The 72,089-nt window shown below is 38.7% G+C and overlaps 1 protein-coding gene across 1 annotated transcript; it reads right to left on the reverse strand.

The window, feature by feature from the left end:
* Positions 1-20,267: 20,267 nt before the first annotated feature.
* Mtpn (myotrophin) lies at positions 20,268-51,175 on the reverse strand. Its single transcript, XM_052173446.1, has 4 exons — positions 50,886-51,175; positions 35,641-35,754; positions 34,850-34,933; positions 20,268-23,547 (listed from the first exon to the last, which is right to left on the reverse strand). Exons 1-4 carry the CDS (start codon positions 50,955-50,957, stop codon positions 23,461-23,463), a joined length of 357 nt encoding a protein of 118 aa, XP_052029406.1. The 5' UTR covers positions 50,958-51,175; the 3' UTR covers positions 20,268-23,460.
* Positions 51,176-72,089: the final 20,914 nt, after the last annotated feature.

The following is a 72,089-nucleotide window of genomic DNA, read 5'->3' on the forward strand; positions in this document are numbered from 1 at the left end:
TTTCTTAGTGGATAGACACAAAAGCCCTCCAGAGATTTAGAACCAGTATGATATATCACCTCTGTCATCTGTCTGTCTATGCATGCTTTTGTACATCTATCTGTATACACACACAAAAAATGTATTATCAAAAATAGCTCATGGGAAAATTGAGACTGAGAAATCCCATGATTTATTGTCTGCTGGCTGGAGATTCCTGACAACCAATGGATAAGTTAGTCTAACTCTGAAGGCCTGGGAACCAGGGGAGATGAAGGTATAAATCCCAGATTAAAAGCTAGAGAAGATGGCAGGGGTGGGGTGAGATGTCCCAGCTCAAGCAGGAAAAATAAAAAAGAGATGAATACCTTCTTTGCTTTTTGTTTTCTTCGGGCCCTAGCTGGGCTGAGTGACACCTACCAACACTGTGGAGGATCATCTACCTCATTTAGATCATGCATTCAAATGCCAGTCTCCTCTAAAACATCTGCACAGAAACGGCCCCAAATGATATGTAGTCTAAACACTCTATGAGCTGGGCGAATTGACATACCACTTTCACCCTTGCAAGCAAAAAAAAAAAAAAAAAAATCTGTTGAGTTTCTGTAGCATGAGAAAAGATTACAGTAATAATCTGGAAGGAAAGCACATTGATGAGGATTTACCAAAAGATGAAGATTGCAGCTAATTTGTAAAGAAGTGTTTTAATAAGAGAGATACTGCTACTGCTATGTGGTATTTAAGTTAGGATGGTGTTTATTACGACTATGTATACATGTGGTTAAAATTTGGAAGAGAATCTAGAGAAATTAAGATAAAAAAAACTTGGTAGGCCTATGAGTAAATATTCTTCAAGCCTTCCTTTCCTGCTTTTGTAATAATGTGAAAAGACACTCATTGTAAGTATCTTTCTATATGAACTGGAATTTCCTGGAGAAATTAAAATCAGATTTAAAAAAAAAAGTTCAACTTGGGATGATAAGATTCCAGGGGGATCTTGGAAACTGCTGTCGAGAAGGTACATGCTCGTGCACCCCAGAGCAGTTTGGTGTCAGAGGACACACCTGTGGGGATTTCTATATTATTTTCATTTTTCAGATCGTTTCCTGGTTCATAGCATTAGTTGAGATTGAAAGATAGCTAGGTGTATGGTCAGCAGAGTCAGAATTATGCAGATTTATGAAGATGGCTAACTTTAGTGACAGACTTAGGACTCTTCAAGACACATTTCTCCATTCCTGTAGTTGCTCCACAGCCTGCCAGCAGCCACAGGATGCCTCCAGGCACAGCACTCAGTTACTAGATCCATCCAGTCCTTCCCAACAAGGCAACTTGGTGGAGACTTTTGCAGTCCTAAGTCTCACAGCCCAAGGACTAGCCCCTTGGTGCAGGTAGCACATTGGGAAGGGCTTCTGAGGATGGGAAGAAGTTTTGTTGACACCATGGTGGGGTGCCCCTAGCCTCACCTTCTTCTGTTCCCAGCTCAGTGCTCTTTACCCTAACCCCTCTTTTTACAGAAACATTGCTGTTGTCTCAGTAACTTAGATTGCACTGTAGGCATGTTTGATTTGACATACTTCTCTGAGGTAAGAGTTTTTGCTGATGCGCTGGACTCTTCCCACAAGACTTATCTGTGTAGCAGTGAGTTCTTAGGAAAATAGGATCTGGCTGAGTGGAGTCTCAATCAACAGTTCTGTGAGCTTGTCTTTTCTTTCTTTCCTTTCTTTCTTTTTTCTTTCTCTTTTCCTTCCTTCTTTCTTTCTTTCTTTCTTTCTTTCTTTCTTTCTTTCTTTCTTTTTTTTTTTTTTAAAGATTTATTTATTTTATGTATGAGTACATTGCTGCTTTCTCAGACACACCAGAAGAGGGCTTTGTATCCCATTACAGATGGTTGTGAGTCACCACGTGGTTGCTGGGATTTGAACTCAGGACCTCTGGAAGAGCAATCAGTCAGCGCTCTTAACCACTGAGCCATCTCTCCAGCCCCGGAGCTTGTCTTTTCAATTGCAAGGAAACTACTAGTATCCAATCATTGTGTTAGGGAAATGATGGCTCCTGAAAGGTTCCTGGTTGGCCACCTCACTGAGCCTGTTTCCTTCTGAACTTGAAGCCATTAGTGAGAAGATAGACATTGGTATACATGCATTGCTTCCCACCCCTACCCTGCTTATGGAGGTGTCAAACAACAGGCTCATTAGCTCAAAAAGCCACAGTGTTTTGATGACTGGCATCCCCCAGGGCTGACAATTCAACTACAAGTATTACCAATGAATGTTTCAAAATAATATTGGGGCCCTTTTCCTGAGAATTCTTGTGAAATTCATGAATGTGCCTTCTCCTGCCCCTTCTTCACGGGGATAGTCCAAGGAATATTGGATAGCTTGATTTTTTCCCTCTTTACTTTTTATTAATTCTCTTAGAATTTCATCATCCCATCTCCTCATCCCTCCATATTTGTCCTCTGCCCTTACAACCTCCCCCACAAACAAAACAAAAGCAAAACACCTCTCCATGAGAGCTGCCGTGTGTCATGTATGTCACACAGTCTATCCTTCTGCCCAAGTGGCTTTACTTGTAAATGTTTGTTACAATGAGTCATTGGTCTGGTTTGAGACTTTTGGCTTCTGCTACAATACTAGATCCTCACCAGGCCTCCTCTCAGATATCCTGTTGTTGTCCTTTGTCAAGATTTCGCAGCTTTGGTGCTGAGGGGCTGGCCTCTTTATGCATTCTAGCAGTCCATAGATGGGGTAGATGTTGGTTGGGGTGGACCTGGGTGGTAGTTAAGGTTAGCTAGCCAGCTCTCCCACTTTGCCCAGGCAAGGGATGGGACCAGCTCTAGGCCTGCAGTGGTCAGCAAGCGGTGAGACCAGCTCTCCTCATGCTTATGCCACCAGGGCCAGCTCTGTTGCACTCATGCCACCAGCACTAGCTCTCCAGCACTGCCTCTATGAGCGGCAGGGCCACTGGCTAACTTAATCTTGTGCATAGCAATTATAACTACATTCAAGGAACTTGGAGTGTATGACTAGACACCAAACAAACAAATGACCACAAACAGTTGAATAAAACAAGAAAGGTGATTGAGTGTATGAAAATAAAATTTAAAGAGATAGAAATTCTGAGGAAAACCTAAACAGAGAACAGAGGTTCCAAAACAGCCCAAACAGGGTTTATAGTATTCCTGTCTAAAGTTAGTCATCAAGGCTGGTAAGGTGTAAAAAGTTCTGTTTTCTATAGAGAGGCATGGAACATCTCTTCACTGCTAAGACTTGCTAATTTGTGGGACATGGTCTCAGTGTATCTTATCATTGAAGAGTTTCCAGGACTAGGAGCCGTTGGGGGTGGGGGAGAGGAAAGGCCCCAGGCTGTAGGCGTTGTGCTGGGGTGGCATTATATAATGCTGACTCACACAGACAATTAGTCCTTTCAAGTCATTTTCGATCTTTTCTGATTACATCAAAAAGCATAACAGACCATGCTGCTCCTTAACACTGATCTCATGAAGAGAGCCTTCTTTTATGATGGGCGCTAGCCTCCTAGCTTTGGGACTCCAGCAGAATTCAGCAAAACTTGGTATCATTGCTTTATTTGATTTTATTCTGTCTATCCTAGATGATAGTTTTTTTTCATAATAAATTTTATTGGCAACCTAAGGATAAAAAGTGACTCAGTTTCATGTGGGTATTAACTTGTCTTTGATAATTGGGTACAATCTATACAACTGCAGAGGTTAGGCATAGAATAAGGGACTGGGGGAAGGAAAGCCTCTTCTGGGGAAAGAAGAATAGAATATATAGTATGGAGAAGCAGGGCAGTGGGGAGTGGAGCAGGAGGATTTAATGGAGAGGAGGATGGAAAACCAGGAAATCGAGTTAACAGGAGAATGACAGCTAAACCAAAGAGGCCATTTAGGGGGTTATATAGAAACCTACTATAGCAGAAGCTTCTTAAAATAAATACATATGTAAAAGAAATCTAAATGGAATCACAAAATAACAGGGAGACAAAGCCCTAACAAGACATTTCTTGTCACCAAATGAAACCTCCACTGCCAGGAATGAGTTGCATCTAAGTGAGTTTTTGGCCAAAGGGACCCAATGGAAACATCCCAAATAACCGAGGCTGTTGCCAAAGGTACTGATTGCTCTCCACAACCTGAGAGTAGGTCCCTATTGCTGAAGACAGAAGCTACTCAAGGAGAAGTTGAGCTGGTGAGTACCTACAGCCTTTATCCCTGCATGCTCACGGTGCTGGACGGTGCTCTGCACATCACTAACTAAAGGGGAAAAGTAAACCCCAACCCGGTTATAAACCTTCCAACCCACAGTGGTGACCTGTCTTCGTCACATGCTGGGGCAACAGTGGCACAGCGGTGAGAGGAACCAAGCACTATCTGACTGGATTTAAGGCCTACTTTATGAGATGGAACCCATGCTGGACACTCCTCAGGTGGCCAAGAACTCGAGACTAGATAGGCCCGGTACCTAGGGTGAAAACCAAGTACTTCTCTTTTGCTAAAGGAATAAAATGACTCCTAATGGCATTCTGTTCTACCCATGGATCAGTGTCTTGATCAGCTGTCATCAGAGATGCTTCCTCCTGCAGTAGATGGGAACAAATGCAGAGAACCATAAGTACGGAGTACAGAGAGGGAAAGACCTTAGAACACTTAGTCCTAAATGGGATGTTAACATAAACCTCAGGGCTCAGGGAACTCTGGAGAACAGGAGGCAGAGAGATGGTAAGAGCCGTGAGGAAAGAAGACACCAAACAAAAACAAACAAACAAATAAACAAAAACAAGGCCTAGTTAGAACAGAGCCGATGCACATAGGAACTCACAGAAACTGTAGCAGTATGCACAGGTCTGCACAGGTAAAAGCCAGATGGGGGTCCCAGAGCTGAGAGGGGACATGGACACAGGCTGAATCCCTAATCCAGAAGCTATGTACAATTGACAACTAATCAAAAAGGAAAAATTAATTTTCTCCAATGGAGTTTCACTGGGCATACAAACCACACTTATGGACAGCCCCCAGGCCCAGCAGTAGAAGGCCAACAGAAAATGAACTCACTGGTATTTTTGAAGTTTTTTTTTTTGTTTGTTTCTTTTTTGTTTGTTTTTGAGACAAGGTTTCTCTGTGTAGCCCTGGCTGTCCTGGACTGGGCTCGAACTCAGAGGTCACCTGCCTCTGCCTCCCAAGTGCTGGAATTAAAGGCATGCACCACCACTGCCTGGCTTGTTTGTTTCTTAATACTTTGAGTATTTAAAAAAAAAATCTTACAGGTCATTTGCTTATGTATTCTATGTTCCAATCATGTGTTTTTATGAGATTTGTGTGTGTGCAAGTACGTCTATCTGTATATGTCTCTTGTGCTTTTATTTCTTTGTTTTGTTTTATATTCTGTTCTGGATCTCCTTTTTGTCTGTTTAGTTGCCTGTTTGTTTCCTAATGATAGAGAAAATGGAAGAGTGTGTGGAGTTGGGTGGGTGGGGAGGTGGGAGGATCTGGGAGGAGTTGGGGAAGGAAAATGTGATCAGATTATATTGTATAAAAATCTATTTGTAATTAAAATCTAACACCATGATTTTTGACAACTGCATATAATGTATAACTTAATGAATATAAATACTACAATTCTTCTTCCTCCATACATTTATAGAAAAATTCAAAGAATATTTTCCACATCTTAAAAACTGCAATATGTGGGAAAGACAAATACTAATTATGAAGTGTGAGCGAGACGACTTTGGGGAGATTAAGCATTTTCTTGGTAGTTTTAGAGAAAAATGTTGGTTTAAAAAAAACATGAAATTTAGACTATTTTGGTATGATGTTATCATAACTGATCATCAGTCAATCTGCTAAGAGTTTAACTTACTCAGTTCTACATAAGTGAACGATGCTTCAAACATTCTGTGGCAAGGCTGTGCCTGGATGGCAGAGTGTGTAGGTGGATGTTTTAGAAAAATGGACAAGTACATTGTTGTCTTTGTGCATGTGGACTGCATGTGCTTTCCAGCTTAGAGGTCATTGTTCCTTAGAAACGTGAGGACCCAGCTCTGTCTTTAGTCTCCAGACTGTAGGGAGAAGTCAGGAGTCACCCTAACTCCTTTCCTCTCTCTGGAAGTGAGCTGGGTCTTCTGCCATTCCCCAGGGCTCTGCAGTCCCGGAGGACCGCCTACATGTACTTCTTCTGTGCTCAGTTGGCCCCTTCTCATGAGCATAGCCCTGGGACAACCTCTTGATGTTGCTGCTGTCATCGTCGTCGTCGTCATAGTCATTGTCATCATCATCCTTTTTGTTGCTGCTGTTTTCTCTTACATCTGTGGCAGTTCATGTCCAGATGCCAGTTCTCTTCAGCCTCTCTATTCTTCTTTCCTATTTTTCTTTTATATTTCCCAAGTGAACTTTTTCAATGTTTTGCATTCGTATTTCTTGCACTGTTCACTTTTATTTCTGTAAGGTTATTTTCTATATAGCTCCTTTTTTTGTTTGTAAGTATGTTTATTTTTTCCTTGTTTTAGAGCAAATTCTTATTTCATGGATACAATGTTTTTTGGGGGGCATATATACACATATGTTTATTTATTGTTTTGTCATACTTTTTCCCTTCTGGATAAGTCTGTTTCCTATGAGGTTTCCATCTAATTTTTTCCTGTTTGTGTTTTGTCTTCCATTAAAAATGTATTTCTCAAGTGTCTATTGAGCCCTGGTTTTTACTAGGGTATTGTAAGGAATTAAAAAGTGATTGGAATATCCAAAGAATTGAAGAGGGGATTCAGATACTTTGGTGCTCTGATGGGTAATTTTCACTGTCAGCTTGAATAGATTTAAGCCACTCGAGACATACCTCTGGGAGGGTCTGCAAGGGCATTTCCAGAGAGGCTTAAGTAGGTGGAAGGTCCATGCTGGATGAGGGTGGATCTACCGTGGGCCCAGGGCCATTGAAAGGGAGAAAAAGGAAGACGCCCAGTAAGTGCCAGTTTGCCTTGTCTTCGGCTTCCTGTGCCTCGGGGACACAAGGCTTCTCAGCCTACTGTTCCTGCTGCCATGGTGCCATTTGCTACCATGCCTTCCCTGTCCAGAGTGGATTGCATCCCCTTCAATCACAAGTCACAATATCCCTCTTTGCTGACATGCATTTTTGTTACAGCAGTGAGAAAATTCACAATGGCCAAAAGTAGAATAAGTCTTGTCAACTGATGCGTAGATAATAAAATTATAGCACTGACATAAAATCCTTTTAAGTTACAAAAGGAAGGGAATTCATCCTAAGCAAAATAAGCCAGTCCCAAATGGACAAGCATTGCATGACCCTGCTGATCTTGTGCAGAAGAGTCATAGAGTCAGAAAGCAGAGTAGGGATTACTGGAGCTGGGGGCAGGGTTATTGCTTAATGGTTACAAGCCTGTTTAGGGTGACAAAAAATTGTGAAAACAGGTAGTGGTAATGATTGTACAACTTTGCAAATGTTTCATGCCAATGAAGCATACATAGGCTTAAAAATGATCCAAATGATATATTTTATGCTGCATATCCACAACAGGTAAAATAAATACACACAACAGAAAGAGCAGGGAAGCCCTGGGCTTGTGCATGGGTTTATCAACTGTAAACTCTTTTCAGACCATTTGGCAGAGGAGCCCAGGTTGCAGAATTTTGTACAGAGAGCCCCCGGCACAGTCCTTTAGGCTCGCCTTAATCCGAAAAGCTTGGCTGTATTTCCAAGTTTCTCTTGAATCTATCATTCTCAGTATGGATAACATCTCCTTGTCTGGTACTCCCAGGTCAAGAGACGTCTGCTAGTCTCTCCAGAGTTACCTTCAGGCTGCCTCCAGGAGAGAAGGAGGCTCCTCAAGGTTAGCTTTCTAACCTGACTTCCACTGCCCCTTAGTTTCAGATCAGTCTCTGTTTTACTGATTCCTACAACGTTCAGGTGGCTTGCGAGACCTGAAGCGAAAGCCTGGCTGCAGCTATGGAGTCAGGTCTGATGGATGTGGACTTGCATGTTTTTGTCTAATAAGACATAATTTCTTTAGCTCCTGACTTATTTATGAGCACATTAAGTTTGAAGCAATTTCTAGTTATCTTTTAAGTTTTCCTATTTACTTGTGTCATAGCCAAATATGTGTTCTTATTATATAAATCTCTTGAATTTCATATAGCTTCATCTATAATCAAGTGCATGTTGAACTGTGTAATTGACTTTTTTGAAAAAGGCATGATGAGATTATTAATCCCCTATTACATAAGCAGGTTTTCAAAGGCCAAGAGAAATTTTAAAAATCACATAAAGTGTATGTGTGTATATTGTATGTGTATATATATATATAAAACGTATACTTTTTCTTGATTAGATTTGTTCTTCGACAATTTCCTATGTACAAGTAGTAAATTCTGTTTAGACTAACCACCCTCCCTAGTTCCCTCTTGCCCCTATTATCCTCCCTCTCCACTCTTACAAGTCCCTTTTCCGGTCTTCTTGCTTTGTTGTGGAACTTACAGATCTTTACCCAGACCAACTGTATGGCAATAGGTTTAGAACTATTTATTAGAGTTTGGTGGGCTCACAATTTGATACATAACTGAAAACTGTTCCTACCCCAGAGTCTATCACTAGTTGATCAGGAAAGAGTCCCATGAACACTTCCCTGTCTATGACTGGTTGTTGACATCTTATGCAGGCACTGTATAAGTCACTACAGCTGCTGTATGTTAACAATGGCTGTATCATACCCTAAAGATAGCATTTCATAGCCTTTCTACTGTCTGCTAGTTCTTCTGTTCTTTCTGCTTCATCTTCTGTAAGGTTTTCTGAGCTTTAAAGGGGATTGTATAAAAGTCCTCTTTAGAACTGCATATTTACCTGTCACTCTCAGTATCCTGAACAGCCATGAGTTTCTATATTCACTTGCATGCACTGAAAAGAGAGGCTTCTCTGATTAAAGCTGAATGTTATCTATGGGTACAGACATTATCAGAAAGCAGTTTAGTGCCACGTCAATTTAGCTAATCACCAATAACGAGCTTCCCTTTATTGTCTGCAAATTCCCCAGCTATGTATTTTGATCACATTTACAGTACCAAGTGTGCATTCTCTCCTGTGGACTGGCCTTAAATCCAATCAGAGTGGTTAACCTCATAATACTTGTGTCATGATTGCACCATTGCCTGTCATGGTAAAGGCTGTAGGCTCTCCACAAGCAACATTCCAGCTACCTCTGAGATGGATTATTAGGTCTCAAAGATTATCTTCTTGTAAAAATAGTCTTCTTTAGATTAGATGATGTAACATTACCCAAAAATGAGTTATCCATGACAGAGGTTCAGAATGGCCACAGTTAGCAGCCATGACCCAGAGGTCAAAAAAGCCTTTGGAGAGGAAGCAGGTAGTCATTGGCTGCTGTTACAGAATACACATTTTCTTAAGGCTGAGCCGATCTTCCATCCCTTCTTTTTCCATTTCCAAATGCATTTCTTTGCGTTTTCTTTTGGGAAGGTGAAGTGTGTTGAGTATTTTGGATCAGAAAGTTGCTAAGGACAGACAGAAAATTGGAAAAAAAATCTGGGGGTATTGAGACTTTGAGCCTCCATAGACTTCAAAATCCACTTTAAAAAATGTTTCTTTCAGCCTGTTTATCCTTTGAGTATAGGGAGACTACTGATTTGTTTGAGTTAATTTTATATCCGGCTACTTTGTTTAAGTTGTTCATCAGGTTTAGGAGATCTTTGGCAGAATTTTGGGGGTCACTTAAGTAAACTATCATATCATCTGCAAATAGTGATATTTTGATTTCTTTCTTACCAATATGTATTCCTTTGATCTCCTTTTGTTGTCTAATTGCTCTAGCTAGAACTTCAAGTACTAAACTGAATAGGGAGAGTGGGCAGCCTTGTCTAGTCCCTGATTTTAGTGGGATTGCTTCAAGTTTCTATTTAGTTTGATGTTGGCTACTGGTTTGCTGTATATTGTTTTTACTATGTTTAGGTATGGGCCTTTAATTCCTGATCTTTCCAAGTCTTTTAACATGAAGGGATCCTGAATTTTGTCAAAAGCTTTTTCAGCATCTAATGAAATGATCATGAGGGCTTTTTTTCCTTTGAGTTTGTTTATGCAGTGGATTACGCTGATGGATATCCATATATTGAACCATCCCTGCATCCCTGGGATGAAGCTTACTTGATTGTGGTGAATGATCATTTTGATGTGTTCTTGGATTTGGTTTGCGAGATTTTTATTGAGTATTTTTGCATCGATATTAATAAGGGAGATTGGTCTGAAGTTCTCTTTCATTGTTGGGTCTTTGTGTGGTTTTGGTATCAGCATAACTGTGGGTTCATAGAATGAACTGGGTAGTGTTCCTTCTGTTTGTACTTTGTGGAATAATTTGAAGAGTATTGGTAATAGGTCTTTTTTGAAGGTCTGATAGAATTCTGCACTAAACTCATCTGATCCTGGGCTTTTATTGGTTGGGAGACTTTTAATGACTGCTTCTATTTCTTTAGGTGTTATGAGACTGTTTAGATAATTTATCTGATCCTGATTTAACTTTGGCACTTGGTATCTATCTAGAAAATTGTCCATTTCATCCAGATTTTCCAATTTGGTTGAGTATAGGCTTTTGTAGTAGGATCTGATGATATTTTGAATTTCTTTGGTTTCTGTGGTGTGACTCTAACCAAACAAGTGAAATATCTGTATGACAAGAACTTCAAGCCTCTGAAGAAAGAAACTGAAGACGATCTCAGAAGATGGAAAGCTCTCCCATACTCATGGATGGGCGGGATTAATATAGTAAAAATGGCCATCTTGCTGAAAGCAATCTACAGATTCAATGAAATCCCCATCAAATTTTTCTCAATTTTTCATAGAGTTAGAAAGAGCAATTCTCAAATTCATTCGGAGTCTCCAGTCTCTCCGCTCAAAGGTTGATGAAGCTGTAGCTGTACTACAAGCCCACCAAGCAAAAGAGACTGCCCAGAAAGCAGTGAACAGTGCCACTGGTGTTCCAACTGTCAAAACTGATCAGGGACCACGAACAGAAACTCGTGCTTCACCGAAGAAAAATATCTTAAACATCAAAAATTTTAAATATTATGGAAAAAATTGCAAAATATAAAATAAATAAAGGAAAGGAAGCTTTGAGCCTTATGTACTGAGCAAATGCCAGGTCTAGCCAACAGGGCTAGTTCTAGATTACATGATTTAAAACAACAAAAAACACACAAAAATAGTAAAATATAAAAACAAATTAATGTTTTATAGACCCTGAGAAAAGAATTTTCAGCAAAGTACAAAAATTTAAAGTATTCCTTTCTTTAATTTTGTAATTCTTTACTGTGGAATAGCTTGGGATGTCAGTTCTGTTTTAAGGAGCAGAACTGATACTGAGCAAGGAAACGTAATCTGGATTATAAACTTCTTGCTTTAATAAAAATTCCTTAAACAAAAAAACAAACAAACAAAAAACCAAAAAAAAATTCATTCGGAATAACAAAAAACCCAGGATAGTGAAAACTATTCTCAACAATAAAAGAACTTCTGGGGGTGGGGGGAATTACTATCCCTGATCTCAAGATGTATTACAGAGCAATAGTGATAAAAAAAATTGCATGGTATTGGCACAGTGACAGGCCAGTAGATCAATGGAATCAAATTGAAGACCCAGAAATGAACCCACATACCTATAGTCACTTGATCTTTGATAAAGGACCTAAAACTATCCAGTGGAAAAAAGACAGCATCTTCAACAAATGGTGCTGGTTCAACTGGAGATCAGTATGTACAAGAATGGAAATTGACCCATTCCTTTCTCCTTGTAAAAAGTTCATGTCCAAGTAGATCAAGGACCTCTACATAAAACCAGATACACTGAAACTAATAGAGGAGAAAGTGGGGGAAGAGCCTTGAACACATGGAAACGGGAAAATTTCCTGAACAGAACACCAATGGCTTATGCTCTGAGAACAAGAATTGATAACTGGGATCCCATTAAGTTGCAAAGCTTCTGTAAAGGACAATAGGACAAAACAGCAACCAACAGATTAGGAAAAGATCTTTACCAATCCTACATCTAATAGAGGGCTAATATCCAATATACAAAAGAACTCAAGAAGTCAGACTCCAGAGAATCAAATGACTGTATTAGAAAATGGGTTATAGACCTAAACAAAGAATTCTCAAATGAAGAATACCAAATGGCCGAGAAGCACCTAAAGATATGCTCAACATCCTTAGTCTTCAGGGCAACGCAAGTCAGAACAATCCTGAGATTCCACCTTACAACAGTCAGAACGGCTAAGATCAAAAACTCAGGTGACAGCAGATGCTGGCAAAGATGTGCAGAAAGAGGAACACTCTTCTACTGCTGATGGGATTGTCAGCTGGCATAACCACACTGGAAACCAGTCTGGTGGTTCCTCAGAAAATTGGACATAATATTACCTGAGGACCAGCTATACCACTCCTTGGTATATACCCAAAAGATGTCCCAACATATAACAAGGACACATGCTCCACTATGTTCATAGCAGCCTTATTTATAATAGCCAGAAGCTGGAAAGAACCCAGATGTCCCTCAAGAGGAATGGATACAGAAAATGTGGTACATTTACACAATGGAGTACTACTCAGCTATTAAAAACAATGAATTCATGAAATTCTTAGGCAAATGAATGGAACTAGAAAATATCTTTAGTGAGGTAACCCAATCACAAAAGAGCACACATGGTATGCACTCACTGATAAATGGATATTAGACCAAAAGCTTGGAATACCTAAGATATACAATTTGCAGAGCACATGAAGCTCAAGAAGAAAGAAGACCAAACTGTGGGTGCTTTGGTCCTTCTTAGAAAGGGGAAAATACTCATGGAAGCAAATACTGAGACAAAATGTGGAGTAGAGACTGAAGGAAAGACCATCCAGAGACTAACCCACCTGGGAATCCATCCCAGTCACCAAACCCAGACATTATTGTGGATGCCAAGAAGTGCATGCTGACAGGAGCCTGATACAGCTGTCTCCTGAGAGGCTCTGCCAGAGTCTAACAAATACAGAGGCAGATGCTCGCAGCCAGCCATTGGACTGAGCACAGGATCCCTTATGGGGTCCCAAATGGCGGAGTTAGAAAAAGGACTGAAGGACCTGAAGGCTTTTGCAACCCCATAATATCATTATCAACCCAGCAGACCCCCTGAGTTCTCAGGGATCAAACCACCAACCAAAGAGTACACATGGAGGGACCTATGGCTCCAGCCGCATATGTAGCAGAGGATGACCTTTTCAGTCATCAGTGGGAGGAGAAGCCCTTGGTCCTGTGAAAGCTCATTGCCTCAGAGTAGGGGAAATCAAGGGCAGGGAGGCAGGAGTGGGTGGGTGGGAGAAAACACCCTCATAGAAGCAGGGGGAGGGGGAATGGGATAGGGGGTTTCAAGGGAGGAAACCGGGAAAGGAGACATTTGAAATGTATATAAAATATCCAATTAAAAAAAATGTTTCTCTGCAAAACTCTGTCCCAGAGTTGAGCTACTCTTATGATTTGTGCCATTGATTTCTACTGTAGTCTTCTCCCTTGTTTTAATCATTCATTCATTTCTCCCTTCCCCAATGTGTGTCTGTATATGTATGCATGCACTGCAGCATACATGTGGTCAGAGGATAACTAGAGGATTCAGAACTCTTCTATCACATGAGTCCAGGGTATTAAACTCGGTCAGCAGGCTGGGTGCCATGTGCCTTTTAGTGCAATGCCAACTTACTGGCCCTCATCGCCTACATTCTCTTTTAACAACACATTACACTTTTCAAAATTTAAACATTGGTTTTAATGTGTGTCTCTGTGTTTCTATGTAAGTATGTGCACATGTGAGGGTATGCTTGAAGATAACTTGTGGGAGTTGGTTCTCTCCTTATCAGTTAGGTCCGAGGGAATGAACTCAGTCCTTTAGCCTTGGTTATGTTGCCACCTACTGAGACATCTTGTCATCTTTTCTTTGACTTCTTAGCTTCAAGGTTAGACTTTCCTATACTACACCTCTTTCCCTATCTCATCTATTCAGTAAATAGTTGTCTCTTCAGTGTTAAGGCTAAAGAAATCACCTAGTGGAAGAGTGCCAGGGAGAGGGTGGGAAAAAAAGGTTTTGGAAAGTAGTTGAAGAGCAGCCATCTTCTGGGCCTGTTGCCTGACTTTGGTATGAGTCACTGTGGGTGCTAGAATCACGGAGGACTGACTTACCTGATAAAGTTCTCTGCCCTGCTAAGGTAGAAACTCTTTGAAAAGCAACCTCCACAGTTGTCATATTTGAATATTTGTCCTGTTTGAGTCTATTGGTTCTTTGAATCACCAAGCATTTCTGCAAGTGGGACAGGGCTCCGTCAGTTGGCATTTGCATTAGCAAATCCTGTCTAGGAGGGCTGTCAGAATTCTCAGCACTGACAACCTCCTAGGGAAATGAGAGCAGCTGACCATCATTTATTTATGCCTTCAAAGGACTCTGGAAGCCCAGGTAACAATGGGTGGAAGAACAAGCCTGTCATGTATTAATAAACAGGAAGGCTGATCATGGGAGGTGGGTTCTCTTCCAAGAGGGATCACGAAGGACTAATGGGCTCCCTGGAGCTTCAGGCCAGGCTGCTTTCTTCTAATGACTTATTGGTTGAGGTTACCAGGGGAAAAAAATTTGTATTTCACCCTCTTTTGTCTGGAGAAACTAAAGTTATTCTATTAGTAAATTCTTTGAGAAGGCAGAGATACATCTACCTGGAATGCACCCAGCACATATACTAGGGTACTAGATTTTAAAGTACTGAGCACCTATGAAATGCCAGACACCATGCTAGGCATGGAGGGCACACAATCAAGGACAGTGGTGGTCTCTGAAGTGTGTAGTTCAGTCTTTGTTTTTTTTTTGTTTTTGTTTTTAGACAGGGTTTCTCTGTATAGCCCTGGTTGTTCTGGAACTCATTCTGTAGACCAGGCTGGCCTTGAACTCAGAAATCCACTGCCTCACTGCCTCTGCCTCCCAGGTGCTGGGATTAAAGGCGTGTGCCACCACCGCCAGGCTTAGTTCAGACTTTCCAGGTCCTGGGAAAAGGACACTAGATCAATTTGCTTACAAGGACTTTTAGAGATTGAAAATATCAAAGACAAGTTTCTGGTGGCTTATGGGCAGGCAGAAATAAAACAGTGCAGTGGAGACAGTGGCAGGAAGATAAAGTGTGAGAACCTGGAAGGCTTAATACCATGGGAATTTGTTTCCTGGTGCTAAAGGATATTGGCAGGGCTGGGTTCCCTCTGAGACTCCAGCCTAGAATCCTTCCCTTTCTTCCTTACTTCTTGTGATGGCTGTCAATCCTTCACTTTGACTGACAGCTGGGTCACTCTAGTGTCTGTCTCCATCTTTACTTGGTAATAGTGTTTCCATGTCTTCATATTGTCTTATAATGAGGACCCCAGCTGTTTACAAATATAGTAACATTCTTGAGGTCCTGAATACAGGGACTTCAATTTGTTTTCTTTTTTGGATCCGGTTAGGGGTTGCTAAATTCTGAACCCCAAGATCTAGTTGCTCCCCAGACAAGTGCATCCTCATGTACACTGGCCTTTATTGTGTAAACTTTGCTCCCCAATTTAAGGCTATTGGGCAATAAAAGGATACAGCCTGTGATTGGATGATAAAGGTGGGACCTGAGAATTGAGTAACGGGTCCTGAAAGAGATAACTGGGGAGGGGGGGTGGGGAGGGAGAGAAGTGGGGAAAGAAGATGGAGAGAGGAAAAGGAGTAGGCTGCTGTGAAGCAGAATGTATCATGAGCACGTGTCCAGGAGAGGTGTACCGTGAAGACATGCTGATGGAGCAGAAGCAGCCCAGGTGAGACCCAAACAGAAAGTAATAAAGGGGCATATGGTTTGGATAATAACAGAGAACCTAGGCTTACAATCTAGGCTTCCTGCTGGGAGTTGGGACAATACCATGTCCTGTACCAGGGGCAGCATCATGAATGAGACACTGGTGGCTTTTTGAGGGAAATGACTGAAAGGGAACCATCACAGTAGTCAAGACGAAATACAGGTTTTAAATTTAGGTGTTTACAAGAATAGTGAACATAACTTACACTTAATAAGGAATTTGGAAGACAAATGTTTAGACAAATGGGTGGCTAGGTGCTGAATGTCCAGAAATACAAGGCAGTTGAGGGTAAGCGCCTGGACACTGGGTGAGAAGTGATCTGGAGGACTTTTATGATGCACCTTAGCAATCAGCCAGATGGTCTAACATCCTTGTTTCTGGAACACTGTTCCCATTTCCAGACTTTTAGAACCCTCACTTAAGGCTCGAAAGCAAAATGCTTTTAGATTTCTGAAAATCTGGTACAATTGCCTTCTTAAAACTGATTACTGTAAACAGCCTTAAAATAATTTTGTTTTATAGTCCAAACGTGATATCAGAGTTCTTGAATCTTTACCCTGGCTCAAGGACAGGTTCTCTTGGCATTTTGACCTCTTTAATATAGTTGAAACTGGAGTCACTGCTATCTTTCAAGATGCTGTATTATCCCACAGAAACCTGGGAGATCTAATTGTATTTCCGTAGACCCATTGATCATCTTTAGGGGAGGGGACGTAGGGCTGAGCAGAGAGAATCTTTTAATTTTCATTGGATGGATATGTTTATGGATATGAGAAGAAACATGGTCACTGCTGCCAGGATTTCCTCCGAGTCTGATAACAGGAAGTGCTGCTCTATAGTTGTAGGCTGAGTTTGAAGACACATGTTCCAGAATCCTGTAACTTTGGAATCTGCTCCCACAAGTCCCTGACATAATTAGCACAGAGGCTTATTAAGAAAAACTATATCCTCTTTCATGAGCAAGCAGTTTCAGAGACAAAAGAGTGGAGCCAAAACATGAATGCAATTTTTAGAAAAATATCCTAAGAGTTGATTCACAGCATGACAAAACTCTAAACATCAATGTCAGGAAACACTAGGCAAACTCTAATCCATACAGCTCTGAGAAGAAAAAACTAGTAACTACAGTTAATTTCCTTTTGTTCAATATTAACTTAGCAGGCATGTAATGACATACCTTTAATTCACTGATAAAAATAGTATATTGAGAGAGAGAGAGAGAAAAAAAAACCACTCCAGAAAAAGTTGTTCTGGATGAGGATTAGATAAGATTCTGTTTAACCAGTTAGACTTCCTTTTAAAAGTCATGTCCTTTAAACTTTAAAGGCAATGTCTCATTTAAAAAGATCTTTCATATTTACTTATTTATATCTTCATGTTTTTCTTTCTTTAAACCTTTTGATATGGAGAAGTTTAAATGTTTAAAAGACAATCTACTTGCATCAGGACTAATTGTCCTGGGGTGGGGTGGAAGTTGGGGAATCACTCTGTGCAGTATTGAGGCACACCGCCACTGCCCTTTTCGGTTGCTTGTGGTGACTGCATTTCCATATACTGTAACTAAGGGAAGATTAACTTAGTGTGATATGGGACATTTAAAGTTACAGAAGATGAGATGAACTACAGGATTTTTTGAAGGGTAGTCACGGGAGGGAGAAAAAAAGATGATCAATTTTTCATGCTCTCTTATGTTTTGGGGAGCAAATACTAGGAAACATTGCCTCCTTGGTGTTTCCATTTTGCTAAGCAAGGATGGCCCTGTCTGAGTCTGGAGGCTTAGTAGGTCCCTAAAGAGTGCTAGGCTTCTGTCTGATCCCATTAGGACAATCCACCAGGGTGCTCTAGAGCAGAACTCACCAGGTTTCCCACCCTCTCTGCCTGCTAGGCTGGGGTTGGTGGGTAGACTGGAGCTGTCTATTTGGCATATATTCCATTCTCAGGAGATTCAGATCTGAGTATGACTTCAGGTTTACAGAAATCTGACCAGCAAGTCACAAGCTACTGCAGCAACATAGGCTTGCTGTGGGGATGAATGTTGATCATTATCAGATAGCAAGAAGAGGATAAGTAATACATACCTCTTGAGATTTGTCAGTTCAAAAACTCAGAAGTTCTTTAAAAAACAGTTTATTTTATCTAGTAGCATTCTCAAAACCATCATGTAATAGTTAGAACTTGTCTATGTATTATTTTCCTCTGGATGAGATGCTGTTGCTATGGATATTCTAATACATGTGTTCCACTGTTCTATGCAGAACTCTACAAATACTGTCCTTGCTGCTGCAGCAGCTGAGCCTATAGAAGCTCTTAGGGTGGGTGTATGGACCCATTGTTATACTGTGTCAATTACAGCTGTGCTTTAGCACTTCCCACAAAGGCAGAGTGGCTTGCATCTGACCTGGTAGTTAGCATTTCAATGAAACAGTGTGACTGTTACTAGTTTATTTTTGGCTCACCCATGAGTTTGGCCTAGTTTTATTCTGGGGCTCCTTGGTCAGGTCAGGACCACTGGTTCTCAGGTCATCTCATGATTCAAACAGCCTGCCTTTTTCTTTAGCAATACTCAGTGAATCAAAATTCTTGTATATGCTCAGAACAGGGTATCTGTCACATCTGTCAAGCACTACTAAAGTTGCTGGCAAACTTTCATCTTTATCAGCAACTGTATGAAACAACAACAACAAAAAGCCTGGAAGAAGCTGATGTGTGCTGATCTTGCTTTTACCTGGGAAATCAATGGGTGAGGGTGACCATCAAGTCAGGAGGAAAGGTCATTCTGCAGTGTGGGTGAAGGATGACTTTGTATCCTGGAGCCCTTAGCACAAAAGCTGCTCTTCCCAAGCCAATGGAAGTGCATCCACAGCAGTGGATTCCACTTTATATATTGTACAACTCAGCTGTAGTGCTCTCCTGCGGGATATTCAGATTTGCTGCTACAGCAATCCTACCTGGTCCTGGGGACAAGAACACTGGGTCATGATCTTTCCCAAGCATTCCTGTATATTCTGTTTTTGGGGATTAGGAGATTTAAAAAAGGGAGGGGGAGCTTGGGTAAGGAACAGGTCTAAGTAATTCAGCTGTGGAGATTATAACTCCTGGCTTATGAACTATAGAAATACTGTCTAGAGCAACTGGTATGACATTCATTAGTAAAAGAAAAAATAAAGAATTCTTCTCAGCAGTATACATCCTTAGGTTTATAGTTTAACCTTTCAGCCAAAAGATAATCCTTAAGCTCAATTTAAACTTTTCTTGAATGTCTCGAACTTCGTTTCCCAATGAACACCATTTCCTTACCCTGGGGGAAGCATGCCTGATGACTCTCCTAGCTGATTTCTCTCTATGGCTCTTTTCAGGGTTCTCTCTCTTCAGTGTGCATCAAAATCCCCTAGAAGTCCAGCATGAAAGTTAGTTCAATAGGTCTCAGCTAGGATTTGACAAATTTGCATTTATATCATAATTTTTTAAGTTATGGCAATGTGGCTGGCTAGCAACCACATTCAGAGACCATGGACTCTGAAGACAGGGAAGTCAGAGAAATATGCTATACTGCGCAGTGGGAAAGTTCTGTGTAGCTGCTCTCTAAAGACAGAAGAAATGATATGTTAAATCCACTTCTTTGCAGGTATGATTTCCACCCACACCTACCAGTTTGCTCTTTAAGTGTTATATAAGGGGCTCCAATCCCTTTGTAGTACATTTAATCAGACTGAAGCCTCTTCTTATAGACTTTGATTCTTAAAATGAAAATTTTATCTGAAAAAATATCTGTGAATACATTTACCTAAAGCCTTATCTGCTGTTTATACTTTAGCCAACAATAGGGCTTGCTTCACTGACATGGTTTTGTTTCTTGATTTTAATTAATGGATACCCTTAAAAAAAATCTTCTGCTATCAGTAAGACTTCAACAGAATCAAACCAACTTCATCTATAATCTGGTTCAGTTTTGAGATTCAAAGAGATCATTCAGCCGGAAAAGTACACTCTAAAATGTAGTTCTCCAAAAAAAAAGCAGCAACCTCGCAATGAAAGGCTCATGAACAGAGCCCATAACCCTATTTTCAACATAAATCAATACTCTGATGCTCTATTGGTTGTGTCTTGTTCCCAGTTAATTAGGAGGCTTCCTGGACCCATGTACAGCAATAATATGTATCAGAAAACGTATACTGAAGTTTAAAAAAAAGCTTCTCTATGAGCAGCAAATCTATTACCATTAGCTCTTTAATATTTGGTTTCTTTCTCCACTTCTTCTAGAAGTAGGATAAAATTGTAATAAAATCTCAAGTTAGTCAAGGTTTTCATATAGTTAAGGAAGTCTAGAAAGGAAGGCAACCATGACTGGGGATAAATATGTTGCTAACATGTTATCTATAGCACAATTCAAGTTTATTCCATTTGTTCTTGCAACACAAAACTTAAACACAGTATTAGTTAGCATTCGGATGTACATGAACTAGGATACCTATGAGAAACCCAACTGTGTCAAAGGGAATGACATTGTGGAAACATGAACTCAAATATACCAAAAATGCACAAAGCACTAGTCTTCCTCCATACTGCTTAGAAAGATTGTTTCTCCATTTACAAAATAGAGTCAGGACAATTTAAATTTTTTAAAATTTTTGCATGCAAAACACTGCAATTGCTTATTTATGAAGGAGGGCACTCTTACCAGCTTCTTCTATACACAACCAAGTATACAATATTACATGAAGAAAACAGCAGCTCAGCTGAAGTTAATAAAAATCAAGTACACACATATTGAAGCTCCTTTTATCTGGGGAAAGAAAAAAATGAATAGAAGGCTACTTGTTTGAGTTTTCACATGCTGCAGTTACTGCCTTTCTTCTGCGCCCAGCTGGTTCTGGAAAGATGAGCTTGTGCACAGAACTACATGGGATATGCAAGTGCTGTGTTAGAACTCAAATCTACATATGCTGGGGTGAAGCTGGGAGTGGGGTGGGCAGATCTGTTGGTACACTAACCATCGACAGGCAAGTTACCTGTTTTTACTTGATATAGTGCATATGAAATGATGGATTTAATATAAAACTATAGAACATGCAGGTTTGTTTTTTTTCTGAGATGTTAAATAGTACTTCAGTGGAAAACAAAACTTAACCTTTTATTAATGCGTGTAGTACCAAAAGCAGACATTTTAGCTTCATTTATTCAAAAATATTAACATTAAGTGTCATGAATTTCTCTGCCAAGTGGTTCAGAAATACATTATAAATAACCTAGTTTTTTTATCTTTATTTTTTATTATTTTTTTAAAGAAACTGTAAACCATCCTGGTCAGTCTATCCTAGTCTATGTTTATATGCTATTTTCTCAAGCAATCACTTCATAGCTATAGGTTTACAAAATGGCCAACAAAGGGGGGAAGGCAAAATAGCCTCTACTGCATTACAAGGAACACAGGGATAAACTGTACAAAGAATCATATGGTTTTGGTACCATAATGACTGTAGAAAGCAGGCCCAAGTTCAGGAATGATAAGATACACTCTGCAATAGCCAACTATAACAGAACATTTTCAAAGAAAGATTAAAAATTGTGTAAAGGGTAAAATTCAAGCCTTTAAAATTGTTGTATGCCAAGAGGTGAAAACAAAGGTCTCAAAACACCCTGTTACATTATATTGACTCACAGACTGATCACGTGCCTTCTACTTCCTAGCAGAATGTCCAACTCTATAGCTTCTTGGCCTTTTGGCTAAGATTAAGTGTAGGATTTCTAACTCTATTAGGCTGCATTAAGACAGCAGAGTTAGCCAAATATATTAAAGTATTTAAACTACTGTTTTGTGATTGTTTTTTTGGACATAGAAAAACTACAGGGGCAGGCTAATTGAAAGTGAAAAAGCCACAGGATAAAAAAGAGTTCATGGGAGAGTACACACACACACACACACACACACACACACACACACACACACACACAAACCCTCTACCAATTTTCAACTGATTAATAGTTATTAGCCAGGCTGACTGTTCTTGGTAATAGTTTAACCCTCTATATAATGCTACATTGCCTTAAAAAAATCATGGTTAGGTTTTTATTATTATTATCATCCCTAATGTGAATATAAGTCCCTATCCCATCACCTGCCCTTTAAAAATTTGAGGTACATTCAATTATTGCATGATTGGCTAAGGAAAGATTCTAATAGTTTTTGTAAGCCTGTACAGATGGCAAATTAAAAGCCCAAGACATCTTAATAGTTTAAATGTAGGCCATCAGATTTAAGGTTGTATGTTTTAATTCTTTTTCTTGTTCATGAAAGAAAAATTTAGAGATAAGTTTCTCTTATCTGCAGGTCCTAGGAACTCTGTTTTAGGGCACTGTATTATAAGAACACAGAATGCATTTTGAAGTTGTCACATGTATGCAATTAATGATTGTTAAGATAAAAACACCATGCAGGTAGGGTGGTATTGGCCCAGCAAGAGTCTATTACCAGCTCAGGGAAACCTGGTAACAAGAATGTTTCTGAAGGGATGAGGTTCCATCTGTCCAAATATAGTACATCTCACCCCAGTGATAGATACCTTTGGTGCACTACAAAACCAGCATCCATGGTGGATCTCAGAGAGGCATTCCAGAGAAGATTCTTAATTCTCCAAACACAACTAAGGCTGGCTCACTCAAACAGCAAAGGAAGAAAATCCATAGGTACTAAGACAACTGTTCTCTCTTTATAAGATACTAACACGCTTATGGCTATGATTTTATTTTTAAATCTCCTTTACTACCAGAAGGAGTCTCAAAGTGTTTCAATGTTATATAAATGTCTGAGTCTAAAGGAGAAAAAAGAAATAAGCCTACTGGAATGATTCCTCCTTTAGGCTCCTAGAATTTAACATTTTATAAATAAAACTAGTCAGTTTTATCTAAAGAGACATGAAATTGATGTGAAAGGGGAGAGAAAATCCAAAGTTTAGTCATCCAGCAATTTAGGAGTGCGCTGCTCCTTACCTATCTAAGCTCTTACATAAAGATTAAAGTCATTCAAGAGAGAATTTGGTCACTAACCACTGGCAGCGCTCTTAACTAGCCAGGAGCCCCCAGGAGAGTGCATTCTTAAGGCAGAAGGCTGTAGCTAATTGCTTATCTCAGCACCCTATGTTGACATAACAGCAGCCACTACTGCTCACAGCTAGGGCTACCAAATAAGTAGAGTCAGTCTTGTATAGTCAGACCTTCAATACACTAATTAATAAATTAGCTAGGGAGCTGAGAAGGCCAAATAATTCCAATAGATTGTATTTTTGCTCTCCCTTGGGAATAAGCTGTATATTTTACTGGAAATGAAAAACAGGCTGGTTTGATCAGAAATCCCAGTAAAAGTCTCATCACATTCCCCGCTGCTCCTCCAAAATATGTTTTATTACCCCCTGGCAGTCTGATTTGTTATGAATTTCTCTCTCCCTTCACCCTCTTAAAGTATTTAGCTGAAGAAGCTGGCAGATAGAAAGTGACAGACAGACAGGCAGCAGTGTGAGGCCACAGGAGAGTCATTCTTCCCAAGTTATCAGTCCGTCCATCCATCCATCACTGGAGAAGAGCTTTGATTGCCTGGTTGTCAGTGGCTTCAAGGGCAGTCAGTCCATCTGGGCCTTTCACAGTCTTATCAGCACCCTGAAAAAGAGAGGGGAGAACTTTCCTTAACTGAACTTACACCAGGAAACAGCAAGTGCCAGGTGGCCATGTGGCATAGGCCCTTTATATATTCTGATCCCTAGAATCCATGGTGGAAGGCCCGAACCAATTCTGGAGTTGTCCTCTGTCTTTCACAATGGGCTATGACATGTACATGCCCATATTCACATACATACAATAATAAGATAAAAATATTTTAAATGCATTATTATTTTTATAGGTGTTAGAAATGATAAGAAACAAAATCACTGCCTTAATTACTGTTCTGTTGCTGTAAAGAAACACCATGACCAAGGCAACTTATAGAAGAAAGCATTTAACTGGAGGCTTGCTTAAGTTTTAGAGTTAGTCAATGACCATTACAGTGGGAAGCAACGACAGCAGGCATGATAGTAGAGGAGTAGTTGACAGCTTACATCTGATCCATAAATCCAGAGGAGACAGTGAGAGGCTGGGAATGAATGCTGTGGGCATTGGAAATCCCAAAGCCAAACCGTAGTGATACATCTCCTCCAAGGCATCTAATATTCCTACCACCAACCAGGGACCAAACTTCTATTACGACCCTATGGGGGTCATATTTGTCATTTAAACCCCACAACAACTCAGCATCAGCACTGAAAAATAGTGCATTAGCTTTTAGTTATCATATGTATCCAATTAAATAAGTTTCAAAACAGTTATATAATATGCCTTCACTTCTGCTCCTCCCCAACATGTTTTATTACCCCCATGGCAGTCTGATTTGTTATGAATCTCTCTCTCCCTTCATCCTCTTAAAGTATTTAGCTGAAGAAGCTGGCAGATAGAAAGTGACAGACAGACAGGCAACAGACTTCTTTTAATGGTCTGATTCCTAGAGGGTCAGCTACTTTCTAGTGGATGGCTTCAAATCTAGGACTATATAGTCAGCACCAATTAGCCTCTGTGGGATGGACACACACACGAAAAGCTATGGGGAAGAGTTGGGGTGACCACAGAGAGTTGAAGCTCACTTAACTGTGGCTTCACCTAGATCAAACAACTGAAAGATCCCTGTTCCTCAAAGTCCCAGCTACCCAGCTTCTACTTCTCAGGTTCTCAATAATTCTCTCACTAGACCAACAACTTTTCAAAAAGTTCATATTAGAGTGAATTTCTATTATGCCAACATTTAGCTGACAAAATACTTTTAATGCTATTGCGTAGATATAACATATTAGTATTTTAAATGACATTAAAAGTCAATACTACAATAACAAAAAATAATGAACCATTTCAGCACAGGTGAGAATATTAAGGAAATAGTTTTTGAGACTAATAAAGTTACTGGAGAATTTGGGTAGATCTGGCCCCATTCCTTTCTTGATGAAGCAAGTCATTTTTGTGCATTCATTTTTTAGTTATATGACCATTTCCACAGCTTTAAATAATATATTCCTGTTACTATTTGAGTTACTAGCTTTGATTTCCTGCTACAGAGCTGAGTCGTTTACCACCACCGTCTTCCTCATACTCCCACTTTCTTAGACTTAGTGCACCATTTTCTTTTAAAATTTAAATAGTTATTTGAATCTAGGTTTCTTCATACATTTTCATGACATATCATTTCCTATAAAGTACTATCATTAGATACTCTCCTGGCTTGCCTATCATTCTCCCTGGGGGGGATCTTTTAACTTGACAAATTTCGTGTACTTTAAGATTAACTATTATATTCTAGTCTGTAAAAACTGTATGTGGACTCTCTATGTACTGACAATGTTTAATTACTTGAGTAGTACTATCCTTAGCTACCTTTCTATTATTGCAACACGGCTATTCTGTGCAGCACTTACAAACTCAAGGAGCTGTATGTACCCAGTGCGATACAGTGATAGACCTTCAGTAACAGCCTAATCCTTCTCAGTCTTATTTATTCATCTGCAAACAAGAAACCTTTGAACCTATTTGTTACTGTGAGGGTAAACTGGTAAAATGAAATGGAAGACAGATTTGTCTCCGAAGGTTATCTAAGGATATAGGTTCTTTCATTTGTTGTCCTCCCATGAGTACTTTTTGTGTCCCTTTGACAGAAAGGTAGTACATCTACCTACATCCAGCTTAATAGATTAAGAGTGATGGGGGCTGGGGCAGGGTTGGGGTGGGCAGCAGCACAGCTGGCCCACTTTAGGTGATGATTTGTAAATGGTACACACTCTCTGTGCACATGTCATTAGGTCAAGTTAAAAGGATATTCAGCTGTAGTCTCTGAAAGAGAAATGAAATATGACTAAAACCTGAGATTCTTTTCCTTAAAAGAAAAAAGGAGGAAAAATTAACCCAGCATACAACTGGCAACTGACCTAAACTGCTCTAAAAATACTTTGAAATATAGTAGTAATGTTCTCTGAATGCTGAGTTCCCTGGGTGTTACTATATCTGAGCCCTGAGAACAGGCAAATCCTAACCCAATACACCAATTCTCAAGACAGGATGATCTCTGTATTCTCTGTTTGGCTTGCCCTTCCTCTTTTTCTAACTCCTACTCTGTCTAGCTGTCCCGTGTATGTCCTCATTCTATACAGACTGCAGTAACACTTGCTCAGGTGCTTTTCATGATCTATCTCAAGTATATCCAACCTTTACTTCCATGCTGAAGAACTTACCCTAAAACAAGCCTATTACCTTTCTTTACAAGCACACTTCCTTTTCAGTGTTCCCTCTCATGGTGAAGAACTTAGAAAGAAATGTGAACACACTCTACAGCTTTTCTTGTTGACTTTCTAAGTCTGCACTATCGTAACATTTCCCATCCATCCTTGCTTCTTCATTGCAATCATTATTTTCAGGATCTTCACTTAGATGCAATAGTTTCCTATCTGGTTTTATGTTTTATCATGCCATTCAGACTACTCACATCCATCACACAATGCAGACAATCTTCACTTTCCTAAGAGCCTTCCTCTTATGGCAATTTCATAAATGAGAATGAAGACAAATAATAAAAATAAACACAAGCAATCTGCTTACTACTTGCTTATTTTTTGTTAACCTGACATACCTAGAGCCATCTGGGAAGAAGAAACTTCAACTGCCTGAACCAGACTGCCTATGGCTAGATCTGTGAGAGATTATCTTGACTAGTGTGGGTGGCATCATCCCGCGGCAGATGGGGCCTGAGTTGTATAAGAAAGCTAGTTGAGCATGAGCCAGAGAGACAGAAAGCAGTGTCTCTCCATGTTTCTGCTTCAGTTCCTGCTTTTGAGTCTGCCCTGACATCTCTTCATGATGTACCATGACCTGGAAGTGTAAACTATATAAACATTTCCTTCCCCAGGTTGCTTTTGGTCATGGTGTTTATCACAGTAACAGAAAGCAAACTAGACTATTATCTGTTGTTCTTGCTATATGTAGCTTCTAAAGCCCTACTGTACCTCCTGGTATCTCCATCTTGTACCTGCAACAGCTTCTTCTTCTTCTTTTTTTTTTTTTTTTTAACCCCGAGACAGGGTTTCTTTGTGCAGCCCTGGCTGTCCTGGAATTCACTCTGTAGACCAGGCTGTTTTCATACTCAGAAATTCACCTGCCTCTGCCTCCTAAAGGGCTGGGATTAAAGGCGTGCACCACCACTACCCAGCTAGCCTGCAACTTCTTTCATTTAAGCTTCTGCCATGAACGTGAATTCCCTTTTATACTCTTTAGAAGCCACTCTCCCAAGTTTCTGAGCTCCTGTTGACTGACTTACAAGTTATGTTGGTGGTACACAGTATTTTAATGCTACCCTTTACTGAACTCCAATTCCCTGGACTCCAATCCAAGAAAATACCTGACTTTTTTCCCCTAGTTCCTTCCTCTTTTACATATTAGCTCTCGCCTAAGAAAATCAATCAAAAATTTTCACCGTTATCTCCTTCCTGAACAACCTACCTTAAATTTTAAGCCTTACTCTCCCTATCTTCTTTGAAATTCATCAATATCAAGTCTCACAATATCTCCTAAAATAAACTAACATCTTTTCTTAAAACTTGTCCCTTTCCTCCCCATAAATATGCTGTAGTAGGAGCCAATCCTATTAGTCTCTGCATTCTCAAGGCCTAGAAGGTCCCAAACCTCCTGATGATAAATCCTGTCTTAGTCAGGGTTTCTATTCCTGCACAAACATCATGACCAAGAAGCAAGTTGGGGAGGAAAGGGTTTATTCAGCTTACAGTTCTGCATTGCTGTTCATCACAAAGGAAGTCAGAACTGGAACTCAGGCAGGTCAGGAAGCAGGAGCTGATGCAGATGCCATGGAGGGATGTTTCTTATTGGCTTGCTTCCCCTGGCTTACTCAGCCTGTTCTCTTATAGAACCCAAGAGCACCAGCCCAAAGGTGGTACCACCCACAAGGGGCCCTCCCACTTGATCACTAATTGAGAAAATGCCTCACAGTTGGATCTCATGGAGGCACTTCCCCAACTGAAACTCCTTTCTCTGTGATAACTCCAGCCTGTGTCAAGTTGACACATAAAACCAGCCAGTACAAATCTTCAAAGAAATATTTAAACATATTATGTTTACTTTGCTTAAGAGAAACATATATAATGCCTTCAAGAACTTTTCTACCCTGAAAATTAAAATTTAAAAAAAAATTACAAAGGCATTTTCTATTTTCTTTTTCTGAAGTACCTTTTGCTATCTGAAAGGAAGGTTTATGCCTTTAAAAGATAAAGTCTCTGAGGTTTGAGGATGCTCGTCACTTTGTTCTCCTATATATTCCTGGTGTTCAAATGAAAACAGTGGATGTTCTTTAATTTGATATTAAATGTCCCACCAATTGAAAAATGCAAAGGAACAAAAAATAATTTGTTTCCCTCAACTGACTCCTACTCAGTTGTTATCGTCTGTGAGTCTGTCTGAGTCCAGGCAGCTGGCTCCTCTTTGGTTGTTTATCATGTGTCATCATGTATACTGTGCTGAACACTGTATACCAGCTCTCAGAGGCCAAACTTCTTTATCTCTATTTTTCCTTTACACAGAGATCAAAATGGGATTCCAAGGCTTCCTTTAAGCTAGAGGGGCCACCTGCTCTGATTTCAGCTTCCTTTAGGCTTTTTTTTCTTTTTTTTCAGTAAAAACCCAACACTCTCAATCCCTTTCCCCATCTTCCTTTTCAAACACAAATAATCACTGCAGGTGCAATACTCACTATGAAAACATAAGGACCACTGGGTTGGCAGGGTAAAGATGGTAGGCTGATGATATATATCAGAGCCAGTGGCTCAGCCTTGAACTGTAACTACTAGGCATCTTATTTTGAGACACAGTCTTGCTTAGAGTCTAGTAACAGGGGGTTCTGTTACAACTAAGTCCCACTCTTCTTATTCCTCACTGGAATAACAGAGAACTTTATAAATCTCAGCTGTATTTCATTATGACAGAGTCTTTATCTTACCCAAGTATGTACCATTTCCTACTGTATTAGGATACTGTAATTCTAAGAAACTGTAACTGTTTCAATGTATATTTAAATATTATCTTGCCAAGGAACTTATAGATACCATTCCATTTTGGAGACTATTGAAAATACATTTGGTATTTAGTAACATTAAAAACTATTCAAATACATAAAATTACATATTTTGTAAAATTTACTGGTACAGAACTTGGTAGAAATTTAATCTGCATATTAATATGGGATATAACATATAAAAGACAGCTAAGACAGTAGCCCAAGGACATCTAATTTAATACTAAACATTATTATGACCTTTACAGTTTGGTAGCTCTAGGTTTTTAATATAATATTATAGGAAATCCTCCTTTATATTTTTCACACGAGTGTTGTAAAGAAGGTACTGTTAACTACTTTATAGACTGGGGCTCTGAATTCAGAGAGAAGAGACTTGTTTAAGGTCTGTTAGGTTTGTATATGCTCAGCCCAGGGAGTGGCACTACCAAAGGTATGGCCCTGTTGCAGGTGTGTCACTGTGGGTGTGAGTGTTAAGACCCTCATCCTAGCTCTCTGGAAGCCAGTATTCTGCTAGCAGCCTTCAGATGAAGATGTAGAACTCTCAGTTCTTCTGCTCCATACCTGCCTGGATGCTGCCATGTTTGTCTTAATGATAATGGACTAAATCTCTGAGCCTGTAAGCCACACCCAATTAAATGTCCTTATAAGAGTTGCTTTGATCATGGTGTCTGTTCACATCAGCAAAACAAGATCAGTCAGCAAATTAGGAGCTTCCAGTTATAAATCCCATATTCTTTGCCATACTTAGTTGAAAATTGTTGGTTTTGTTGCAAAAATGTTAGGATCAGAGTTTCCTTTTGTAACTGTGTATCAACTGTGTATGAAACAGGATGACCATCTGTTGAAACCTGAGAACACACACACACACACACACTTTGTATAACTAAGAGCTGCTTATTTAAAGGCAAGTGCTATACCACTGAGTTATATCAATACTCAAGAAATATTTTAAAGACAATTTGAAAGTTAATTCAACAAATGTTGATTGAACTTCAATTACATGCCAGATATAGTTTTGCTAATTAAAGCTTCTAACCCCTCATTTATAAGTAGTTTATGGCTGCTTTGGTGATATGGTAGCACAGATGAGTAGTATAAACAGTTTATATGACCCAAGAAGTCTAAAATATTTACTATCTGGCCCTTCATAGAAAGTTTTTACTATGCTGTAGGGCACTGAGGAGAGATTTCTCCTACTTCACAGTCAAGCTGGCACAGAAAAGGATCACATGTACAATACATTAGGGAGGCAAATACTGTATTAAAAATAGAACGGTCGCTACATTCTCTGATTCTCAGAGTATTCTAGAGCATGAAGACTATTAACTGGGTTCATGTGTTCATTGATTTACTGTTTTATGCTATCAATCCAGGTCTTCAACGTATGTCTCTGAACTTTACGGCTAAGTAAGAGTCTCCATTTGTACTACCCTGCCTGTAACTATACTCACTGTGGAATGGAGAAATGACCACATTAAAGTACTTGCTGAAAGTTCTAGCTGACTCGGTGGGCTAAGTGTTGCTGCTATTGTCTCAGCTGCTCTTTGTATTCCTACACAATCAACTTTAACAAACTCTTAGCTTTTTAAATGTGCTGTGTGTATGCTGAGTATGTTTACATGAGTGTAGAAGCCAGAGGTCATGTTGGATGTTTTCCTTGGCTGTCCTATCTTATTGTGAGAGACACGATCTCTCACTAACCCTGGGACTCACCAAATGGCTAGTCTGACTGGCTAGTGGGCTCTAGGGATCTTCTTCTGTCCATCTCCCCAGCAACTGAGCACTGCTATGCCCAGCTTTTATGTAGGTACTAGGGATCTGAACTCAGGTCCTTATGTATGCACAGCAAGTACTCTCCTGATGGCTTCTAAGAGTCAAGAAGTTCAAAAGCTTTCCAGGTAGCTACTTATGCCTGTAAGATCCCTACTCCAAGACACCATCCATGAGAGCAATGCTGCACAATCTTACATTTCTGTTTATTATTGGATACAGTGACTACTGTCAATTTCTAGCTGCAGATATAATGATGTGCATTTGTTCTGTTACTTATGAGATGTTAATGTCTCTAATGCAAACTTTTGTTAGGAAGAATAAAAAGTTTAGTCTTTATAAACCTTTGTAAGAAGGTTTCACATAACTTTTTTTTTCATGGAAATAGGAGGGGATAAGTACAAACGCATCTTTCAGTTGTTTTCTCCAAGGACATTCAGATCAGAGCTCTTCTAGTAGCCTATGCTTTAGAGAAGGGTGTGTTGATTCTTGAAACAAAGTTCTTTAATGAAGTATGTTTCAGAAACCCTCATTCATGACAGCGGCAAGTCTTCCCTATTCTGATAAGTCTATCAATTCTGACTAGTCTTAGTATTTACTGTCAATTTATAGTGCCAGGCACTGCAGCAAATAGGTTACATACACAGCACATTTATTAGCACATAGGCTAAAATGTCGGTGGTTAGAGAAAGCAAACTGGACTAGTTTCAATGTCTACATTTGAATGTGTGGCCCTGTGATGGTTAACCTTGTTTGTCAACTTGACAAAGGATGATGTAGCACAATGGCTTTTAAAAGTTACTAGTACCATATGCTTATACTTCCCAGCCTTCAAAGCCAAGAGTCAACTAAATTCCTATTCATTCTAAACTAAACAAGTTGTGCCATTTTGTTTAAAAACCAGCAGAAAATGAACTAAGAGACCTCCTTACCAGCTGTGTGAACTTGGGCAAGTTTCCTCACTCCTCTGCAGTTTTCCCAAAAAACAAACCAACAAACAAACAAAAAAAACCCACAACAACATCCTTTTCCTTGCAGGATTGTTGGGATAAGTTAGGCGACCTGATCTATTTTAAACACTCAAAACAGTATTTGCACACTGATGTTACTTAGCTGTTAATTATTTTATCCTCTTCTGGGCTGCATGTGATGAGTACTGGCCCCATGTTACAAAAGATAAGATGATGAGCTGCTAAGTTATTTGTTTAAAGCCAGATACTGAGAAGTAGAACTGAGAAGAAATAGGTGTTAAAATACAAAGTACATTTCACCAACAGAAACCATCTATAATAATGATGTACTCCAGCTTGAAAGAGTTAAATGGATTAAAGTAATACATTTATAATGGCACATTTGTATATGAGATAAACCTATCACAACAGTTCTTCAGTTATTACAGGGTAAATTCTTTAACTAAAGCATGTTGCTAGACTCTTAATAGTCCAATCTCTCCTTAAAATAAGGTAACTGAGAAAGGCATGGTAAGATTCTTTGAGAGTCAGTGGCCCTAAAAATGATTTGAAACTATATCAACACATATACTGGGCTTGAGTGAGTGAATAATTTGAATAAAATGGTCCTCCCTTTGAGCTTGCCATGTATTTCCTTGTGCTACAAGGGTAGATTTCTAGCCCACTCTTATATCATATATATCTAATTCTCAATTCAAATAACAAAATATACCAGATACTTTCCTGGTGACTCAACTATACAGGGACTTGAAATGTACCTAAGTTTCATAGCCAAGGGACTGCTTGCTCAAAAAAAAAAAAAAAAAATTTTCCCCCTAAAGGAATACTACTGATTTAAGGGGTTGGGTGGGGAGAGACTGGCTAAGAAAACCATAGCATGTCCATTAAAAAAGCTTATACACTAAAAAAAAAGCAAAGTAATTAATTAATTTATTATTATTATTATTATTTGGTTTTTCAAAACAGGGTTTCTCGTATAGCCCTGGCTGTCCTGGAACTCATTCTGAGGACCAGGCTAGCCTCGAACTCAGAAATTCCGCCTGCTTCTGCCTCCCACGCGCTGGGATTAAAGGCATGTGCCACCACTGCCCGGCCAAAGTAATTAATTTTGAGAAAGCAGAACTAAAATTTTCTCTATTACTTTACAAAATGTTTAAAAAAAGTTCCTAAGACAACCAACTCCATATAATTGTAACTAACCTGCCAATACAGACTTCTCTAATGTCATTTGACAATAAAACAAGGAACAGATCCAAAATAATATAAAATAACTAGTTAAGACAATTCAATAACTTGGCAACATGGCACATTATTTATAAAGCATTTATTAGGACACCATAGTACGGCCTAAGAATTTCCTGTTGTAGAACATTCTTTACTAATGTAAACTTATACACATCTGAGTTGAAGAAGCATATTTGAAATTAAATATAAACCAGAGACTAGCTCTTCTCTAGATAACTATGTCTTGTTTTGTTTCCCTATGAAGAAAAACAAGTGTATCAGAAAGAGAAAAAAAAGTTCTATCTATTAAAAAAAAAATGGCTGAGTAAAGAAAGAAAATACTGAATTTAATAAATAATCTTATCTAAAAGGATCTCAGAGGTTTTTATTTTCAGAGAAAAAAACACGCTGCTGAACAGAGAAGGTCGGTGAAAGAATGACCCTGCCTCCTCCGCCCACTTTAGCTATTATACTTAGCAAGAAAACAGGAGTAAGCCATGGACATTCAGCCAATGCTGAGGAAGAAAACATGAAAAAAAAATCATGCTATGTGGCATAAATCCAGGATTAAACTTTGCCTCAACTATACAGTTACATGAGCCAGTAAGACTTTTCTGAAGTCTATCTAAATTGGGTTTAAGTATCTTTACTATAAACAGCTTAATTACTATTGGAATAAATCTTTCAAGAACCTTGAATCAGTATTTGCAGCCTTTAGCAATAAGTCTTTGAAACAGTAAGGAAAAAAAATCCCGAAAGATGAAATTAGATGATGATAGTATATGACCACACATCATCACCGATACTAGATTGACTATAATGGCACAAGGAATAAAACTTTGATTTATTTTGGTTTTTGTTATCCATAGCAATATATGGTAGTTAAAAAATATATGGTAGCTAATAAACATACAGAATACAAAAGAATGAAAACCACATAATTACACAAACCTAGTTTTTGTTTGATAGGAAACTAAGGGTAGAATCCAACACTAATGTTACAAGCCACATTGTAGAGCTCTAACGAGGTAGTAAGTGTTAAGATAAAAATGCTTTATCATACCCAGTTCTCTCTCTGTTATATTAAAACTCAAGCAACAAAAATGTAAAGCTCACCTTTGGTCTTAGTTATTAATAAAAATTACTTTTCATTGCTTATGTATTTTGTATCAGGAAATTGACAAACCTTTATACTCACTAAGTAACTCAGTTTCCTCTTTCCTTGCTGCTTTCTTTTAGCAGGCAGTAATATAAGGTCCCACATATGATCATGAAATGCAAGCTCAGAAACTTATTCTATAGGTATTTCTTCTTTTATAGCATATGCCATAGCTAGAATGGTTGCTACGAATTGGTTACTCCTATGCCTGGATCTTGTATAATAGTTTATATTAACAGAGACGAAAATATCAGAAAGCTTCCAGACTCATCACTGTCTTAATCACATCAACAAACTAGGTGTATAGAAAGTATCTCTGATAACCTTTTTAAGCATAGATTACAGAAAATAAAGTGTAAAATCTCAAACCCACGTTACTCAAAGTGTGATCTATAACCCTGTGCCAGTGTGCAAATTGTATTCCTCCACAATGATGACATTATTTTTTTTTGCATCACTTACTTTAGCTGACCTTTTTTGTCTAACAAGATTTTTTTATGAAGGAAACTAGTCCAAGCTTGTTAGCATCACAAACTGGAAGCCAACAGTCTATAGCCAGTTGTTATAATTATCACTGTTCCAGATCTCAAATTTGGATATTGTCCCTGCAGCCACATTTAGTTTAAATAGTTACAAAGTAGTGAGCGTTTTAAAATAAGTGATAAAAATGAACATTGACCTTACCTTTGACAGAAGCAATTTCACACAGGAAACATGACCCTCATAGACAGCAGACAGAAGAGGGGTAATATGATGCTTATCTGGAGCCTATAGAATATCAAAGATATAATTTTACCTACATTTAAAAAACATTTCTGGCTCCTTAAAAATGATCAAGAAGCCAAAGCATACAAGCAATGCCTTTACTCAGGAGTCAGGATAGAGTAGAAATCTGATCTAAGCTCCAATCTTTTATTTGCCACTGATGTGACAAAGTTAGTTTCTCTGAACCTATCTTTTCCACTATTGTAGAAATGCCAGTGTAATTCAGAGAGAAGAGGGGTCAAATTGCCAATGAGGAAGGAGAGAAGAATGCCAAACTGGGCCCATCGTCTGTCGTGGTGAAAAGTCCTCTGACTGTCATGATCACCAAGAGAATGTCCTGAATCCTTCAGTTACAGAGGGCCCACGGCAGGAGATGACAGCTCCTGCCTGATGGCTTTCTCACACGCGCCTCATAGTGCAGACTAGTGCAGCCTATCACTTCAGGGGTCCTGTGATTTGTACATGACAGCATCTACATCTACTGCCGACAGTGTTAACTCGGCAAGCTTTAGGACTCGAAAAGCAACAGCTAAGGGGGGATAGCAAATAGTTCATTAGCTTAAAAAAAAAGGAAGTTTGTGTAGGTCTATATTATTAAAAGTAACCATTTCACAAACCTACAGCAAACAATTTCCTAGAGCATCTAACACATTTTTTCCTAGAATGCCATACATTATATACATTAAGAATAATGTACAATTGGTACATACATTAATATCTGCTCCTTTCAGCAGCAGAAATTCCAGGATTTCAAGCTGTCCACAATCTGCAGCATAGTGAAGAGGCTTCCTCCCACCCTCTAGTGTCCGGTTGACATCTTCTCCCTTGAAACAAAAAGTGACAGTTATATAGATAGGAAACCGCTGAGGCATCTGGAATTTTTTTAACTTCCAGATAATAGGCAAACAGAAAACAATACATGATGCTAAATGCAATGAACTATAATATTGCATTCCATTACTTCTAATGAGTTCAGTCAGCATAGTGTCCATATGTAACCAAAGACTATAAGCTTAAGTACTGAGATTTTGTATTTTTTATGACCTGTATCATCAGAAATGATAAAGAATTCACTTCACTCTTTCAGTATTTACTACAGTGGTATAGTAAAGTAAGCACTGGGTAAACAATGGTGAACAAAACTAGGCATGGCTTCCAATGCACGTAGCTTACCACAGTGTGTGGAGATGATCTAATTTGAAAATATTAGTGTTCTGTAAATAAAAACAAACTAATAGTCACACGGTTACCAGAGACTATGGCTTACTCTTGATGATGGGGACATAATATTAAGATGTTAACTTTTCTAGTGACCAACATGTTATTTGTGGTACCATGCTATATGCATAACTTCTAATCTTCAAACTACCCTAGGATAAGGGACACTTCACACACCAAATGTGAAGTTAAAACAATCCTTTTAAAATGTGGTTCAATTACTAACCAAATATCGATTGAATGCCACTCTTTTTCTAGAGCACTATGATGCTCCCAATTCAAATTTGCTTCCTTTTGAATGGAGATTTCAGGTTTTACAGAATAGCAAAATGTCTAAAGTTTATTTTCTCCACAAATAAAGTTTTCACTTAGTTTAGTCAATTCATTAAACCAAAATCAGGATAAAAATGTCAAAGCCGTTAACACTTCATATCCATTATAAGCTGTGCTTTCAAGCCCCTCAATTTCCTCCCTTTTCATTTAGACTAGTTCTTTTCTTCCTTCTCATTATTATAAGTACTACAGATTCCCTAAGTCCATCCAAACTCAAGATTTCTTTTATCAGCATCATCTTTTATAGTCATGGTAAGCTTTCCCTCCCTCAAACTGCAGCAGCCACTGAGGTATAGAGTGCTTTTGCCATTTTCTACATGTATATGCCTTCTTTCTCAAGGATGCAAATTCTGGGAGCAGAGATCACATTTTTCTTTACCTCTTCCTAGTATGAACCTTGAGTTAAAAACTATATATTTCACCAACACTAAACACTAGGCAAGTTACTTATGTTCTTTATGTATATGAGTCTTCATAATTTAAAGGTGCAGATCGAAGTACCTAGCTTTCCCAGTACTGTTGTGGGAATTAAACTGGATAAGCCAACCAAAGTGCTTAGCTATAGAAATATACTGTTGCTATAGAAGACTGAGTTTCATCAGAAATTAATTTTCTCTTCTGAGTTAATGGATGATAAAACAGCTTTTATAAGTTAGAAGCAGTGGCTTGTAACAGGGTGTTCTTAAAGCCAATTTAGTCAAGCATAGTTTAGGATGAGGACATCCTATGAAAAATGTGTGATTTAAATGTTTTGTAGTTGGATGATTTTGAGCTAACATCACAGAATACACTTTAAAAATATAAAATGTATACTTAAAAACTTTGACCGCTATCAGCCTCACTGGTGTTTTGTTATAGAACCACCATGTATATATAATCTGTTCTCCAATGGAGCATGTGACACCTAATGGTGACATCTGTTAAAACAGGGTCTTAAAATATACACATATACAGATATGTATTTTAAGAACCCTGGAGGAGAATGGGTAGTTTTCCAACTTTTCCATGTTACGAGACCAGAGACTATTCATTTCCTAAATCTTAGATTCTTTAATGATAAGATAGAATAAGACTATCTGTACCCTCCAACCTGTTTAAAATTCAAATATAATGATAAATGAAGAATATGTTATATGGTGCTTAGTAGAGCAAGACATTTAATAAAGGTTAGGTATCACTTTTATGGACCACTGGTGTTGGTTTAACCCATCTGTCTGCCCACCTGTTTTTCTAGCCTGTCCATTTATTAATGAGACAGGGTCTTGTGTAGCTAAAACTGGCCTTGAACTCATTATACAGCTAAGGATGGTGGAACTATAGGCACATACACACCTGGTTTTATGTGGAACTGACGACAAAATCTAGGACTCTGTGTATGTTGAGCAAGCACTCCACTAACCAATATAGGTATTAGTTTATACACAAGCTAAGACTATCCAAAGCTGGGTTAAAGCAAGTTTCCGTAGAATGGATGAAAATACAAACAAACATACAAATTAACCTAATACATATTGTTTAGAAACAAATTTAAATAATAAAGGTGATTTGCTATTCCATCTTACATTTTGGTCCACTCAAAAATGCAGAAATACAAGTCAACAAGGGATACCGATGAGATCATCCCTAATAAAAGTTTTTCTTCCATTACTATTATTCCCTTTTCATATCAGTATTATCTGTATAGATTCTTGCATTGAAATACCTGTAGTAAGTACCCAGTAAGGTGCTTTTCTTAAGAAGATATTTGTCTGAATCACAATGTTGTATTCTTAATACAAGACTGCACAATACATATGAAATAGAGTAGTGTTTTTAAGCTTTCTCCTTTATCCCTTCATACTTGTATTACAATTCTTATTTTAGCTGACAAGTGACATCACTGCAAAGATTGTATGAGTAAACAAAAAGAAAGCAGTCTCTAGATGGGTCCTCTACAAAACAACACTGAAAAGATGTTTAGAGCATTAAACGTATTAGAAAGGTTAAAGGCTTTAAGATAATGCCCTTTCTATATTCACCAAAATAATTAGAAAAAAAAGCAACTCAAACAAAAAGGACAAAAGAATAAAGGTCAGAGTAGAAATCAAATAAATTGAAAACAAGATACCATGGAGAGAAATCAAAAGGTGATTCAGGAAGATCAATGCACCTGTCACGAAACATAAACAAGAAAAGGGTATGATGGACTCACTGGTAAATGTTTCCAAATACTTAAGTCTTCATATCTGCTCTACACAATTCAGGAAAACAGAAGAGACGGGAAGACTTATCAACTAATTCTGACATCAGCATCAGTCTTCCAAAGCAAGATAAACATAGTTCAAGGAAAGAGCCTGCTTTGAGAATCACACTCTCTGAGAAGTTTGGAACCCTCTTTTAGTTTCTGCTTACTTCCTATTTTCTGTGAAGAGAGGGTGGAAAAGAGCTCTGGTCAGAAGCTTCGGATAAGTGTTGCTACCTACCACATGGGTACCAAAAGAATTGTGGGCCTTAGTTGGAGGCTGCACTGATGAATCATCTACTTTTTAATAACTTTTTTGGGTAAAGGTTCTTGGTATTACATCAGTCTACAACTTCTCTGTTTTCTCACTTCCTAGAGCACTCATGGCTATGCAAACAATTCTTGAAAGACAAAAGTGCTACAAATGGCCAATTGCCTTACTTAACATCTGACAAACTGTTCAACAAAACAGATTTAACGTACCACCAAATAAAGTAAGAAAAAAAAGAATTACTTTCAAAGTAAGACTGTTGTTTTAAAATGTACTGTTATTCTAAATTTTATTTATAAAAGTAGGCAAAGGTTAGAAAAGTTGAAACTTGGTATCAGAAAAAGATGTACTTCCTTACTTAACTAAACAAATATTTGTGGTAAGGTACAGTTTTATTTGCTTGAGGTGAAGCAAAGTTCTGACTGAGATAAAGAATTCGCTGCCTTTTGGGAAAGGCAGGCATGCAAGATGAGTGCCATTAGTTTGTGTCCTAAGGAGAGCATAATTTGTAGGTACTCAGCCCACAGAGTGATCATGAACTTACCTCCCTGCAGTTTACCTCTCATTGTGAATTAAATTTTCAGGTACCCGAGCCTTATCTTGTTAGAATTTAAAGACCCACAGGGATTACAGACTACAACTTTTACTTCTACCACTTGTGATTCATGTTACTTTCAAGCCTTAACTGGAATTTATTGTGGCTTTGATTATGTAGCATTTAGGTTAGGCGTATTTAACTGCACAACTAAGAATATTAATAAATGACAAAGGAGAATTTAAAGCAAAAAAGCAGAAACATTAAGTACACTTTAAAAATGGCTATTCAAGTATCTTTATGTGGACAAGCAAGAACTGATGAAAACAGCACTGTACTGAAAAGCGAGCACACCAGTTCTCCAGCAGATGAAACCATAGCGGTCATTAAAAAACGGCAATATTTACTAGGTCTATTTTCCCAGTCTTCTTCAATCTCCGCTTCTACTATTTTCCTAACTGATCTTACATGAAATATAAATATAATTAGAAATCCGTGGCATATATGTGTGTGTGTAAAAACTATTCTAACACAAATGGGAACACCCTATAGTTTGTTTAAAGACACCACTCCAATTTTGTGTGGCATATATTTAAGTGCCACAAATTTCTCCTTTAAATCCCAGATCTTGTATGGATCTTAAACTACATTAGGCTAGGCTCACTGAATAATAGAATCACAGACAGAAACACGTTCTAAATTAAATGGCCACCTGATTCTTGCTGATAACTTTCTCTAGGTCATTCTTCAGATGAAAAGAAACAAATAATTTTCTTCCTTTGACTCCCAAACGTGCACTTTGTGAAACCAAAATCTAAGGTGTAAGTTCATATTGTGCTATCACAAGAGACTAAAATAAAGCTACTAAAAAGCAGGCTATGTGTGTCCATTTTGTAGGACAGTGTGTAAATTAACACTGGATACTTGACTGAGTAGAAACCAAACAGCAAGTGTATTAAATTTACCAATGCTGCAGCTGAGCCAATGTTCCTAGTCATTCAGGTAGTGTTAAGTATTTCCTGTCCTATTTAGAATACCTTAACATCGGGGTGTTTGATGGTTTTTAAACAGATCCTTTCGAGAAGAATATTCTGGCCCTTCATTTCCTACCTTTTTCTTGTGTGCACCTCATTTCCCTACCCCATCTACCTCACTAGTTAAAACTTTTACCTTAGGATATAATTTTGCAAAGAATCATTATCACTGTATCAGCTTGTAGAGCAGTTCCAGAATTATAAATTTCAGCATAGTAATGGATCAAATCTACTCTTGAGGGTAAAGAGGTGAGAAAAGCTTTGATACTTTATCTGAACTTTCTAATACAAAAAAAAAAACAAAAAACAAAAAACCTAATAGAAAGTAAAAAGGTATGAAATATATCTCTAACCTATTCCTTGTTTTGTGAGAAGTTAATTGCCATATAAATAAAATGTGAATCTTTACTCATTTAAAAGAACAAATAGTAATTCCCACAACTATAAATTACTTAAAAAGCATAATCTCAATTACAATACACAACCATGTAGCTTCTTAAAAATACTTCAAATATTTTTAAGAATAGTTTCTTATTGTTAGTTCTTATAATTAAAATCATAACCACAGTGATCACCTTCTAGAGTTGAAGAACCCATGAAGTCAAGACCCTCGTTGTATTCCCCTACTTATGCATTTCCTTCAACTTAGGATGTTTTTATTCAAAATAACCAATTATTTCAAATTATGAAAGATTCTTAAATTATATATAGCCATTTTTTTTTTTGCTAAACTGTTAAAATTTCTCCTTTAGATGGAAGAAAATCTGAAAGTAATTAGTCAAACATATATTTTGTAACTAAATGGTAAGTTGTTTTTAAAGAAAAATTTAATTGTGGTACAAAAATAATAATTCAATGTGCATGTGCGCAACACACACACACACACACACACACACACACACACACACACAGCAAGCTTACCAAAGTAAAAAAGTAACACTCAAAATCTTGAAAGTCTATGGTTCTCAGTTTGAAAAAAGAAATCAAAATGTAGCTTCATTTACAAAATATAAACTCAGTGATCCACAGTTGCAATTCCTTCTGACAAGGTTTTGAAGCCTGGAAAGTATCTGCTATCCTATTTAATGGGGTACAGATGTAAAAACTGTATTTGTGAATAAACCTATGACAAGGGAGAGAAATAAATGGAAAGAAGAGAGGAAGAAGACTTCATCCCCACCCCATCATTTGCAGTTCTCAATGTATAAGATATAATGATGGGAAAGACTCAGATCAGAGCTGAAATGCTCCTGTCCTTCTCTCCATGTGAGAGCTAGGGAAAGTTACTCAGTTCCCACTTCCCTGACTATAAGATAAGGGTGAGCCTTACCTATGTAGTTGAATGATATGTGTATCTATATGTACATTGTGTGCACTATTTACATACAATAGGGCACTCAAAGAAGATGTATTCTTTTCTTATAACAAATTATAATTTGAATCTGGTATTTTAGTTTTCTTTTTTTTTCTATTGGAACCAAGTATAAATTTATCATGGATTTTCATATATCATCTATTATAGAGTTGCATTTTATTAACAAAATATAAAGCTACTTTCTGAGTTTTATCCAGATTTCACATATTTAAGAAAAAGTTTATTCAGAAGCCATATAATCAGTGTATCTGCTGTTTTCTTAAACACTCAAATAAAGACCCCAAAGAATATCCTTAGAAGCATTAACTTTTGTTGTGTTCATACTTACCTAATACAATGGCTGGCACTATAGGTGCACAACTGGTATTTGCTGAGTTAATTATGAATGAATCAGTGAAAATTGTGCTAACTAGCCTTCTCTTTCACTGGTGGAGTTAGAAACCAAACCAGGTCATGGGACTGGCACCAGAGCTGGGGAAGAGAATTCTAGAATACTTTCCTATTTTAACAGCAGAAAAGATTCTCTAGAAATTCCATTCAGTTTAAGAACTTAGGTTAATTTCTGTTTGCACATTTATAAACAAAGATCTCTAATGCTCAGTTCATAGAATAAACCCACATCTCTTGCCTGATGTTCACATTTACTAGAGACTATGCTTTTTAGTTTAGAGAATTTTAGTTTAATTTCTATTTATCCACACATGATTTTCTATGCTTCAGTTTTCATTACAGTTCAGTATCTTTCAACCATAAGGATTTCTAAAATGGATTTTTGGAAACACCCTCAAAATAAAATTTCTATTTTTATCATAAAGCTTTTTTAGATGTCAAAATCTTGAGGATAAAGAAGAAATTTAGTCTATTGGATGCATTCATTTTTCCAACTTCAGTCTTATGTAAAGGTGAACAATCTATGGCTAATAGGTCAAATCAAACCTGCTGCCTATTTTTGGTAAGTAAAGTATTACTGGACACAAACAACACATTCAACTATCTGATTGCATACTATCTATGACTGTTACTGCACAACAGCAGAGATAGAAACCATGTGGCTGACAAGTTCTAAAATATGTAGTAACTGGTCATTTATGAAAACAAAGGCAAGTGTGCCAGCCTCTTGCCTTTGCCCCCTCTATGCCTCCCCATAGTAAATAATCTACCCAGACAACATAAATAGCAAACATTACTGATGCAATGTGTAGATGCTGCTCTGTGTAGACACATACACTGTTTCTTTAAAAACTACATAAAACACATGAGTTGGCTACATCATGATTCTGTTTCAGATGAGAATGCTGAGACTTGAACAGGTGCATTTAAAAAGATGTATTTATTCGAGCCACCATGTGGTTGCTGGGAATTGAACTCAAGAGCTCTGGAAGAACAGCCAGTGCCCTTAAGTTCTGAGCCATTTCTTCAGCCCTGAACAGATACTTTTATGTTACTATTAAAAAACAAAACAACAACAAAAAACACCAAACATTGATGATTCTTATTTTTCATAAAGCATCAAGTGCAAAACTTTACTTCCAAACTAGATGGGTAGTTTTGAAAACAACTAAAACTTCAAAATGACAGTCACAAGGCAAAGTCAAAATTTGCTGACTATTGTCACTAAAATCATGGGGAACTGCGTAAAGTTCAAAGAGTTTAAAACAACCAAGAGTTTGAACACTAAGGGATATTTCTAAGAAAAGAAGAATATTGTTTATACCAAGAAGAGGTATAGCCAGTAAATCGACTTTGAGAAAGAAGAAAAGAAGGGCTCGCTTCTTCAGATTACCAATCCAATCCAAATTTAACTAGATTGTATAGTAGTAGGTAAGAGCGATGTGACAGTAACTGGAAATACAAAGATAAATTCCTCCTTTTTTGAACAAATATAATTTCTAACCAGAAAAGTCAGTAAAACCAGGAAGAGATAGCAACTAAAAATGAGCAACCGGACTTCATTCAGATTGACTAACAAGCTTAACACACTAAACAAGACATTAATGTAGTTCTCAAGGCTGTTGAGAAGTGCATAAGACATGAGGCTTATAGTCAAGAAATAAAAATTAAAATCTGTCAGAAGAGCAACATGGCCAACAGATGGCCACTACTGTGGTTTTTCTCAACTGAGTGTTTTATATCCTTTACTGCCCTTCACTGTGCTTAACCTTTCATATTCAGCTCTAGCCAGAAGTATCCAATTAGTCATTTTTGGGTTTTGAGCTCATTTCCTATGTGGGCAGGAGAAAGCAATTTATTTCTTGACTTTTGTTGTGGTGTGGGCTGGGCTTCACATTTCATCAAGATTCATATCATATTGTAGGGAACTACAAAAGATCAGGTAGGGGCTCCACTAGACACAGAAGGTATCTCGCATCACGATTGCTGACTGTCCCGGAGAAGGAGAGCTGCCTAGTTCTTGGAAGCACTATTTAAATACATAAATAGTTCTAACCACTCTACATCTATAAATGCACCACTTGGCTTTCTTTTTTTTTTTAAGCAGTTCTTAAGGTAAAACTTGAACTCTCATCTTCTCTCCTACTTCCCCTTTCTCTGTCTACTAGGATTTGTTTTGCAAAATTAGAATTCGTAGGTAAGCTCTAGCTCCCAAAAGTTTAAAAAACAAAATACAAACCAAAACCCAACTCCATAGTACAAATACAGCAAAAACAAAAACAAATAGAACAAAACAAAACTCTGTATGAGACTGTATGAGATGCTGAAGTGCCACACTGTAACTGCACAAGTCCTGAGATTTGTTTAACAAAACACACGAACAAAAACTTGAATATACACCTCGTCCTTAACACTAAGTTAGATTCCTTTGGTAGTTCATTCTAGCAAAGTTGGGTTTTTTTTTGTTTTTTGTTTTTTTTTTTTAAAAGTTGATTGACAAAAGCAGAAATTTACTAAGCAGATGAAGTAGGACAAACCCCTAACATTAGCAAAGGAGTAGCTAGTATAAAGTACTCCATTAGAAAGCACAACAGTTGATGAAAGAATACACTCAATTCAGACTTAGGAAAACTGAACAGAAGTCCCAATTCTACTAGCAAGAATCCTGGGTAAGGCCTTTTAATGTCCAAGTTTTCCTTATATAAAAGTTGAACTAGATGATATTTTTTGCTTTTGTTCTTATTTTAAAACAATTTAAAAATGTAGCAAAGTAACTTTATTATGGAATGTTGAGGCATGTTATCAATATGCGATGCTCTTACTGGTCTTTTTTGCATTCCACTCCATCACTGGTTCCTTTCCTTTATTCATGTCATATGGATCATTATCACCCTATCTTTGCCCCATTCCCTTCAGAGGCCTTCCTTCTCATGATCTCCCTTCTGGTCTCATGGCCCACACACAATTTTACATGTTTTATATAGGAGAGAAAATAGTATTATCCTTTTAATATTTGCTTATTATTCCACTTAACATAATTACTTAGTTTCACCTATTTTTCTGCAAACATCATCATTTCTGTTTTTTATGACTGTATAAATTCTGTTCTGAACATGCACATTTTCTTAATCCATTCATCTGCTAATAGATATCTAGACTGAATCCACTCCCTAGTTATGGTGAACAGTTCAAAAATAAACATGAATGTTCAAGTGAACTAGGTGTCTTTTAAGGAGCTTTGCATATAAGCATACAATTATTAACAACAGCTAATAAGCACTGAACATCACCATGTATGCTGGTGGGTTTTATGTCAACTTATATGCTAAAGTCATTTGAGAGGAGGGAACCTCAATTGAGAAAAATGATTCCATAAAATCAAGTTATAGGGCATTTTTTAAATTAGTTGATTGATGGGGAGAACCCAGTCAATTATGGGTTGTGCCATCCCTGGGCTGGTGATCCCAGATTTTATAAGAAAACAGGCTGAGTGAGCCATAAGGAACAAGCCAGTAAGCAGCACTCCTCCATGGCTTGTCTTTGCACCAGCTCCTGCCTGCTTCTAGGTCCCTACCCTGTCTGGCTTCCCTCAATGGGCTGTGACAAGGGATATGTAAACCTTTTCCTCCTCAGGTTGCATTTGGCCATGGTGTTTCAACAGAGTAACCTAACTAAGACAACATGACAGGCACAATATTAAATAATTCAGCAAACTACACTCCTATTTAACGACTCCAAATAGTAACAAGAAAGGAACTAACAACCAAGTCATAAGACTTTTATAGAACAAGTAGCTAAAATCAAAATACATCAGGAACTGACAGAAAAACCTTCCTTAATTTATAGGACACACAAAAATCTGCACATGGGCCAACTGTGCATTTCTTAAAAATCAACAAAAGGTAAAAATAAGAAATGGAATAGGCTGCTGTGGGGGATACACCTTAACTACAGGGCCTGAAAGACTAAGGCAGGAGGAACATAAGTTCAAGGCCAGCCTAGGCTACAAAGCAAGTTCCAGAATAGACTGAACTAAAGAACAAGACCCAAACCAGAAAAGGCAAGTGCAGAACAGGGGAGAAATAGACAAACAAGCAGCAAAAGACTACAAATGGCTAATAATATTCTAAAATGTTCAATGCTTATTGAAATATAAATTAAAGCAACATAATATCAACAGTATACTACCAATTTTCTACCTGCCCAATACCAAAACCAAAATGTTTAGTGATACTTAGGACTGTTTATGACGTGTTGTCCATGTACACCTAAATCTATGAAACTCTTTAGGCTCAAATATAGATCTATTCTCAAAAGTTGTTAAAAATACGAACATGGGCACTATAATATTGTTTAATTGCAAAACTAAACTGAAAATAAAAGGCTTATCATATATAATTCATTATTTATATCATACCAATCAATGGAATACATCATTTCAGAGTAATTAATTTCAAGTATAAAGCATTCTTTAAGATAAATTAAGAGAGCAAATGCAGAGAGTTTAAAGAACTTTTAAATGCAGTAAATAAATTTCCTTTTTTTTTCTGATACTAACTACACAAGCCCCTTTAGAATGGCTAGCTTTGGTCACAGTGACTAGGAGGAGGGGTCTTCACCTTTTAGTTCCAACTGCTACGTTTTCAAGTCTGTGTCTGAATTAATCTGACTTTGCCATCTGCTCATGTGTGTATGTTGTATGGTGTGCACTTATACCTGTGGTTGAACATGTATGCAAAGAGGTGCTACTGCACGTGTATGCATGAGTGGATGAAGGTCAGAAGTTGATGATGGGTGGGTGTCTTCCTCCCACCTTACTCATTGAAGCAGAGTCTTTCAATTTAAACCTGATTCAGCTAATTTAGCTAGTCAGCTTTTCCCAGAAATCCTGTCTTTGAATCCTGAGTGCTGGGAATATGAACTCCAGTCTTCAAGCTTGAGCAAGAAGTATTCTGCCCGCTGGGCCATCTTCCTAAGCCCCTAATTTTACTTCTTAAAATAGTTAGGATAGTAGGATTATAAAATAATTTTTGTCTTCTGTATATTTCTGTTGAAAGATTCTTTGTTATTTTATCCAAGAAAAAAAGACATCCTATAATAGAAAGATAAGCATTTATACTGTACTAAATTTTCTGAGTTTATTGATAACACCTCCATTTCCCACAGGCTGATACAAGCTTTCTTAAACCAAACCTGGCAGGCTGTAAAAAGAACAACAAAGTGATTAAATTTTATCAGGAAAACATCCTGCTAGTTTAAAAACATTTTTTAAAAAAAGTAAGTAAAATGACATAAAACAATAAATGCGAGATGACTGAATCCAGACCATTTTAAAGTGGCTACTTTTTTATTTATTTTTTTTTAAAGAGAAAAGGTGAAAAAAGATCCCAGTAAGCTTGCAATTTCTAAAGATTAAACATGATATTTCCTGGATTCAATAGTTCCTATCCTTTCACAAGGTGCACAACTGTTGCTTTCCAAGCCTATTAACGTGTCAAGGCAGATGTAATTAGAATGGGGTTGGAGAGAAACCGCAGAGAAAGGGAAGTTAGAGGCCTAATGTATAGTGTTTCACAGTCAGTGAAACAGAAGTACACGTATTAGAGCGGCTGGAGAGTTTAAGGGCTACCCACTAGCACAACTCACAAGCACCCCCCAGAAGGAACCTTGGATCCTCAAAGGCTATGGTAGTCTTATCTCTAAATAGTCAAGGGAGCATTATCATCCTGCCCCAATCTTTAATTTTTATATACACAGTAGCAACATACCCCTTTGTTATCTGAGATTGTTTAGAAATGAAGGCCACAAGTATGTTATGTGGTTAATAGCAAGGAATTTGGAAAGCCCTTCATAACCTGTGAAAGTGAGTTCAAATTTCAATCCTACCACCCACTTGAGAGCTTCAAGACCGTGGGCAAAATTTTTATGTATAAAATTTCTAAAATTACACTCAATGGTTCACTGGATAAGAATGAAATAACACCTGTATATTACATTACAATGGCCAAATATATAAAATGTTAAAAACATATTCTTTTTAAAAGCAATTATGAATAGAAATCTCAGTAATTTACCCATTTTTTTTCTCCAAAAGCCAACAGACAGACACAATAATACCTTTTTCTGGATTGTTGTTCAGGATCACAATTACAAACATAAATAAGAAAATGATTTTAAAAAAAGTTTCCAGAGACTACCAAATAATTATTTTACAGACACATACTGGATATGACAGTTTGGTGAGAATTTAGGTTTACCAGATTTATTTACCTTTATGCTAATTATATCTAAACTGTCTTCATTCATAGTTAGAACCAAGTTCTTTCAACAATCCTCTTATTTTCTTAATGGGTTGACTCTAACTAAGCCTAAGTAAGCCATGAAAACAGAAAGAAACACAACTACTTCAAAGCAGCCTGATCAGCTTTTTAAAAACAAAACAAAACATAAACATGCTTTAGATTCAGGCAATCTTTGGTTTAAATCCACGTTGGGCTAGTTGGCAACTTTGTGCAATTATTTAATTCCTCCAAAACTTAATAGCCAATGAATAGCAATTACTTTTATATAACTAGTTTAGTTTATTAAAATCATAGTAAGAAAAGATGTTATTACTAAGAACATACGCTTTTAATGTGTTATAGGGTCACACTGGAGATATTAAGATTTAAAAGAACACAGTATTTACTGTCCAGAGTTTCTGGGCCAAATGAAGAACAGATACTCAGCAAAATCATGTGAAAAAGGATAAGTAGCTTCACTCCCTTTCAAGGTGAAGTGTTGGTGGTTTTTGCTTTTTTGTTTTTCTGTCAGAGGTGATATTTAGTCTAAGAAGACAAACATGAACTCAGGAGCTTCAAGGCTAACTGGTGAAGCTGACTTGGTCAAATAGAAAGTAAGTGCACATGGACAAATCTACTACAAGAAATACAAGTAGGGGTCTGGAGTGCAGCCGTCAGACAGGGAGGAGAAACAATCCCTCAACACAACACAATGTCCCAGTAGACTGAAGAAAGAGCTGGAAGTGATGTAGAGTCACAACATACAGAGTCTATCATCAAGTTAGAGAAGGAAGTTCACTGAGAAATAGATACTTAAAATAAACCTGATCCCTTCAGCCTACCATCAAAGATGACCTGGATGGGAGAATGGGCAAACCAAATCAAGAAAATACAGTGGGGTCTAGAAAATTGCAGCAACTAACTTCAAGTGGTGCTAAGACTGGAGAGTGAAGCAAGGCAGTCTTGATAACCCTCAGATACTTAGGACAATCACCCAATTTCCAGTTTGGATGAATGGCTCAATCATGAAGTTGTAAGCTAACACGGTGATGACAGAAACAATTTCAGGCACGTTATTTTTGTAACTGTAAATTCGCTTAGTCTTTATTAATGTTTTGTATTGTGTTTGAGCAGAGGCTGGAAAAACAAGAGCCACTTACTTTGAGACAATAGTGTGGTTGGTGTTCCACTACTGGTTGATTTATTTTTCTATAACCCTACATGGAAGAGGCGGCCTGCCTTAGACATCCATTGCAAACAACTAAGCAGATCAAATACATGTGAAAGGTCTAAATTATAACGGCATCAAATGGAGAAAAAACTATCAGCCTTGTAGTATCCTGTAGTGAGAAACCAACCAACCAACCAACCAACCAACCCAGCTTGCTTCCTAACCCAGGCCTGTGAGGCAGGAGAGCACTGCTCACACCTTTTAAGAATTAAAACCGCAGGCTCGCACTTTTGGAAGAGGATCAAGATGTTCACAGTTGTCACAAAATTCTACTTTCGGGAAAATAATTTAAAAAAATCTAGTTCTTATAATTACAAAAGGTGCAACTTAAAACCCAAAGGCAGGCTAGCTCAGAACTTTATATATATATGTGTGTATATATATATATATATATATATATATATATATATATGTATATGTATTCCCCCAAACATAACGTTGATTAGACTGCAGAACTATTTACTACACACACACGGACTTCAGATGAAATCATGGAGCACCCAAAGTTTTAAAAGGCTTTTTGAAAACTACTCAGATTTCCTAACACCCAGATGCCAAATGGCAGCCGTATCTATCCCTCCAAGCAAATGATACGCACACATGCATATATTGTGTGGTGAAGGAGAGGAAAAGGGCCACACCCAAAGTTCAGACTTCCACAGTGAAGTGACACCAAGTTTCAGAAATCTAACTGTGGCTATTTTGGGCAGCGAATTTCACGGTTACCGAGCCCTCCGAATCCCTTCCGTCTCCACCGGGCCGCACCTTCGCGAACTCGTTCCTGACCCTTAAGTGCTGGGGCTACTTCTCAGGACCCCGCAAGGCCAAGATGGAGAAATGCCGGGTGCAGAAGGGGGCTCGGCCTGTCACGACCGAGAGACGCCACCAAGGCGCCTGATACCGAGGGGGTCAGACAGGCCCCGGCCGCCTCAGCAGCACCGCGGTTACCTGGCACCGACGGGCCACGCAGATCCAGGCCCCTCGGCGTCCAGGACTCCCCGCCGCCCGCCCAGCTCCCGGCGCGCTGGGCTTCACGACCACCCCAGCGCAGCGCAGCCCCGCTCACCTTGGCCACATAGTCCTTCACCTCGTCCAAGTCTCCGTTTTTCAGGGCCCACATGAACTCCTTGTCGCACATGACTGCAGCGGGTGGGCCGGCGGGCCGGGCAGAGGCGGCGGTTAGGCCCGACGAGGGACACGAGGAAACGACGTGCCTCAGGCCGCCGAGCGGGCGAGACTGTGGGCCGCGGCTAGCGTTCGGGCGGGAGAAAGTTCTTTTGCAGCCGTTGGGCCCAGCACAGCAGGTTCCGCCTGGCTGAGGAGAAGCAGGACGCTTACACTTCCGGTTCACGCCCCGCTAGGGCCCGCCTCCGACTTCCTCTTCCTCTTCCTCTCACCAGAAAGCTCTGCTCCGGACCCCGCCCTGACTGCTTACCACTTGTGCGCAGGCGCATCATCCTGGCAGGCCAGGGCAGAGTAGAGGCGTGGTCCAATGGGCGGGGCCGAGAGGCTGAGTAAAATATTCCAGGAGGTCAGGAAAATCAGAGGCTAAACCTGGGGAGGTGTTGTATGAGTGTAAGACACTCCCGCTCCGCTCAGAGGGGAAAGTTAGTTCCCAGCGCTCACTTCTAATAATGTATAATAATAATGTATAAAATAATAATAATGATGATGATGATAATAATAATAATGTGTTTAGATTATCTCTGTCTTACTTTCCCGATTTGAATTAATAACAAAGGCAAACAAAAAACCAACCCACTTTCAAAAGAGAATTTCATCTATGCATATATGTTTTGATCAAATCCACTCTTGAGTCCCTTCCCATCCACACCACCACTTTTCCTTCCCAACTTTATGTGATCTCTCTCTCTCTCAAAGAACAAAACAAAACAAAGCAAACCAACTTATTTTTTTTTTAATGTGTATGACAGTTTTGACAGAATATATACACTTATGTGCACCAATGTGTGTAAGTCCCGGAGGACGCAAGGGTAAGCACGATATCTCAGCTAGAGTCACAGACAGTTGTAAGCCTTCCTGTGGGCTATCTGGGAACAAAGCTGGAATCCTCTGCTAAAGCAGCCAGTGCCCTTACTTCTGAGCCATCTCTCCAGCAATTCTCGGGTTTTTGTTTTGAGCCCACTTAGTGCTTCCTGGGAGTGCATGCCTGTAGCACCTCCTGGTTTGTTTTGTCTTTAGGCATCGAACTGCATTCCTAATCGTAGACATCTATGACTGGGTAGGGCTCTCTCCTCTCTTGCTCTTTTCTCCTCTCTCTGCCATTAGCATTCCTGGCCTTTCTTCTCCCTCCCCTCAACCATGCAGTTTGTTTGGGACATCCACTAGAAGGAAATAAAAAGGAAAGATTAAGGTTTTTTTCCTCAGGAGGAAATCTTCAGCACATAGTTGAGACAACGGTGTCAGTATGCTTAATTTTTAATTGCATACTTATGTGCATGTGTTGTTGTGGGCATGAGTGTGCTACAGCGTACATGTGGAACTCAGAGGACAACTTGTGGGCAGAGTTCTTTACTTATACTATGTGGGTCCTGGTGACTGAACTTAGGTCACCAGCAGCCTTTGTTGCAAGCATCTTTCCTGGTCGAGCCATCTTGCCAACTCAATGTGAATTTAGTACATTAGTCTAATCTTTACATTCTGTGGTGGGAAATACTTCAGTGTGTGATGGCAACTAAAAAAAGAGGAATTTTCCTGACCATCAAATGACAGCTAACAAAAATGTGTAGCACTGGCTGGGCCGTGGTGGCGCATGCCTTTAATTCCAGCACTTGGGAGGCAGAGGCAGGCAGATTTCTGAATTCGAGGATAGCCTGGTCTACAAAATGAGTTCCAGGACAGCCAGGGCTACACAGAGAAACCCCGTCTCAAAAAAAAAAAAAAAAAAAATGTGTGTGTGGTTTAAGAAGCAGTTACTTTTGGAGCTACAGAACTATTTTTTTGAAGCCAGTTCTAATCTTGGGATTTGACTGAAATATCTTGGAATTCAACCACATGGTGAATTCTGTCTTACAATCCTAATGATTCAAATGTATGTGTATACCCAAGAACACTGAGCAAAAACAAAACAAAACACCAAAAAAAAAAAACCAAAAAAACAAAAAAAATCCAAAAATTACTGGAACTATTATGCATATAGGCTATTATTTATTATTCAGTAAACAAACCAAACTAGTTTATTTCTGCACCACAAAGTACAGAGTCTGGAAGTGCACGGTGGACTGAAATGCACAGGTTCTAAAGTATTGGGTGCACCCTGGCTGGTTTTGTGTCCTGACCAGCAAGTTGCTTAACCCTTTTGCTTCGAATTTGCAGCAAAATGATGCTGTTTGGTGAGTATGTACACATTTGGTATCATCTAACAGCAATAGATGAAGACTTCACATCACAGAGAAAAACTCCAAATAGTTAAGAGCAGCTTACACTGTTACCGCCTTTACTTGAATTCTGATGGTTGGGAATACAAATCCACATGTCCAACAATGACCCCTTTCTGGAAGGAAACTTCAGTTTAAAAAACAAATGTGAGGTGAAGTTTGGTTCCTCCCAACCTTTCCCAGTGATGTCTGAGTTACAGGGCATGGCTGCTCTTGGTTTGTCACTAAGCAAGACTTTCTCTATGAGACCTGCTCTTAGGGACAGCATTTCACTCTAATGTCTTAAGCTTAGAATATTTAAAATAGGATCTTGTTTTATAGATTCGAAACTTAACTAAGTCTCCATACTCCCTGGTTCTATAAATGGCTTCACTGACTATCCAGTCACCAAAACCAGAAACGTGAACATCACAATAGCCCCAGCTATTCCCAACTTCTCCTAACCCAACCGTCAAAGACCCTCCACATACTTCGAAGTTGGTTGACTTCTTGAAGAGTTCAGTATTGTTCCCTACAGTTACCCAAGCAGACAGAGAGGGCCTTTTAGCTAATCTCAGTTTTATTTTCAAAGTGTTCCAGGCGGTTTTTCACTATTCTGATTTTTCACTGCTTTAAGCCCAAGCAGAGCACCCACTGCTTGTTCTAAGCACTCAGTAGCTTCCTAACGTATGGCCATCAGATCAAGACACTCTGTGATCTCCCCTGGACGATCTCAACCCTCGACACTCCCTTAACCACGGCTTCTTGAGTTTCCACATATCTTACCTTCGGTCATTTGCAGAAAAAGCCAGCCTATGTCCGTTCTGCATCTTATTTCCCCGTTTAGGATTCCTTTTTAAGTCTTGCTATCTCTTTTTAATCTTTGAAATTTACATGCAGATTTTACCTTTAGGCAAGGCTTCTAAAACTACTCATTTCAACCCTATAGCATATATATTTTTTCAATTTTCAGTGTTTAGCCCAAAGATTTTCATCTTTTTTTATTTACCTATTTTGAAAGATCTTTGTGGCATTCAATAAATGATTATTTTTGTCTGTCTGTATGCAATTGCTCTTCCTGAATTCTTTGTCGTTGAGTAAGTACATGTAACTATTTTGGCCTATCACTGTGAGTACCAGTGACATGAGTCATCATGAGGTTGGCTAGCTCAAGACTCTGTAGAACCCAGTTTTTCTTTCTGCTGTAGCAATGGATAACATTCAACACAATGATGACATAGGCAGCCAGGCGTCCGGGAAAAGCATATGTACAGAGTTCGCCTCATCCTATGATGAATATGTAGTATGAATGAGATAATTTGTTGTTTTAACCACTGAGACTTGGATGTTTACTCCTGGAGCAGCACTGAGCCAATCTTGATTAATTAAGAAACAATTTCCAGTTTAGGGAAGGAGTGAATAAAACCGGTGAATGAATCACTTTAACTTAGGGACCAGGTAGTGCATTGAAAGGAAATGATAGAAGCCGTGAGGATGGTGATTCACGTTCATAGGAGCAAAAGATTGGGAAAGACTCCCATGAGGCCATGGGGAAGCCTGGAGGCAAATAATGCAATCCGTATGCTGTGGCTACAGCGCAAGAGGCTGGAAACAGAAACCCAGTTCTCTGTGTTGGTAAATAGTGATAAATAAATTACACAAAACAGTACAGGCAAAGACCGGCTTAGAAAATAACTGTGCAGTTTGCAAATAAACATGCAAGTGAGCTAAGAGATGCCTCCGCAGTTACGATGAGTACTGTTCTGGGGGCAGGGAGTTCGGTTCCCAGCATCCAAGTTGGGTGGCCTAGAACTAATTGCCTGTAACTGCAGCTTTAGGGATCCAGTACCCTCTTCTGTTCTTCACTGGCACTGCCACTCATGTGTGCATTTATATGTGTGTGTGTGTGTGTGTGTGTGTGTGTAGTTAAAAAAAATGTTTGGTAAATGAAATCAATTATAGGGAATCAAAATGTAGAGATATGAAAAACTCAAACAAGTGTTTTCACTTTCAGTTATTAAAGACAGGCAAAAAAAGGGTGGAGAGAGAGAGAGAGAGAGACAGAGAGAGAGAGAGAGAGAGAGAGAGAGAGAGAGAGAGAGAGAGAGAGGGAGAATGAGAGAGCAGCGCACAAAGTCTGGTTAGAATGTGGTCTTGTGGACAAGATCTCCTTGTAGATTAAAGTAGATTTCAGAGAAACGTTTCAGTAATGCAAAATGGCACATCTATTGCCTGCCTAATAGGCTGAAAGAAACAAGAAGAAAGAAATGACAATGGCTGGGGTTAAGTCACATAGAGCTCACTTGGATCAACTGTAGAAATAGCTGACTGAAGTTCTGAAAGGGAGGCCAAAATACCTATCAGTCATATTATAGGAAACTGTGGATAGCCTTGAAATGACTCAAGGCCTCTTTCTCTGGGCACAGAGACTAGTTTGAGAAAGTTGCTTGATCTCTAAGGACCACATATTCTCCAATACTTACTCAAGATGGCAAGTTAGATTATGGAAAAGAACCCTCCAGGAGGATGTAGCTAAGAACTGCCAAAAGCCATGGGACTGGAGGAGGAAGATGCTGTAGATTAGAACTGGGGCCTAATCAAAGTCCGTTCCCTTCCCCAAGGAGCTCCTTGCAATGCCTGAGCAAGATTGCAAAATTGCCATAGACTATAATTGGTGTCTCTATCCCATTCTTCCTCTTTCTGAATGCCAGTGGTTATTGTGGCTATCATGTTCCCACACATATCTGTGTACTAAGCACAAGGGAAAGGATACTTTGTTACTTGTGTCTTTGTCATGTGTCTCCATATCAACAAAAGGCACACAAATCCTACTGTGAGACCCTGGAATTTCAGCTTCATGCTCTTTTGCCCTGTATGGTTTATTTTGTTTTTGTACTCTTGAAGATTTGATTCTAGGGTCTTGCACATGCTAAGCAAACTCTCTATCACCTAGAAATGCTCCCTAGCAAGCCTGATACTCTATAGACAAGCTCTTTACCACTGAACTATACTGCCCAGCAACCTTGATACTTAATACCATAAAACTTCTTGGGTTACTTTCCTCAGAAGAAATATACATTTATTTTGCATATGGGAAAACCCCATATGCATAACCCCAGTATCTAAGGATCAAAGGGCAAACTAATTACCAATATTTTTGCTCACGTTTCCTTCTTTGGGAAGGTCACTTTGGTATCCAGGGCTTAAGTGGAGACTTGCAACTAGTTCTGACAAGTGAGATGGATGCACAACATTTAACATTTAATAAAACACCTAAGCATTTGATTGCTGTTGTGGGTTTTTTTCTAGTATTCTTTTTCAAATATAGTGGCAACCACCAGCCTAGGTTCAAGATTCCCTTGCTACCCATAGTAGATGTGGAACATTATTGGGGAATGTTCCATTGAATGCCACTAAAATTTCAGGCATTGTAAACTATAGTGAAATAACATCACATCTTGAATAATACAACTATTTGTTATCTATATCTTGCATTATCATGAAAGATATCATAAAGTAATACAGGATAGAGAATCTAAAAAAAAATACATTTATTTGTTATGGTTCTGAAGGCCAAAAAGCCCATGGTCAGATGGTGGTATGGTTGAATTCTCGTGAGGGTCTGTGGTTGTTTGAATAGGTTTGGCCTCCATAATTTCATGTGTTTGAATGCTTGGCCATAGGGTGTAGTATTGTTAGGAGGTGTGGCCTTATTGGAGGAGATATAGCCTTGTTAGAAGTGTGTCACTGAGGAGGCAGAGGTTTGAGGTCATATATGCTCAAGTTCTGCCCAATATAAAAGAATTTAGTATCCTCCTGGCTGCCTTTGGAACAGATGTAGAACATTTGATTCCTCCAGCACTATGTCTGCCTGAAATCTGCTATGCTTTTTGCCATGATAATGATGAACTATTAAACTTCTGAAACTGTAATCCAGTCCAAATGAAATGTTTTCTTTATAAGAGTTAACCCTAGTTAAGAGGGGCTGGAGAGATGACTCAGTGGTTAAGAGCACTCACTGCTCTTTCAGAGGTTGCAGGGCAGTGGTGGTGCATGCCTTTAATCCTAGCACTCTGGAGGCAGAGGCAGGCAGATTTCTGAGTTCGAAGCCAGCCTTGTCTACAGAGTGAGCTCCAGGACAGCCAGGGCTACACAGAGAAACCATCTCAAAAAATCAAAAACCAAAACCAAAACCCAAAGCAAAAAACCTAATTAAGACAGAAATTGGTACCTGGGACTGCAGTATTGCTGGGATAGGCCTGAATGTGCTTTTGTTTGGAAGAATGTGGATTTTGGGGCTTTGGATTAGAAAGTTGAACTTAATGGGCCTTAAGGAGAAGCACAGAAGACTGTGTAGCTGAGGGTGATTTGAACTGTAGGAGTCTGACTCAAGAGATTTCAGAGGAGAAAAAAATCTAGTATGCTGCCTAGAGATCATTCTTGTGATATTTTGGTGGAGAATGTGGCTGCTTTATGCCTTTGTCTGAAGAACCTGCCCAAAGCTAAGATGAACAGATTTGGATTAATTATATTGGCAAAGGAAATCTCAAAACATCATAGAATAGACTCTGTCCTGTGATTTGGCCCATTTTCAAGTTTCACTCTGTTGTTTGTGGGAGGCCAGCATTAGCTATATAGAATGGTCAAAGAAGGGTTGTCAGAGAGTGAACATCTAAGGTGAGACAAAGAGCAACTCACCCCCACAGAAGAATGCTCCAGCAGATGGTGCAGCCACCACAGAGGTCAAGGTAAGCATGGACTTGGTGGAATCAAGGATTGGGTTGGCTCTGATAATAGAAATGGGTAAGTTAAGAGTCCAGGCAAGTTGTGATGATAATTTGGAGCTGCTGAGTTGTTATAAGAAGAAAAACACACTTATAAAGTTTTATTAATACTTTTCCAACATGGTGAGAGCGACCACAGTGCTGAAAGGACACTGAGACCATGTACAAAGTCTGTGGGAGTGCAACATTCCATTTCTCATTTATCTGAAATTCTCTTTTATTCATGAATATGAACATGTAGACTTATTATCTAGACTTAGTGTCTTGATCATCTAGTAGTTTTATAATTTTATGTTTTATGAAGATCCGTAGTGGGTTGGATGGGAAATGTGCCCTGTTGATTTAGGTATTTGATCAGCTGATCTCCAGTTAGTGGTGCTGTATGTGGAGGTTGTAGAACATTTAGGATGCAGAACTTTGCTGGAGGAAGTACATTGCTGGGGACAGTTTTAAGAGTACATAGCCTCATCACACTTCTAGTTTGTTTGGCTTCCTTTATGACAGAATGTGACCATCCAACTTCCTGCTCCGGACGCCCACTGCCATGGTTTCTGTCCTTATCATTACAAACTCCATTTCTGGAACTTCAAGCCAAAATAAAATCTTTATTCTATATGTTGCTTTTGGTCAGGTATTTTATCATAACAGCATAAAAGTAACTAATATAGGTCTAAATGTATTGCTTTAGACAAACATATAATAAGATAAAGCAAGCTGTTTTCCCTGTTATTAACCTACACCTGCTTAGAATCACATAGGTACCACCATTAGCCTTGGCTGGTACCTAAATGTTAAATTTGCATTCCTAAACTTAAACTCAAGAAGCCAAATGCTAAGCTGCTTTATACAGTTGACAATGATGGGTGAAATGGACCCTGAAGAATGACCTTAGATGGATGGATTAAGAGTCTCAGGTGTATGTAGCTGACAAAGTTTATTACTCTGAATTGACACACCTAAAGGTCTCTTTAAAGAAGCTGAAATGCCACGTGAGTATTTTTAAACAAGCATTTTCCTTCTCGATTCTCTGATCACATAGCAGTATACAGACAGGGTGAAGCTGCTCAGGTGAATCAGGAATAACTTCCCCAAACAAGCCTGATGTTAGAGGGAAGTGAACTTTCTATTCAACTTTACACACATCAAACCATATATACATTTATAACTTTCTTGACTACAATAGTTCTTCAATGTCTCTCTTTTTTAATTTACTTACTTAAAAATACATATGTGGTAGGGGAACCATATTTTGTAAAATTGATATTATAGGGTACTAGGATATGTAGACAAATAGACATTAATGTGTGTAACTAATATTGGGTAATTAATATTGTGATTCACTTTGATCTGGGTAGACTCATCCATAGGTTCTTGAGCAGCATTCAGTGCTTCCTGTTCTAGAGGAAACCCAGGATCCGTATGAGGTGACAAGAAGAATGGTGTTCCATAACGCTGGGTCCTTTACTGTCAGCTCATCAATACCTTCCCATGGTCAACAGCAGAGGACTCTGGTTGCTGGTGCCTCTTTCCCTCCCTCCCTCCCTACTTCCTTCTCTCTCTCTCTCTCTCCCTCTCCCTCTCCCTCTCCCTCTCCCTCTCCCTCTCCCTCTCCCTCTCCCTCTCTCTCTCTCTCTCTCTCTCTCTCTCTCTCTCTCTCTCTCTCTCTCTCTGTGTCTGTCTGTCTGTCTCCCTCTCTCTCTCTTTCCACCTCCCTCCCTTCCCCCCCTCAAATTCCATTCAGGACATATCATGTTTCTTCCATGATTTCTTTTCCTACTCAATTCTCTAGGGTAATAACCATGGAGAAAGTGAAGTTCCTTGAGAAATGTTCAAGGGCTTCAATTCTTCAGTGAACTCTGAAAGTGAGTTGCAGTGTTCTATGGAAGAGCTTATAGGTTTTTATGAGCTTTATATCAATTCAAATTTCCATGAATTTTGTTTTTACAAAGTAAAGTAAACTGTCCAAGTCACCAATAATGTCTCATAAATATTAAAACCAGGAAAATATGCAGCAATGTGTGCAACTCATTTATAGTGATGTTATATAGCCAGGAACATTATATTTGTGTTTTAAATATCATAGAAGTATATTTTTTGTCTATTCTTTCTTAGATCAATCTGTTGTAAAAAAATTGCTCATCCACAAGCCATGATATTGTTGTTCTGAGAAGTAAATTTATTTTATTGTGGTTTGTTTTATTTTCTATTCCTAGGCACCATATAGGAAAATTCTAAACAAACTATATTTTTTCTGGTAAATTGGAAGAAGTCCCAATTGTATAATAACTAGTTCTCTACTCTTCTAGACATGCCTGATGAGATTTACTGTTCATAAGGGTAGGCCAGGTGAAATAAATACTGCATGCTATAATATGAGGTCATAGTGTTGCAAATAAATACTTGGCTAATATGCTGTGCAACTTGTTACAGAAGCTCAGATATATTATCTTTAAGGAAGAAGACTATGGACAGGAAGAAGAAAAAGAATAATGATAAAAATATTTTATTGCTTTAAAGACTGTCAGATGTTCTCATAGTACTTTACCTGAACATCATGCCTGTAGTACTCAAGGTAGCCTGTGTTGTTACGGCATCTTGCAGGTATAGAAATGAAACATGGAGAGATCCTTCACTTTGCAAAGCTACAGGTGGTGACAGTGAATATTTATCTTGGCTTTCAGACTGTAATAGGAAAACGTGGGGCAGACAAGCACAGTGTAGTGGAAACAGGGGTTGAGTTTGTTGAATCAGGTTCTAGTACACATAACAAATACAAAAGCTTCAGAATTTTCAGAAGAGATCAGAGTACTCTTTCACCTCCCTCAGTTCAGGATGGGGAATGAGTTCTGGGGTAAAATGAAAACTCAGGATCAATTTTGTGTCTTAGTAGACCTGAGAGCTGGAAGATTTCATATACATATGTATATGTGTACATGTATATGTATAATATATATATATATATATGCAAAGAATAGGAGAAATTGTGGGCTAAGAAAGTTGAATCTAGAGGAATTATCAGAAAATTTTTATTGGATATTTCATTTACATTTCAAGTGTTACCCCTTTTCTGGTTTCCCCTTGTGGGGGATAAATTATTTTGTTGCAAGGAGCTGCTATAGACATTGTACGGTGCTTACCAACACTGCTAGCTTTACTCACCAGCTGTCAGGGCATTGTCTCATCCTCAGAACCTCACCCCCAGACATTCACCATTGTCCTCCAATGTGCAATTACTGACAGTTGAGAAAGAATCATTATTTAAAGCAAACAAAACTGAATTAAAGACAGTATGCCTGAGTTTACTTGCTGATTCATGGATTTTATCTCAATATCACCTTTAACTATTAAAGTACAGTATCAGTAACTGTAGGCTGTTGGTTTCAAACCTCCTGCAGATAACAAAATACATGAACATCCCAGTCTTTTATATAACAATGCCATAACAGTCACATTGCCCCAGCTGAGTCCTCCCTTTTTTTCCAGGCATGCCAAAACTTTTGACATCGAATCATTAGACTATCATCTATGAAGTTCATGTTTGAAAAAAATTTACAAATGAGTTACAAAAGTTGCAACTCCTCTCCAAAACGACAAAAAATCATTTGTGTAATATTGTAACTAAGTTTATATTTTTTGTGTTGGATACTTTTTGTTTCATGTAACTGTGTCCCTCAGGTTTCACAGGCCTGCTAGATTACTTACAATTAATACAATCAATGAAAATGTGGTCTAAATAGCTTTTTAAAGTATATTATTATGGGAACAGTAAAAATAAATCTGTGCGTGTTTCTTACAGTGTGTGTGTATTTGTAGTATGCCTGTATCTCTGTCTGTTTCCATGTGTGTATGTTCACAAATGTATATGCATGCACATGCGTGGAGATCCAAAGTTGACTACTTTGTATATTGAGGCAGCCTTTCTCACTGAACTTGGGCTCATTGTTTCAGCCAGTTGCTCTGCCTAGCTTGTGCTGAAATTTCAGACAGGTCACCATGTCTGGCTGGCTTTTATGTGGTTCTGGAGATCAGAATTCTGGTCCTTGTGTTTGTCATCCAAGTGGTTTACATACTGAGTTGTTTCCCTGGCCCCTCAGCAAGAAAGTAGTAATTGAAGCAGAAACTTTTCAAGTTTCTAGCTTTTATAAGCCATGTAGTTATCTCTAGACATGTAAAATGGTGTTATAATTTTTGAAAGACCATTTGTCTTTGACTGTGGCAGCTGAAGTAATTTCTGTAGCATTCTGAGGAGATGCTCCGTGATAGAATGGTACTCACAAAGGCTGGGACCCCCCTTTCTGAAGTATCTGACCTCTCAGGAGAGTGAGACAATTAAACACATCCTCTGAGAAGGAGGCATATGTATATTTTGAAATAACAAAAATAGGGGATTTGCCGGGCGGTGGTGGTGCACGCCTGTAATCCCAGCACTCTGGGAGGCAGAGGCAGGTGTATTTCTGAGTTTGAGGCCAGCCTGGTCTACAGAGTGAGTTCCAGGACAGCCAGGGCTACACAGAGAAACCTTATCTTGAAAAAACCAAATAAAAAAAAACCCAAAAAAACAAAAAGCAAAACAAACAAACAAAAAACAAACAACCCCCCCCCCCAAAAAAAAACCCAGGGGATTTGAATGCTTTTATTGTAATGAAGCATTTGAGGTGAAAGATACACTGAATGCTCTGATTATATCATATGCAATGTATGCATGTGTTAAAGCATGATTCGGTGTCCCACGAAGATGTATAATTACTATGTAAAGTGTAAAAGAGCCTGTAGGTGGTGGTGCAAAGGCAGCAGGAGGAGAAATGGTGTCATGGTGACTTTCTGGTGAAGGAAATCAGTCCAAGAAGCCATACTTTGACCATTCTTTTCTTCTAGCTCCATAATTACCATTTAGACCTAGAAAAGAAATATAATGATGGATGCAAATCTCTGCGAGAACTCTTCAGGAACTTAATGAATTTTTAATACTCAGACTTAAAAAAAAAACCACCATGTTCATCAAGGAGAAATCATTACTGGCCACTGTGGTGGACATTTGCTGTTTTATTTTATGTTGAAATTTTGGAATTGAAGGAAGCAAGCTTGTCTGTAGCCAAAGACGGCTAAAGCGCCAGCTGCTTGCTCTTCCAGCTTCTGTTTGACTTGTGGACCATGCGAGTCTGATGGAGCCAGTGATGTGGGGACTGAGAGAGGTAGTGGCCACTGGCTGCGTGGGACCAGGGTGTTGGGAGAGAAAGTTTTTTTTTTTTATTGTTTTTCATTTGATATATTCTTTATTTACATTTCAAGTGAGTTTCACTTTCCTGGGTACCCCCTCCCCGAAAGTCCCATAAGCCCTCTTTCCTCCCCCTGTTCCCCAATCTACCCCTTCCCTGTCCTGGTATTCCCTGACACTGCTGCACTGAGCTTTTCCAGAACCGGGGGCTACTCCTTCCTTCTTCTTGGGCATCATTTGATATGTGGATTATGTCTTGGATATTCCAAGCTTCTAGGCTAATATCCATTTATCAGTGAGTGCATACCATCAGTGTTCTTTTGAGCCTGGGTTACCTCACTTAGGATGATGTTCTCCAGTTCCATTCATTTGTCTAAGAATTTCATGAATTCATTGTTTCTAATGGCTGAATAGTACTCCATTGTGTATATATACCACATTTTCTGTATCCATTCCTCTGCTGAGGGGCCTCTGGGTTCTTTCCAGCTTCTGGCTATTATAAATAGAGCTGCTATGAACATAGTGGAGCACGTGTCCTTACTGCATGCTGGGGAATCCGAGGTTTAGAGGTGATGGTGGCAAGAGTAGCAGCTTCATCTCCCTCTGTCCAGCTCTCACAGGAGTTCGGAGGCCTCCCTGTTTAAAATACAGTTCATGTATTTGTATGTTTGTTTATTTGTTTGTTCTCACATCAACCAGAGTTAGGTTGTGTTGTTTCTAAGAACCCAGAGGGATATGATTATGTTTGGCAAAGTTACTTTAACTGTAACAGAATAAGAATATTTGTTTTAAACATTAAATTCATCCATAGCAGTAGTAATACTAACAATAGTTAATGATCCTTGAGGGCCTACTATGTGCCAGGCATGATTCAGTGTTCATCACATTCATTAACTCATTAACATTCATTAACATAACTCAATGTACAGATGGCAAAAAAAAGCATAGTTGAATCCAAGCATTTTGACACCAGGGACCATTCACCTAACAGCTGTCAAGTAAAGATCTCCCTACTTTGCTAGGAACTGCTCACCGCTACTTCTCCTGACCCCCTTATCACCCAGTCTTTAGATTATATAGGGAAAGGTCCTCTATCTTATCTATTCTGAATGAATGAAAGGATAAAGTGCTTCACGAACACACCACTGCTCATGCAGGATAAAGCAGGGTATTCCTTTATTAATCCCTCATGTATTCATTCACGTACTTTGGAACAGTCTGTGCTTAGTAGATTCCTCAAATGGACCCTCCCCTCATGAACTTAGCCTCCAGGTAGTTTTGCCTTTGAGTAGTTCTCTCACTGAAGGTGGAGCTGGCCCAAAGACCTGTTAGGAACCAACACAATGCAGTGATGAGATGCACTGCCGTAACTGGTTTACACAAGACTGTAATCTTTATCCTGTTCATAAGCCACTTCCTTCCTTTCTTGCACATGCTGACAAAGGTAAGCTGTCATAAAACAAGCTGCCATGTTGGAGTAGCAAAGAACTGAAGACCGCTCCCAGGCAGCCAGGAATAGAGGACCTCATTGGGATAGCCGTTGAAGATCTGAGCTCTGTCAACCACTATGTGAGGAGGAATAGGTCCTTCCTCAGTCAAGCTTTCCGATGAAACCTCAGATCTGCCCAACACTCTAGAGACTTGTGAGACATACTGAAATGACACCTAGTAAGCTATGATTGCCTAGGGCTCCTGTTCCACAGAAACTGCAAGGTAATGATTGTGTTGCTTTACGTTTCTGCGTTTGTTGTAGTTTGTTATGTAAAAATGGAAAATCTATGTAATTCTTTCAATGTGTGTTCTACTTTTCCTAGGTAGACCAGGTCCTTAGCTCCATGGGACTTAGGCCAGAAGTGAACATGATAACTCCAGGTAGTAATTTTTGTTCTGGAGAGATGGAACATGTGATGTAACTGAGCTGTTCTGCTACCATGTAACATGCTTACTTAAAAATAAAAAAAATCAATCAGAGTAAACTAAGATAAAATTTTAGTTTCTTAGCAAGCATATCCATATTTTGAGATCTCTGGGTTGGCTTATGGCCATTGGGCAGGACAGGGTTGATTCTGGTACATTCCTGTTATCACAGGAAGTCCTATTGGGCAGGGATACTACTGAGAATGGTGGGGAAATTATGCTGGTTAGTTTTAGGTCACCTTGACGCAAGCTAGAGTCATTTTGGAAGAGTGAACCTATATTAAGAAGATGTCTCCAACTATTGGTCTATGGGCAAGCCTATGGTGCTTTTTATTGATTGATAATTGACGTGGGAGGGCCAAGCTTACTGTGGACAGTACCACTCGTGGGTTGATGGCCCTGGGTGCTATAAGAAAGCATGCTGAGCAAATCCTGATAGAACAAGCAAATGAATAGCACCTCTCCATGACATCTGCATTAGTTTTGTTCCTGCCTTACTTGAGTTCTTGTTTTGTTTTCCTTCATTAATAGATGCTATCCAGCAGCATAAGATGAAATAAACCGTTTATTCCCTGAGTTGCTTTTGGTCATGTTTTATCACAGCAACAGAAACCCCAATTAACGGAATAGGTTTCTTTAAATTGAGAAGCTAGGGAAGACTTCTTTAATAGGGAAATATTTTGGAATAAAATCAAAGGAGAAGAGCAAGTACCTGGTCTACGAAGGCCCAGGGATGGGTGTGCTCAACTGAAGGGCACTAGATGCACGGACATGGAAGGTAAGGAACTATTGTGATGTGTTTGAAGACAGTGTGTCTGGGAGAGAGTCATCAGGAATAAATTTGGAAGGGATCCAGATAGTCATCTCAGAGGGCCCTGAGAGATGAAAAGAAAAAAAAAATTCTATCCAAGTCCAGCTTAAAGCACAGGCCACTCCAGAGCCCACTGAGTGACTCATGGGAAGTCTCACACCAGACAATTGTTTGCATCTTATACAGTGGCAATTGAAATCTCATGGAGAAGAAGGGCCTCAGGATGTGCTTGTGGGGGGAGGGGTCTCATGAGCCTTGTGAATCCCATGAGCCTTCCTTTACACTCCATGAAGAACTGCTGATAATCCAGATCTTGTAAAGATTTCCTCCTGGTCACCAAGATTTTCTTTTTTTTAATGAGGATAGTTTCCTTTTAGATATTTATATCATAATTTTACGTGCTTCTTTTTCTTCATACATCAGTGAAATGATCTCCTTCATGTAGATTCTGTAGGCTCCATTAGGACTTTCTGTGTTCCTTTGCTCAGTGCTGTTCTATAATGCCTGGCATTACAACACCAGCAGTGACCAGTACATATATAATGACTAACAAACCAATGACAGCAGCCATTATAAAAAAAAGAAACACACCGGGCATGAAGTATGTGTCAGACATTAAAAAAATGCTTCATATATGTGAATTCGACAATTTCTTACAATGATCATATAGAACAGATTAAATGATTTTATATATTTAACAGATCTAGAAGCACACGGAGAGGTTAAGTCATTGAAGGTAACAAAGCTGGTGAGAGGCACAGTTGGGAATGGAGATGAATTGATGAATAAATGAACATAGAACATAGATTTAGATATAGAACAATAAATATACATAGATGTTTGCTTGTGTGCCCTTGGCATCTCTGCTTTTATACAAGGAACATACTAACTCTATTTTCATGGCCAGAGTTTTTTGAGGATGAAGATGGCTGATATCCTTTCTTCCTGGCCTTCCTGAGTGAAGGGATTGCTTTGATCTGTAGATAATTGAATGTACAAGACCAGCAACTGGGATGCAGCCAGGACAGAATTGGACAGACCAGAGGAAACAGCAGGTAAAAACATATTTTGGAGCTAAGGAAATTTCAAAATTATAATTTAGCACTGGAATAAAGGAAAAAAGATGGGGCATGACACCCACATATGTGGATCAGATATATATAGAGAGAGTATTTGAAATGAGTATACATTTTTTCAATGAAACAGTATTTAATTTTTTGTTTTTTTAATTTTTAAGAAGAGGGCGTCAGATCTCCTTATGGATGGTTGTGAGCCACCATGTGGTTGCTGAGATTTGAATTCAGGACCTTCAGAAGAGCAGTTAGTGATCTTAACTGCTGAGCCATCTCTGAAGCCTTTAAAGAACATTACTTAAACATGACATTTAAAAAAATGAAGATAAAAATGCACATGGGTGAAAGAATTTAAATTTTAAATTAGTGTCAGTTTGATCACATGCATTTTATTTCTTGGTTATAAAAAACAAAAATGGAATTAAATCCTATATTAAAACAATATAACAAAGTAGATATAATTGCAGGTAAAATACAATGCAATATGATTGATAATCTTATCTCGGTAATAGTCTTTGTCCTCATTGTGGTTTATACAGAAATGATAGCATTTAAGGTCCAGTGCTTCTAAAAATTTATTTTTCTTTTTCTATAACTATGCTTCTATTACCTAATCTATTACTGATCCTGAGAATTTTACCTGACTAAGGCCATTTAAAATAACATAATTTAGCTCTCCACATTACTCCAGAGCCTAAATTGAAAACAAATATTTCTTAGGAAGCAATTACATATATCCATGCTTATTACCTGCTCCACATACACTATAAAACTTGAGTGCTTTATGCTAGCAAGGTTAATCAGAAATTAGTCTTAGCAAAAGTTCTTGTTTGCTGTACTTGTTAGAACAAATAAAATAAAACGATAGGAGCAATATAGTTTAAGCAGTTACAGGTGTATGTTTGCCAAGCCATAAAAATTTACATTTGAACATTCCTTTACTCTGTTTGCATCTGATTATTGCTTAGCCATAAAAAGATGGATTATCAAGATCTTCCATTCAGCTGCAACTTGTCACAAAAGCACATGGAAGAGGATAGAGAACATTTTGAAAAGACTTTGAAAACATATTTTGCTCTCACTTGATACTTAAAACAGCTTCATGAAGTTGCTAACATTATTCTTATTTTTATTTTGGCATTGATAAAATGGAGTTACAGAGAAAACATCCACAGTGCTACAGCCAGTGAAACTGATACAGGATCCAATTTTTTGATTTATCAGCCTGTACATAATGCTTTCTCTATGCCGGGAAGATAATGGATTTGCATCTCGACATTGAGTGTAACCAGATTTTAGGATTTTTTGAAAATGAGTGTCTTAGTTACTTTTCTATTGTTGTGATAAGACATCAGACCTAAAGCAATTTGTAAATGAAAACATTTAATTGGGGCTTATTGTTTTTGAGGGTTAGAGTTTATGGTAATCATGGCGGAGAGGAGTGCAGCAGGCAGGCAGGCAGGCAGGGTGCTGGAGCAATCACTGAGATCTCAGACCTTGAGACACAACAATGAGAGAGAGAAAGAAAGAACTGGGAACTGCATGAATCTTTTGAAACCTAAAAGCCTACCACTGGTGACATACTAGCTGCTACAAGGCCACACCTCCTAATCCCTTTCAAACAGTTCTAACAACTCGGGACCAAATATTCAAGTATATGAACCTGTGGGGGCCATTCTCATTCAAAGCACCCAAAGTATTTAGAAACTAGGTATCCATATTTGATTGGGGTTCAAGGAAATTGTCAAACTGACTATTATTAAGATAAGATTATCAATCATATTGCATGGTATTTTATGTGCAATTATATGCACTTTGCTATTATATAATATATGATATGTGATATATGATATGTGATATATGATATATGATGTATGATGTATAATGTATGATATATGATAAATAACATACATAACATATAACCTATAACATGTAATATATACTATATAATATATAGTATATTTATATAATTTAATTCAATTTTCTTTTTTACAGTCAAGAAATCAAATGCACATGTCCAGATCGATGCTAACTTAAAATTTAAAGAGGGAGATTTGCTTCCAGCCTGGGTGCTCTTCATTCCTTCCAGTGTGGATATGCCCTCTTTCTGATAATTAACATACTCTCTCTGAATAAGTACCTCAGCTAAGTACTGAAGGCAGCAGACCTGGGTTCAAGCTCCAGCTGTCATCACCTGGCTAGGTCGCCTTGAAGTGAATTCCCTTCTTCAGAACCCAGTTTCCTCATCAACAGAGTGGAGGAGCATCAGCTACCCCTTGGAAAAGGTTTGGAGGATGAGAGTGGAAACTACCGTAGTGTCCCATGCCTTCAAAGGAAGGAAGTTGAGTCTGAATGAAAGATTGTAATGGCTTCTCTATTCAGAGTGAGCTCTTTACACTGAATATGGCCGGGGTGGAACTGCCACAGGTGTGGGTAATTTGACGAAAATTTCCTGAAAGATACTAAATGTTTGACTGAGGTCCTTCTAATGCTCTGACAGTAGGGGAGTATCTGGCTGGTTTCTGCTGAGAAGATACAGGAGACCATCACATGTGTGTTGCTGGCAGCTAGGGTTTAATTCTGAACATCTGCCAATTGTGACCTTGTGGCTTTTAACCCAGGGCTATTTTGCGTGATGGCTGAGCAGCTTTGGGTATCTTAAAGGACACAATCCTATCTGGTCAGCCTGACTGAGGATGCTTAATTAGCTAAAATCAGTTTTAGAAACTGAACATTGTTTCAAAATTGTTGCAGTGGGCCTTTAAAAAACATCTGTTTACATAAATGTATCCATATCGTGATTAGTACTGAGGAGTCCTTGGTTGTTTTCTTGGTATGTTTATTATTTGAATCCTAAGATCCTTTTTAGTTATATCTTTCAACCTTGAAGTCTATTTCCCTTCTGATAATGATTAATCTCCAAGAAAGCCCCAAACTGCTTAGTATGTATTGATCTACTTGAACCCAATTAACTTGAGCCCAGTTTCCCCTTTGGGAGATGTTGACATTTGAAACTAATGAGTTGATTTCTGTTGCTATAATATAAACAAATGAGTTTTCCTTTACCTTCTTAGGTTTGCATTTTTTTAAAAAAGTTAAAAAGTTTTTAGTGTGTGTGTGTGTGTGTGTGTGTGTGTGTGTGTATGTTGTGTATGTGTGCACGTGTCTGCATTCATGCCACAGCATCTGTGTAGAGGTCAGAGGACTTTTTGGAGTCACGTCTCCCCTTGCAGCTTTGGTCTCTCTTTGTTTCTGCTGCCACACCGCCTACTGCCTAGCTGCTGGTGAACTTCTAGGTCAGATTGAAATGGCACGTGTGGCAGCTTTTCTTCAGATTATTCAGGTGTAGAATAATACTCTTTCTCATCCATGGGTAAGATTTGCTTTGTGAGAAATGGAAGCATATATAGCAGGTCATTACTGTAATTCTAGAACTTAGGCTAAGGCAGGAGGATTGCCATATCCCAGGACATCCTAGCATACATAGTGAATTGAATCCAGTTCAGCTGGGGTTATAGAGTAAGCCTTGACTCAGATGTCAAAAACTATCAAACAATCAAACAAACAACAAAACAAAGTAACAAAAGGTACTAACTAGAAGGAGGGAGAAAAAGAGAGGGAGAGAAAAAGAGAGGGAGAGACATGGAGAGAGTTGATGTTGTAGCTCTGTACATCCTATTGCAATCCATGCTTGCCAGATTAATCTGTAAGAATTCCACTTTTGGCATAAATTTAAGGTTGGAGTGGAATTCAGTGGGAGCTGTCAAAAGAAACCACGTGTGACATTTGGACCATGGGTGACAAGTTGAGGTCTTGGATGTCCATCTTCAATAACTGAGGCAGTTCTCTATAGCCTCAGATGATAAAACTGGAAGCATTGAGAAATGATCTCTCTATAAGTCCCATTGGAGACTTTTATAATGATTAGAAAATCCCGTGTAAGGAGCAGGCATCTTGCAGGGTAGAGAGTAGTTGGCTCTGCCGCTGCTTGGGTGACATTCCTTCAAAGGTACTACTGAAGTGGCCTTCACTTTGGGCAGAAGTTTGGCTTGGTGACTTCCAAAGATTCAGTATATTCCAAGATGCTTTAGTTTGCTTATCTTTAAGAACTGAACCTGAGAAAATGTCTTGTGTACTCACCGTGTGTGATGAGGACAAACTAGATTCTTCCCGGGCTCTAAGTATGTAGCCTGTGGCATGAGCTCTTGTGGCCTAGATCCACAGTGCATATACAACCCTTCTTAAATTTGAATGTTACCTGCCCTGAAGGGTAAAGGAGAAAGACGGGAACTTCTATCACCATGTTGCCCTCTCAATTCTATCCAAAAGCTAATGTTTTAGTGGCTTATAAAATAGTACCAATCTTCTTGCTGACATTTTAAAGTTTATGAAAATAGATAATCCACATTGTAAAATGGTCCCAATCTGTAAGTCACAGGTGCCAATTTTCCTTTGGAAGAAAAAAAAATGCAATCTGAAAATTTTCAACTTTTCTGGAATTTCTCATTGTACCATGATTTCACTAGATGGTATTTGTAGTCACTGCAGCTTACAGACTGTTTGAACTTCACATATCTCTTAGAATTGTAGATCTTAGGTGTAGAATCCCAAAATTGTTAGCTCAGGAATCTTCTACCTCTAGATCAGCTTCTTTTTGGAATCCAATATTGGCTAGATCTCAGGAGAGGGCACTGAAGGAGCTGAAACATTTTCACTTTTAGATTCATGAATCAACACATTCCTCAGAGCATGAGCACAGGGCCAAATGTAATAGTATTCAAAGCTATTTCCAAAGTACTTACTTTCCCAGCAACCCAAATCACCCTCTCCCCAAATGGATGTTCTTGTAATAACAGCTTTTACTTTGGAAACAATGATTATTTGTGGTGTAGGTAGCCAAAACTCAGATATCATGAGAACTCATTTTCATGAGGACAAAGGCCTTTGTATTGTATCTCCAGAAAATAACAGTTTAGCAGTTAGCCGAACTCAGTAATATTTTTGTTAGAGCAAATGAATTGTGAGCTATAAAATTTCAAATGTCTCCTATCTGTACTTCTAATGGTGAGAGAGCCCCCTGCTGGAAAAGATGG

This window comes from Apodemus sylvaticus, chromosome 2 (assembly GCF_947179515.1).
Source record: "Apodemus sylvaticus chromosome 2, mApoSyl1.1, whole genome shotgun sequence".
NCBI lineage: Eukaryota > Metazoa > Chordata > Mammalia > Rodentia > Muridae > Apodemus > Apodemus sylvaticus.

What these genes read in the sequence shown, in the direction of transcription:
- Mtpn (XM_052173446.1), bottom strand. Translation starts at nt 50,957, where the DNA reads ATGTGCGACAAGGAGTTCATGTGGGCCCTGAAAAACGGAGACTTGGAC. An exon ending in TGAAGGACTATGTGGCCAAG is followed by an intron (nt 35,755 to 50,885) that starts GTGAGCGGGGCT and finishes TTTTGTTTCAAG; the next exon opens with GGAGAAGATGTCAACCGGAC. An exon ending in TGAAAGGAGCAGATATTAAT is followed by an intron (nt 34,934 to 35,640) that starts GTATGTACCAAT and finishes GATATTCTATAG; the next exon opens with GCTCCAGATAAGCATCATAT.